The 60,948-nt window shown below is 42.5% G+C and overlaps 2 protein-coding genes and 1 long non-coding RNA gene across 9 annotated transcripts; 2 read left to right on the top strand and 1 right to left on the bottom strand.

Annotated features, from left to right (window-relative positions):
• Window positions 1–14,725: 14,725 nt before the first annotated feature.
• On the top strand, window positions 14,726–20,466 carry LOC115176612 (zymogen granule membrane protein 16-like). 3 transcript variants are annotated; one of them, XM_029736721.1, is made up of 6 exons: window positions 17,343–17,792; window positions 18,028–18,156; window positions 18,436–18,457; window positions 18,604–18,656; window positions 19,023–19,185; window positions 20,094–20,466. In XM_029736721.1, the coding sequence occupies exons 4-6, from the start codon at window positions 18,605–18,607 to the stop codon at window positions 20,458–20,460; spliced, it is 582 nt and encodes a 193-aa protein (XP_029592581.1). In that variant the 5' UTR covers window positions 17,343–17,792; window positions 18,028–18,156; window positions 18,436–18,457; window position 18,604; the 3' UTR covers window positions 20,461–20,466. The 3 variants fall into 3 exon arrangements, with proteins under 3 accessions (XP_029592583.1, XP_029592581.1, XP_029592582.1); XM_029736722.1 differs by having other exon boundaries at window positions 18,028–18,152; XM_029736723.1 differs by lacking the exons at window positions 17,343–17,792; window positions 18,028–18,156; window positions 18,436–18,457 and adding an exon at window positions 14,726–14,741.
• A 6,034-nt stretch (window positions 20,467–26,500) lies between these two features.
• Window positions 26,501–38,403, bottom strand: LOC115176858 (uncharacterized). The gene is made up of 2 exons (XR_003872295.1): window positions 38,368–38,403; window positions 26,501–26,559 (listed from the first exon to the last, which is right to left on the bottom strand). It is a non-coding gene; the product is annotated as an uncharacterized LOC115176858 (long non-coding RNA).
• A 19,296-nt stretch (window positions 38,404–57,699) lies between these two features.
• LOC115176916 (zymogen granule membrane protein 16) lies at window positions 57,700–60,275 on the top strand. Of its 5 annotated transcripts, none has more exons than XM_029737312.1 (6): window positions 57,777–57,855; window positions 58,025–58,061; window positions 58,165–58,186; window positions 58,331–58,383; window positions 58,660–58,825; window positions 59,263–60,275. In XM_029737312.1, the coding sequence occupies exons 4-6, from the start codon at window positions 58,332–58,334 to the stop codon at window positions 59,627–59,629; spliced, it is 585 nt and encodes a 194-aa protein (XP_029593172.1). In that variant the 5' UTR covers window positions 57,777–57,855; window positions 58,025–58,061; window positions 58,165–58,186; window position 58,331; the 3' UTR covers window positions 59,630–60,275. The 5 variants fall into 5 exon arrangements, with proteins under 5 accessions (XP_029593170.1, XP_029593171.1, XP_029593172.1 ...); XM_029737313.1 differs by having other exon boundaries at window positions 57,780–57,851; XM_029737310.1 differs by lacking the exon at window positions 58,025–58,061 and having other exon boundaries at window positions 57,700–57,851.
• The last annotated feature ends 673 nt before the right edge of the window (window positions 60,276–60,948 follow it).

Consider the following 60,948-nt stretch of genomic DNA (forward strand, 5'->3'; position numbering starts at 1 on the left):
TGTATAAAAATAAAAAATAAAAAAACAAATTACATTTTGTCAAGATAGTGTGGGAGAGGTGGGAAAGTGTGGGAGAGGTGGGAAAGTATTGTTATCAATCAATAATGACAAACCTCCTGGCATTGACAACTTAGATGTAAAGCTACTGAGGATGGTAGCGGACTCTATGGCCTCTCCTATCCGTCAAATCTTTCATCTGAACCTAGAGGAAAGTCTTTGTCCACAGGCCTGGAGGGAAGCCAAAGTCATTCCCCTACCTAAGAGTGGTAAAGCAGCCTTTACTGGCTCTAAAAGCAGACCTATGAGCTTGCTGCCAGCTCTTAGCAAACTGTTGGAAAAAATGGTGTTTGACCAAATACAATGCTACTTCTCTGTAAACAAATGATCAACAGACTTCCTGCATGCTTATAGAGAAGGGCATTCAACATGTACTGTACTGCACTGACACAAATGACTGATGATTGTTGAAAGAAATTGATAATAAGACGATTGTCGATAATCAAATCGATAATTTCAATAAGCATTTTTCCACGGCTGGCCATGCTTTCCACCTGGCTACCCCTACCCTGGCCAACATCTCAGCATCACTGCAGCACCCCCCCCCCCTACAGCACCTCCCTGCAGCACCCCCTCCCTGCAGCATCCCCCCATCCCCCCTACAAATCAGCTGGGCTAGACAATCTGGACCCTCTCTTTCTAAAATTATCCGCCGAAATTGTTGCAACCCCTATTAATAGCCTATTCAACCTCTCTTTCATATCATCTGAGAACCCCAAAGATTGGAAAGCTGCCGCGGTCATCCCCCTCTTCAAAGGGGGAGACACTCTAGACCCAAACTGTTATAGATCTATATCCATCCTGCCCTTCTAAAATCTTCGAAAGCCAAGTTAATAAACAAATCACCGACCATTTTGAATCCCACCGTACCTTCTCCACTATGCAATCTGGTTTCCAAGCTGGTCATGGGTGCACCTCAGCCATGCTCAAGGTCCTAAATGATATCATAACCGCCGTCGATAAAAGACAGTACAGTGCAGCCGTCTTCATCAACCTGGCCAAGGCTTCATCGCATTCTTATCGGCAGACTCAATAGCCTTGGCTTCTCAAATGACCAGCCTCGGGTGGTTCACCAACTACTTCTCAGATAGAGTTAAGTGTGTAAAATCGGAAGGCCTGTTGTCCGGACCTCTGGCAGTCTCTATGTGGGTGCCACAGGGTTCAATTCTCGTGCCGACTCTCTTCTCTGTTTATATCAATGATGTCAATCTTGCTGCTGGTGATTCCCTGATCCTCCTCTACGCAGATGACATACATCTGGCCCTTCTTTGGACACTGTGCTAACAAACCTCCAAATGAGCTTCAACGCCATACAACACTCCTTCCGTGGCCTCCAACTGCTTTTAAATGCTATTAAAACTAAGTGCATGCTCCTCAACCGATTGCTGCCCGCAACCGATTGCTGCCCGCACCCTCCCGCCCGACTAGCATCACTACTCTGGACAGTTCTGACCTAGAATATGTGGACAACTACAAATACCTAGGTGTCTGGTTAGACTGTAAACTCTCCTTCCAGACTCACATTAAGCATCTCCAAATCATAATTAAATCTAGAATCAGCTTCGGCCTCTGACCGCAAGGCACTACAGAGGGTAGTGCGTACGGACCAGTACATCACTTCGGAGGCCGAGCAATTGCCGTACCAGCCAGTGATGCAACCAGTCACGATGCTCTCAATGTTGCAGCTGTAGAACCTTTTGAGGGTCTCAGGACCCATGCCAAATCTTTTTAGTTTCCTGAGGGGGAATAGGCTTTGTCTTGCCCTCTTCTCCACTCTCTTGGTGTGTTTGGACCATTCTAGTTTGTTGTAGATGTGGACACCAAGGAACTTGAAGCTCTCAACCTGCTCCACTACAACCACATCGATGAGAATGGGGGCGTGCTCGGTCCTTCTTTTCCTGTAGTCCACAATCATCTCCTTAGTCTTGGTCATGTTGAGGGATAGGTTGTTATTCTGGCACCACCCGGCCAGGTCTCTGACCTCCTCCCTATAGGCTGTCTCGTCATTGTCAGTGATCAGGCCTACCCCTGTTGTGTTGTCTGCAAACTTAACTTCTTTGGGATAGGGGGCAGTATTTTCACGGCCGGATAAAAAACGTACCCGATTTAATCTGGTTACTACTCCTGCCCAGAAACTAGAATATGCATATAATTAGTAGATTTGGATAGAAACCACTCTAAAGTTTCTAAAACGGTTTGAATGGTGTCTGTGAGTATAACAGAATTCATATGGCAGGCCAAAACCTAAGAAGATTCCATACAGGAAGTGCCCTGTCTGACAATTTGTTGTCCTTCTGTTGCATCTCTATCAACATTACAGCATCTGTGCTGTAACGTGACACTTTATAAGGCTTCCATTGACTCTCTAAAGCCGCCAGAAAGTGGAATGGGGTGTCTGCTGTCAAAGTTCAGCAGCTCTGTTTGTGAGTGGTCAGCCTGGGGACAGTGAGACTGGAGATGCGCGGTCACGAGACTTCTCCATTTTTTCTTTCAGCCTTTGAATGAATACAACATTGCCTGGTTGGAATATTATCACTATTTTACGAGAACAATAGCATAAAAATTGATTTTAAACAGCGTTTGACATGCTTCTAAGTACGGTAATGTAATATTTTGAATTTTCTTGTCATTAAATGCGCTCGCGCGTCACCCTTCGGATAGTGACCTAAACGCATGAACAAAACGGAGGTATTTGGATATAACTATGGATTATTTGGAACCAAACCAACATATGTTGTTGAAGTAGAAGTCCTGGGAGTGCATTCTGACAAAGAACAGCAAAGGTAATCCAATTTTTCTAAAAGTAATTCTGAGTTTAGTGAGCCCCAAACTTGGTGGGTGTCAAATTAGCTAGCCTGTGATGGCCGAGCTATGTACTCAGAATATTGCAAAATGTGCTTCGCCGAAAAGCTATTTTAAAATCGGACATAGCGATTGCATAAAGGAGTTCTGTATCTATAATTCTTAAAATAATTGTTATGTATTTTGTCAACGTTTATCATGAGTAATTTAGTAAATTCACCGGAGGTTTTCGGTGGGTATGCTAGTTCTGAACATCACATGCTAATGTAAAAAGCTGGTTTTTGATATAAATATGAACTTGATTGAACAAAACATGCATGTATTGTATAACATAATGTCCTAGGAGTGTCATCTGATGAAGATCATCAAAGATTAGTGCTGCATTTAGCTGTGGTTTGGGTTTATGTGACATATATGCTTGCTTGGAAAATGGCTGTGTGATTATTTGTGTCTATGTATTCTCCTAACATAATCTAATGTTTTGCTTTCGCTGTAAAGCCTTTTTGAAATCGGACAATGTGGTTAGATTAACGAGAGTCTTATCTTTAAAATTATGTAAAATAGTTGATTGTTTGAGAAAATCGAATTGTGGTATTTTAGTTGGTTTTGTATTTCATGCCGTGCGATGCCATTGGCTGTTGGCTAGGGGTTCCGCAGGCGGAACGGGGTTCCGCTAGCAGAACGCCTGTCCTCAACAGGTTAATGATGGTGTTGGAGTCGTGCCTGGCCATGCAGTTGTGGGTGAACAGGGAGTACAGGAGGGGACTGAGCACGCACCCCTGCGGAGCTCCAGTGTTGAGGATCAGCGTGGCAGATGTGTTGCCCTCACCACCTGGGGGCGGCCTGTCAGGAAGCCCAGGATCCAGTTGCAAAGGGAGGTGTTTTGTCCCAAGATCGTTAGCTTAGTGATGAGCTTTGAGGGTACCATGAAGGCACTAACATCTCTAAAACTAAGAGCATTGTATTTGATACAAATTATTCTCTAAGTTCTAGACCTCAGCTCAATCTGGTATTGAATAGTGGGGCTGTTGAACAAGTTGAGGAGATTAAATTACTTGACGTTCCTTAGATTGTAAACTGTCATGGTCAAAATATATAGATTCAATGGTTGCAAAGATGGGGAGATGTCTGTCCAAAATAAAGAGATGCTCTGCTTTTTTGACACCACACTCCACAAAGCAAGTCCTGCAGGCTCTAGTTTTATCTTATCTTGATTATTGTCCAGTCATATGGGAAAGACCTAGTCAGGTGGGAAAGACCTAGTCAGGTGTTCAACTGGGCACATATTCCACATTTAACCCAACCCCTCTGAATCAGAGAGGTGCGGTGAGCTGCCTTCATCAACATCCACATCCACATCCACATCTTTGGCACCCAGAGTTAATTTCCTTGCTCAGGGGTAGAACAACATATTTTTTCCTTGTCAGCTCAGGGATTCAAACTAGCAACGTTTCAGTTACTGGCCCAATGCTCTAACCACTAGACTACCAGTCAAGTATTGCAAGGAAAGTCCTAGTTAAGCTGCAGCTGGTTCAGAATCAATTTATAACATGTTTGACATGTGTTTTTCTGGATTTCTTTGTTGTTATTCTGTCTCTCACTGTTCAAATAAACCTACCATTAAAATTATAGACTGATCCTTTCTTTATCAGTGGGCAAACGTACAAAATCAGCAGGGGATCAAATACGTTTTTCCCCCACTGTAGGAGGAGGATTTGGAACATATTAAAATCGTTTGAAGGCCAAACCGTTGTGAGAAAATTTTGTGAGAAAAGATTTTCAGGATGTCTCATGGTCTGACAAATACTTCTGTAGCTCGGCCACTTTCCACAGCAGATGTGGAAGGCTACCATAGGCAGATGTGATGGATTGAGACGCAGCCCATGCAAAACAGATATCTCTATCTTAAACTGACAGATTTTGATAGGGATTTTTTTTATAATGTTACAGTAGACCCAAGGGGGGTTTAAACTCTGTAACTGTTGTCATGACTTGCCATGTTGGGTGAGGATCATAGAGGGTGAGGATCAAAGATGCAAATATGTTGCTACTGCTCTCAATAACATTGCTGCCCTGAATTTATCAGGCGTTATTACCGCCAAAACGGTAACTCAAAAGGTTGAATAATGAAACAATATTTCTGTAATCCAAAACAGTTGGAAAGGTCCGTGGGTACTTAAAGACCAATCCTGTCAAATGCATTGCTAATTGGTGATGGACAGTAGAACAGCATAACTGTATCTTTGAATGTGTATGTTTCCCAGTGATCAGATTCACATCTAGATGTTGTGGAACTTATATGAATAAATATGAAATGTGACGTTAGTCTTCTAAATGAGAGAATTGTTTTTCATATAAAGTCTTAACTAGTCAGTTACCAAACCCACGTGAGGCCAGACATTACGTCAGTGTCATGGAACTCCCCCTCTTCCCAGAGTACATAAAACCCACTTCTTACAAAATGTTCATTAGACCAGAGAGCATGGAGAAAAACTAAAACTAAAGACCAGAGAAGGTGAGGACGTGCGTCCCCACGCTGAAATGGTTACCAATGCCAACTCCATACACACACCCTATCCCGCCTGACCCTACACATCGTACTTACACACAGGCACTGGCGCTGACACGTAACACTGGCAGTACAGTACAGTGTTTCTTAGCCATTTCTGTACCAGTGACTTACAAGACATGGTCCTCCTCCTTTTTCTTAACCATCTGATGTTTAAAACAAATACAATATGTTAAACACCACTGGAGACACAACTCACCACTCTAACTGGTCCTCTGTTCGTGCCATTTGTGACCCAATTCAGGAAACTAGACGTATGTCGCAAGTCACGACTTCACAGGAGAGTTGTTTGAACTTACATTTTTTTCTCAAACAGGTGAACTTTCATGTGCCTTAATGACAAACTTGTATGCCATCTGTAAATATGAATATAATTGTTAAAATACAAGTCTAGTTGGTTTAGCCACAGAAAAAGTCATCAACCTCGCTAGCCGTGAATGACTGAGATAATGAGTGGACTGGACATGCCGAGAGATGAGTTTGGATTGGTCTGCGGTGTAGCATCTTGTGTCTATAAAATGAGCTGCTCGTTATGCGTACATAATCCTTTCTACAGTTTTTCTAAATATATAATTTTAGCCATGGAGAACTGCAAATATGTTGCTACTGCTCTCAATAACATTGCTGCCCTGAATTTATCAGGCGCTATCAACAAAAGTCAGTGGTCTTTCTGGAGGATGATCGTGCCGTGCTGACTCTCTCTGACTCTGAAAATGAATCAGACGATGAGGAAATCCCTGATTTAGGTAAAAACATTTTCATTGAAGAAGACATTGCAGTCTTCTGATGACAGTGATGGGGAAGAAACGGCAATCAACAGTGTTGTTATCACGGAAGAAGTTGACCGAGTTTGCTAGTAAAAGCTTGCTGTTAGCTAGCCAGATGAAGTTTGATGGCTGGCTTGCTAGCTAACATTGAACCTATCTGGTTAACTTTAGCTAGCAATGACAATCGGTTTATATTGATAGTAACGTTACTCTATGGATTGGGATTTTAGATCATTTTTTATCTAGCTAGCTAATGTTAACGTTACATGTCTAACAAAAGACCCCAAGTTAAAGCTTGCTGTTAGCTAGCTAACGTTAGCGGAAGTTAGATGGCTGGCTTGCTAGCTAACATTGACTTACATATATGAAGTGTGTGTAATGTTAGTGATGTTTTCTCAGAATGCCATTTTGCTTTGCTAGTTATAGCCTAATGTTAGCTAGCTAACTAGCTAACATTGAACCTATTTGGTTAACTTTAGCTAGCAATGACAATCGGTTTGTATTGCTAGTTAAAGCTTGCTGTTGGCTAGCCAGCTGAAGTTCGATGGCTGGCTAGCTAGCTAACATTACGTGTATGAACTGTGTGTAGTGATGTTATCTCAGAATGCCATTTCGCATCTATTGTATAATAATGTTGAAATATTTGTATCTGGAATTTGTCTTTCAGCATCAGTAGAATAAGACGGACTCTCCTCCACTAGTCATACAAGGAGAATGGTCTAATGCCTCCCATCAAAAAGAGAGCTGGCTCAAGCAAGCACAGTTTACACCTGAAGCATGAGGACTTGCAGTGAGTGGTGAACTTCATCAACAACTACACAGAGGAGAATGCAATAGCATTTCCAGGATGCCACCCAGGACACAAACACTTTGGTGGAAAGCTGCTGCCATCCCATGTGACAAAAGCAGCAGTGTGGCGTCTCTACAAGGAATCGATGACAATACTTGGTATGTAAAGCATAAACACATTTTGATGATTTAATTGACCTCCAACATGATTGCCACTACTTTTATTGATCTCACATTAGTTCTGTATCTGCCAATCTCCCAGAAGCTGTTAAATCAGCCAAGCTGAAGAAGCAAGAGCAGCATCTCCTGCTTGTTCAGAGTGAGTGGTCTGTCTACCAGAAGACTGCAAGACCACCTGTCAAGACCTGCAGTTGTCTCTGGCAGCCCCTACTGAACCAGCAAGCAAAGTCATCAGGATGCATTAAAGCCTTGATTTTGCATGTAAGTAAGCAACAAGTAATCAACATTTCCACCTTCATACTGATTAAGGACATAGATGGTTAGATAGATATACACACACACAAAATATATATATATATATGGGAGGCAGGCAAATACCTTTCACTGAGCTTTGTAAAGACAGATTGACAGGGGTGAGACAATTCATTGTAATGTATTACAATGTTCTTTTGTTGTTTGTAGGTGCACTATCCTTCTGACCTTATGCAGCAGGTCCCATCTACTGTTTAACTCCTCGCAAGTGTGGCTTGTTTGGTGTCTGCTGTGAAGGAATACCACAAGTCAACTATTTGATTGATGAAGGCTTGTCATCCAGCAAAGGCAGCAGCGCAGTCATCAACTACATGCACCATTTCTTCACCAACTACAGAGTTGGGGAAACACACGTGGACCTGAATTGTGATAACTTTAGTGGCCAAAACAAGAACAAGTTTGTGCTCTGGTATTGTGCCTGGCGGACCATGCACAAGCTCCACCACAGTCTAAAGTACTACTTAAGTAGTTTTAAGGGGGCATCTACATTACTTTACCATTTATATTTTTGGCAACTTTTACTTTTTCTTCACTACATTCTGAAAGAAAATAATTCCAAACATTTTCCCTGACACCCAAAAGTACTCGTTCCATTTTGACAGGAGAATTGTCCAATTCACACACTTATCAAGAGAATATCCCTGGTCATCCATACTGCATTTGATCTGGCAGACTCACTTAACACAAATGCTTAATTTGTACATTAGTGTTGCAGTGTGCCCCTGGCTATCCGTCAAAAAAAAAGAATTGGGCCGTCTGGTTTAATATAAGGAATTTGAAATGATTTATACTTTTACTTTTGATACTTAAGTATTGTTAAACCAAATACTTTTAGACTTTTTCTCAAGTAGCATTTTACTGGGTGACTTTTACTTTTACTTCTGTGATTTTCTATTAAGGTATCTTTACATTTACTCAAGTATGACACTAATACTTTTTCCACCACTGGATGTGGCTGGGGGTTACAGCATTTCTTTCACATGACCCATCAATTTAGACAAGTGTGTCTGGGTATGCGTCATCTAATATTTATAAAATGTTTTTTTCTGGACACTTTCTGTTTACCTGGAATTTTTCCTTATTGTAGGCTACTACCACTTTTAGTCTTAATCTTTACTACACTACTCACTGTTTAGCACATGACCTCACATGTGAATCCTTAAATAGATGGGTGCGGCTGGTTTAAGAGTGTGTGAACAATGCTGAATGGGTGTAGACAAAGGAGAGTTCTCCAGTAGTTACCAAAACATTCAAAGGCCCTTTTCTCAAAAGTGAGTTAAGAAGTTTATCAACTTTCAAAGCAGAATTACTTTCCCATTGTTCCTCAAAAAATGCAGTGTATGATATACCATTTTGTAGCTCTGAGTCTCTACTTTTTACCAATGTAAAAAACCCAATTTCAAATGTTGCTACATAAGACCGAATCCAGGTGGTGAGTCACATTTGGTTTGCCCTGTTGTGCTGTCTATCTGTCTCAACATCTTCTATGCTGTCACTCTGTGCTTCTTCTTGTGCTCCGTCTACCTGTCTGTCTGCTTAAGCCTTATACTTTATAAAAGCAAATCGAACAACTTAGGCTATATTTTAAATCACGTGTTCCCCTGATTGAACATCTATCCTAAGTGTTACTATTACAGAGCTCCAGACTAACATTTTCCTCTGGTGTCACAACATTTTACAGTTGGGGGCACCAGCCCCGAGTAATCATCCTATTAAGTCATTCTTATTGCTTTATTAAGAAGTATAAATAATAAACTACAGAGGTATTCAAGTTGTTTCATCTAACATGTCCAAGCAGGAATGCGTGATGCAACCTAATCCAGCGATTGTCATGAACTTTGGGTTGACAATAGACTATAGTTCTTATATTTTACTGTCAAAGTAGGACTCCAGAATGTCCAGATTTTGTTGTTTTGTTTAATAGAGATGAATTACATACATCTTCATGTGAACTACAGTGGGGGAAAAAAGTATTTCATCCCATTTACATTTTTACATTTACGTAATTTAGCAGACGCTCTTATCCAGAGCGACTTACAAATTGGTGGATTCACCTTATGATATCCAGTGGAACAACCTCTTACAATAGTACATCTATATCTTTTTTTGGGGGGGGGGGGTTAGAAGGATTACTTTATCCTATCCCAGGTATTCCTTAAAGAGGTGGGGTTTCAGGTGTCTACGGAAGGTGGTGATTGACTCCGCTGTCCTGGCGTCGTGAGGGAGCTTGTTCCACCATTGGGGTGCCAGAGCAGCGAACAGTTTTGACTGGGCTGAGCGGGAACTGTGCTTCTGCAGAGGTAGTGGGGCCAGCAGGCCAGAGGTGGATGAATGCAGTGTCCTTGTTTGGGTGTAGGGCCTGATCAGAGCCTGAACGTACGGAGGTGCCGTTCCCCTCACAGCTCCGTAGGCAAGCACCATGGTCTTGTGGCAGATGCGAGCTTCAACTGGAAGCCAGTGGAGTGTGCGGAGGAGCGGGGTGACGTGAGAGAACTTGGGAAGGATGAACACCAGACGGGCTGCGGCGTTCTGGATGAGTTGTAGGGGTTTAATGGCACAGGCAGGGAGCCCCGCCAACAGGGAGTTGCAGTAATCCAGACGGGAGATGACAAGTGCCTGGATTAGGACCTGCGCCGCTTCCTGTGTAAGGCAGGGTCGTACTCTGTGAATGTTGTATAGCATGAACCTACAGGATCGGGTCACCGACTTGATGTTAGCGGAGAACGACAGGGTGTTGTCCAGGGTCACGCCGAGGCTCTTAGCACTCTGGGAGGAGGACACAATGCAGTTGTCCACCGTGATGGCGAGATCATGGAAAGGGCAGTCCTTCCCCGGGAGGAAGAGCAGCTCCGTCTTGCTGAGGTTCAGCTTGAGGTGGTGATCCGTCATCCACACTGATATGTCTGCTAGACATGCAGAGATGCGATTCGCCACCTGGTTATCAGAAGGGGGAAAGGAGAAGATTAATTGTGTGTCATCTGCTTAGCAATGATAGGAGAGACCATGTGAGGATATGACAGAGCCAAGTGACTTGGTGTATAGTGAGAATAGGAGAGGGCCTAGAACTGAGCCCTGTGGGAGAGAGCACGTGGTGCGGAGACGGATTCTCGCCACGCCACCTGGTAAGAGCGACCTGTCAGGTAGGACGCAATCCAAGAGTGAGCCGCGCCGAAGATACCCAACTCGGAGAGGGTGGAGAGGAGGATCTGATGGTTCACAGTATCAAAGGCAGCAGATAGGTCTAGAAGGATGAGAGCAGAGGAGAGAGAGTTAGCTTTAGCGGTGCGGAGAGCCTCCGTGACACAGAGAAGAGCAGTCTCAGTTGAATGACCAGCCTTGAAACCTGACTGATTTGGATCGAGAAGGTCATTCTGAGAGAGATAGCAGGAGAGCTGGCCAAGGACGGCACGTTCAAGAGTTTTGGAGAGAAAAGAAAGAAGGGATACTGGTCTGTAGTTGTTGACATCGGAGGGATTGAGTGTAGGTTTTTTGAGAAGGGGTGCAACTCTCGCTCTCTTGAAAACGGAAGGGACGTAGCCAGCGGTCAAGGATGAGTTGATGAGCGAGGTGAGGTAAGGGAGAAGGTCTCCCGAAATGGTCTGGAGAAGAGAGGAGGGGATAGGGTCAAGCGGGCAGGTTGTTGGGCGGGCGGCCGGCCGTCACAAGATGCAAGATTTCATCTGGAGAGAGAAGGGAGAAAGAGGTCAAAGCATAGGGTAGGGCAATGTGAGCAGGACCAGCGGTGTCGTTTGACTTAACAAACGAGGATCGGATGTCGTCGACCTTCTTTTGAAAAACGTTTACGAAGTCGTCCGCAGAGAGGGAGGAGGGGGGGGGGAGGATTCAGGATGGAGGAGAAGGTGGCAAAGAGCTTCCTAGGGTTAGAGGCAGATGCTTGGAAGTCAGAGTGGTAGAAAGTGGCTTTAGCAGCAGAAACAGAGCATGAAAATGTAGAGAGGAGGGAGTGAAAAGATGCCAGGTCCGCAGGGAGGCTAGTTTTCCTCCATTTCCGCTCGGCTGCCCGGAGCCCTGTTTTGTTTAATAGAGATGAATTACATACATCTTCATGTGAACTACAGTGGGGAAAAAAGTATTTGATCCCCTGCTGATTTTGTACGTTTGCCCACTTACAAAGAAATGATCAGTCTATAATTTTAATAGTAGGTTTACTTGAACAGTGAGAGACAGAATAACAACAAAAAAATCCTGAAAAACACTTGTCAAAAATGTATAAAATTATTTGCATTTTAATGAGGGAAATAAGTATTTGACCCCTCTGCAAAACATGACTTAGTACTTGGTGGCAAAACCCTTGTTGGCAATCACAGAGGTCAGACGTTTCTTGTAGTTGGCCACCAGGTTTGCACACATCTCAGGAGGGATTTTGTCCCACTCCTCTTTGCAGATCTTCTCCAAGTCATTAAGGTTTCGAGGCTGACGTTTGGCAACTCAAACCTTCAGCTCCCTCCACAGATTTTCTATGGGATTAAGGTCTGGAGACTTGCTAGGCCACTCCAGGACCTTAATGTGCTTCTTCTTGAGCCACTCCTTTCTTGCCTTGGCCGTGTGTTTTGGGTCATTGTCATGCTGGAATACCCATCCACGACCCATTTTCAATGCACTGGCTGAGGGAAGGAGGTTTTCACCCAAGATTTGACGGTACATGGCCCCGTCCATCGTCCCTTTGATGCGGTGAAGTTGTCCTATCCCCTTAGCAGAAAAACACCCCCAAAGCATAATGTTTCCACCTCCATGTTTGACGGTGGAGATGGTGTTCTTGGGGTCATAGGCAGCATTCCTCCTCCTCCAAACACGGCGCGTTGAGTTGATGTCAAAGAGCTCCATTTTGGCCTCATCTGACCACAACACTTTCACCAGTTGTCCTCTGAATCATTCAGATGTTCATTGGCAGACTTTAGACGGGCCTGTATATGTATTCTTGAGCAGGGGGACCTTGCGGGCGCTGCAGGATTTCAGTCCTTCACGGTGTAGTGTGTTACCAATTGTTATCTTGGTGACTGTAGTCCCAGCTGCCTTGAGATCATTGACAAGATCATCCCGTGTAGTTCTGGGCTGATTCCTCACCGTTCTCATGATCATTGCAACTCCACGAGGTGAGATCTTGCATGGAGCCCCAGGCCAAGGGATATTGACAGTTCTTTTGTGTTTCTTCCATTTGCGAATAATCACTCCAAATGTTGTCACCTTCTCACCAAGCTGCTTGGTGATGGTCTTGTAGCCCATTCCAGCCTTGTGTAGGTCTACAATCTTGTCCCTGACATCCTTGGAGAGCTCTTTGGTCTTGGCCATGGTGGAGAGTTTGGAATCTGATTGATTGATTGCTTCTGTGGACAAGTGTCTTTTTTACAGGTAACAAGCTGTGGTTAGGAGCACTCCCTTTAAGAGTGTGCTCCTAATCTCAGCTCGTTACCTGTATAAAAGACACCTGGGAGCCAGAAATCTTTCTGATATAGAGGGGGTTCAAATACTTATTTCCCTCATTAAAATGCAAATCATTTTATAACATTTTTGACATGCATTTTTCTGGATTGTTTTGTTGTTTTTCTGTCTCTCACTGTTCAAATAAACCTACTATTAAAATTATACACTGATCATTTCTTTGTAAGTGGGCAAACGTACAAAATCAGAAGGGGATCAAATACTTTTTTCCCCCACTGTAACTACTGTACACTGAACAAAATAAATATAAAAGCAACATATAAAATTTGGTTCCATGTTTCATGAGCTGAAATAAAACATCCAAGACATTTTCCATACGTTCAAAAATAGTATTTCTCAAATATTTGTGCTCAAATGTGTTTACATCCCTGTTAGTGAGCATTTCTCCTTTGCCAAGATAATCCATCCATGCGACTGTAACGCCCTGGCCATAGAGAGGGGTTTTTTGTTCTTTATTTTGGTTAGGCCAGGGTGTTACATTGGGTGGGCGTTCTATGTGCATTTTTCTATGTTGGTTTGTTTAATTGATTTTGGCCGTGTGGCTTCCAATCAGGCACAGCTGTAGAGTGTTGTTGCTGATTGGGAGTCACAAATAAGTGCCTCTTTTTCCGTTGGGGTTTTGTGGGTAATTGTTTCTGTTAGTGTTTTGCACCTGACAGGACTGTTTGGCTGTCGGTTTTCTTATTTTTGTATAGTGTTCTTTCGTCTATTAAATATTAAATGATGAACACTAACTCCGCTGCACCTTGGTTTACTCTCTCTCACGACAGCCGTTACAGCGACACGCATCGCATATCAAGAAGCTAATTAAACAGCATGATCATTATACAGATACACCTTGTGCTGGGGACAATAAAAGGCCCCTCTAAAATGTGCAATTTTGTCACACATCACTGATGTCTCAAGTTTTGAGGGAGTGTGCAATTGGCACGCTAAATGGCGGAATGTCCACCAGAGCTGTTGCCAGATAATTTAATGTTAATTTGGCAGTACGGCCAACAACCACAGACAACGTGTATGGCGTCGTGTGGGCGAGCGCTTTGCTGATTGTGATCAGTGCCCCATGGTGGCAGTGGGGTTATGGTATGGCAGGCATAAGCTATGGACAGTGAACACATTTGCGTTTTATCATTGGCAATTTGAATGCACAGAGATACCGTGACAAGATTCTGAGGACCATTGCCATTCATCCAGCACCTTCACCTCATGTTCCAGCATGATAATACACAGCCCCACGTCACAAGGATCTGTACACAATTCCTGGAAGCAGAAAATGGCCCAGTTCTTCCATTGCCTGCATACTCACCAAACATGTCACCCACTGAGCGTGTTTGGAATGCTCCGGATCAATGTGTATGACAGCGTGTTCTAGTTCCTGCCAATATCCAGCAACTCCGCACAGCCATTCAAAAGGAGTGGGACAACATTCCACAGACAACAGCCTGATCAACCCTGTCACACCAGACACTGACTAATTTTCTGATCCACGCCCCTACTTTTTTTTAAAGGTATCTGTGACCAACAGATGCATATCTGTATTCCCAGTCATGTGAAATCCATAGATTAGGGCCTAATTTATTTATTTCAGTTGACTGTTTTCCTTAAATGAACAGTAACTCAGTAAAATCTTCGTAATTGTTGCACGATTCATTTTATAGTTATTTAGCAAAGGTGTTTTTTGTCATGATCCTTCCATCTCGAGCTGATAGAATGTTCAGCAGGTGTAAATGTTGTTTGTTAGGTCACATTTCACAATTCCAAAAAGTGTATTTTATTTTCCTCTCTAGGGGTGGTTGACCTGACAGGTAAAATGCCTAACTTGTTTTTGTCAACTACTAATAAAAACATTATTAACAAACTTATTTCAAGTTTTACCATTTGAAGTGAAATGGAGTGAAAGCGAAACTGAGTGAAATGAAAGGTCATTAGTAATGATGACAATCTTTGTCAGAATGTTGTCAATCTTGTTTGTCACCACAAAAGGTTGGTGTTGGGGAGGATGGGCTCGTGGTAATGGCATGAGCCAACTTAATGGAATGGTATCAAATACAACAAACACATGATCTCCATGTATTTGATGCCATTCCATTTGCTCAGTTCCAGCCATTATTGTGAGCCGTTCTCCCATCAGCAGCCTCCACTCCATCAGTGTTCTTGGTCAGCTGATTTGCAATGCGTGAGACAAAAACTGATGGATTCAATCATTGCATAATGTATTTAGTTAATTAATCTGCACTTTATTCAAAATGTAAAGATCTTTCAGAAATGTGTTGGTAAAATTAAAATTATGAATATATACATTTTTATTATTAATATAGTGAATATATTGCCCATGTTATTTTAGCCATGAAAGAACTGCACTCGTATTCCTCTGCGGTGGTTCAGGGAGGTGGCACCCCATTTGCTCCCTACGGTGAGGGACGCACTACAGGAGTCAGAGTGTGGGAGACCAACAACAACTACTACTACTACTACTACAACAGCAACGCCTACATCAGCGGGTGAGCAGACCCTGACCCATGAACAGACACCACTGACTCAGTCTAACTACACTACCCAACACACACCACTGACTCAGTCCAACTACACTACCCAACACACACCACTGACTCAGTCCAACTACACTACCCAACAGACACCACTGTTTCAGTTCAACTACACTACCCAACAGACACCACGGCTCAGTCCAACAACACTACCCAACAGACACCACTGACTCAGTCCAACTACACTACCCAACAGACACATTCTTTCTATATTTATTGTGAAAATCCTTCTCTGTTTCTTAGGTTCCAGCTGAGATATTGCTACAACTGGTCTCCTGTGTTTGGTCACGATGCTGGTGAAGAGCAAGAGATGGAGCCGTTGTCCAGGTGTCTGGGAAGTACAACCCTGGAAACTACATTTACACCTTGGTGTTCACCACCAACAGGGGGCGCTCTCTGTCGGCCGGCCAGCTCTTCCACGTCTCCTTCAACTTCTACCCAGCCAACATGGGCAATGAGCTGAGGCTGCTCAGCGGTCGCTTCAACGGTGCTGGCATCACCTCCATTGGAGCCCACTGGGGATTGGTGTACATGGAAGAGGCTGGAAATAGTACCTCTAATTTGTGGGGGAAAAGTATGTCTCAATCTTTAGGTTGGTTCCCTGGAAACAGATTAAACCTAGTCCTGGACTAGTTCCTTTTAGTGGAGATTCTTCATTGAGCATGCTTTTTAGTCAAAGAGTAAAATTAATTTAAGTCTGGGAAACTGACCCTTTACGATTTGGATGTTTGACATAGACGCTGACAGGACTGATTTGGTATTTAAGATAAATTAACTGAACAGTTTGAAGGTTAATGAATTGGAATGTTTAGAATATCATTGAGTATTTTCTAAATATGCACACTGTCCTTTTTGAGGTTACCCCAATGAAGGAGGAGGGTCATATACGGGTCACATGCATTATTTGAGGTTGTATTTACCACAACAAATGAAAAGATGAATATTTATGAGTTTATCAGAATACATTTAATATACATTAATTCAGCTTGCTATCTTAGCGTTATACAGCAAACACATGTTTTGTCAGTGTCACACCCTGATCTGGCTCACCTGTCCTTGTGATTGTCTCCACCCCCTCCAGGTGTTGCTAATTATCCCTAATGTATTTATCCCTGTGTTTCCTGTCTCTCTGTGCCAGCTCATCTTGTTTGCCAAGTCAACCAGCGGTTTTCCTTGCCCCTATTTTTCCCCAATCTCTGTTCATTTCTAGTCCTCCTAGATTCGACCCTTGCCTGTCCTGACCCCGAACCCGCCTGCCTGACCGCTCTGCCTGTTCTGACTACCAGCCTGCCTATCCCCTTGTATACTGTTTTGGACTCGGATCTGGTTTCTGACCCCTGCCTGGCCTGACTTGGAGACTGCCTATCGCCTGGTACTGTTTGGACTCTGACCTGGTTTATGAACTCTCGCCTGTCCCCGACCTGCCTTTGCCTACTCCCTTTGTTATAATAAATATCGGAGCTCAACCAGCTGCCTCCTGTGTCTGCATTTGGGTCTCACCTTGTGCCCTTATAGTAAAGAAAGCTACCAACTGGGCACAGACGACAATTCAAAGTCTATTCCACATTGGTTCAACATAATTTCATTGAAATGATGTGGAAACAACGTTTATTCAACCAGTGTGTGCCCAATGGGTAGTTAGTGATATAAATTCACATTCTTCCCCAACTAAAAGAAAATAACTCAACTTACATACACAAAATGTGTTAATATAGCAATTTTGATGTATATTGACCTTTTAACTTATCTTTTTATTTTTTTCAATTTTTTTTACATTTAAAGTCCTACATTATATATTTGTATTAATATGTTAATATGTTCATTGAACTATCAGATATTATGGATAGGTAGTGACAAGTGCCTCAGGGTATTTCACTTTGTCATGTGTATACAAACTTTTATTTTCTCTCTTTGTAGCTCCTACTGATATTTATCTGGTTAATCTGCAGAAAAATAAATCATATTGTTTTCCTGTAGTAACATGTACAGGTTGCCAGTGATTTAATGAAGATGTGAGTATTGTAACAGACTGCAAAAGATGTTGGACAATAATGGAGATGAAAAATTGAGAATCTCATCTGTCCCTCTAGAACTAAATTGAAATACATGTACTGAAACAAATATTCTACAATAAAATACTGTAGGTATTTGAGCAAACCAATGAACTAACCACCCTATTAATGACCAGATCCACTTGTCTTTTTCAGCGTGTTAATGTTTGAAGGGAAGGAGTTCCTCTTGGTGTAATAAAACAACTGAAGATTGGGAGACTGATTTTGAGTGATTTTCGTAAACGTTCATACAATTCTGGTACATTCTTGAAATTGTTTGGTTGTTAAATTGTATCTTCCTTTTAATCCCTATGTCAGATCATTCATTTGTTACTATTCAAAAGAAAGAACATCCTCTGAATACAATTATTTCCTCATAATATTTCCTTGACACTCCTTCCTAAAATAGCCTCGACCAATTAGTGAACAATATCTGACTTCTCTATTGTGAGTAACTGACTAAAGGTGGTCTTTGTCATGCTCCTTCCATCTAGAGCTGATGGAATGTTTAGCAGGTATAAATGCAGATCTAAGAAGAAGCAGTAGACTAGAAGGACCTGGCAGAGACAGAGAGACAAGAAGCTTTCACAGGTTTTCACACACATCTCAAGATAGCACTGTGGGTAACTACACAACTAACTAAATAGAAAATGTGTATTTAATGCATGATACTCATCATCTCTTGGTACTTGAGCACAAACATTGTGGCCCTTTGCCTCTAAATTTAAATTAAATTATCTGATATTATTTTTAATGTGACAGTAGCTTAGCACTGCAAGAGTGATTGTTGTAAACAAGAGTAGTATCAACTTTTTAGATCTGTTCTTTAACATTTCACATTCAAGAATGGTTTGTTGTTTGTTACGTCACAATTCAAAAGGTTATTTTCTTTTCCCTCCTAGGAAACACTGGTTGACCTGACAGGTAAAAGTACTTAGTTGTTTTGACAAACTACTATGAAAAACATTATTAACTACATTATTTCAAGTTTTACTATTTAAAGTGAAATGGAGTGAGAGTAAAATTCACTGAAATTAAAGGTCTTAAGTATTGATTCCTCCCTTTTGCAGAATGTTCTCAATCCTGGTTGTCACAGTGTTCTTGGCTAGCTGCTTGGCAATGCGTGAGTAATAAAAATACAATTCTGAATTATAATGATAAGATAATAGCTTTTGTGATTTCACCAACTTGTCTTTTTCACTTAGACTTAGGAGTTTTTTATTTTAATTTTTTCTTTTAGCTTTATTTAACTAGGCAAGTCAGTTAAGCTCAAAATCTTATTTTCAATGATGGTCTAGGAACAGTTCTTCTTTGAGACAAAAGCTGATGGATTAAATCATTGCAGAATGTACTTTAGTTAATTCATCTGCACTTTATTCATAATGTAAAGATCTTTCAGATATGTGTTGATAAAATTAAAATGATGTATATAGAAATATGTATTATTAATATAGTAAATATAGTAAACGTATTGTCCATGTTATTTTAGCCATCAAAGACCCGTACTCGTATTCCTCTGCGGTGGGTCAGGGAGGTGGGACCCCATTTGCTTCCTACGGTGAGGGACGCATCACAGCAGTCAGAGTGTGGGAGACCAACAACAACTACTACTACTACTACTACTACTACAACAGCAACGCCTACATCAGCGGGTGAGCAGACCCTGACCCATGAACAGACACCACTGACTCAGTCCAACTACACTACCCAACACACACCACTGACTCAGTACAACTACACTGCCCAACACACACCACTGACTCAGTCCAACTACACTACCCAACAGACACCACTGTCTCAGTCCAACTACACTACCCAATAGACACCACTGACTCAGTCCAACTACACTACCCAATAGACACCACTGACTCAGTACAACTACACTACCCAACACACACCACTTTCTCAGCACAACAACACTACCCAACACACACCACTGACTCAGTCCAACTACACTACCCAACACACACCACTTTCTCAGTCCAACTACACTGCCCAACAACACTATCCAACAGACACCACTGTCTCAGTCCAACTACACTACCCAACAGACACCACTGATTCAGTCCAACTACACCACCCAACAACACTATCCAACAGACACCATGACTCAGTCCAACTACACTACCCAACAGACACCACTGTCTCAGTCCAACTACACTACCCAACAGACACCAATGACTCAGTCCAACTACACTGCCCAACAGACACTACGGCTCAGTCCAACTACACTACCCAACAGACACCACTGTCTCAGTCCAACAACACTATCCAACAGACACCAATGACTCAGTCCAACTACATTACCCAACAGACACCACTGACTCAGTCCAACTACATTACCCAACAGACACTCTTTCTTTCTTTCTGTCTTTATTTATTTATTTATTTGTTGTGTTAATTACATATTCAGTACATGACCAAACAATGTTGTTATTGTATCTAACCCAGAGTACAATGTAAAATGTCATTCCTTGATATTCTCTGACGCTACCTGCTCTCTCGGTCTGAATGTGCCTTATCAAAACACAACCAACGTGAAAAGCTTCCTCTGTTTTAGGTTCCAGCTGAGATACGGCTCCACCTGGTCTCCTGTGTTCGGTGGTGAAGGGGGTGAAAAGCAGGAGATGGAGCTGTTTAATGATGAGGCCATTGTCGAGGTGTCTGGGAAGTACAACCCAGCAGACTACATCTGCTACCTGGTGTTAACCACCAACATGGGGCGCACTCTGTCAGCCGGCCAGCCTAGCCAAGTCTCCTTCAACTTCTACCCAGTCAACGTGGGCAATGAGCTGAGGCTGCTCAGCGGTCGCTTCAACGGTGCCGGGATCACCTCCATCGGAGCCCACTGGGGGTTGGTGTACATGGAAGGGGCTGGAAACAGTACTCTGGAAACAGCACTGGAAACAGTAACTCCTATTATTTGAAGAAAATAAAAAAGTATGTCTTGCTCTTTGGGATGGTATCCCGGATACAGATTAAGCCTAGTCCTGGACTAGTTACTTTCAATGTTGATTCTCCATTCAACATGCTTTTTAGTCCAGGAGTAAACTTAATCTGGGTCCAGGAAACTGACCCTATATGTTTTGACGGGTGTTTGACATAGTGATATGAAAAACAATTCTGTCAGCGTCTATCTGATGGGTGCTTCATGAGAATTTAAACTGAATGAATTTGAATGTTTTGAGTACTTTGGAAGTATTTTTGAGGTGATTCCTCACTTGAAGCAGTACAAAAATACTTGTAAACATTCAAATTCATTCAGTTCAAATTCTCATGAAGCGCCCATCAGATAGGAATATTAAAGCAGTCCTGTCAGCGTGGGTCACAGACCACATGCGTTGTTACACATCATTTGAGGTTATCACAATTTATCACAATAAATGAATGAATCATATGGGATTTAAAGGATTAATTATATATTTTATTAATTGAACAATCAAATATTATGGGGAGATAATAGCGTCTCAGGGTGCTTCACCTTCACTATTTTATACACGCTGTATTAGTTATTTGTTGTTCCTTTTCTGCTACATCTGCTTATGGACATTTTAATAAAAAGCATATCTTTAATCATTATATTTCATTGTATTCCTTTTGATAAGAAAATACATACAGTAGTGGCCAGAAGCTACAATAAACTAATCTGTCATCTTAACAAACCCTACCTCAATGGTGTCAATAAGGAACTAAATTTATAACAGCAAGACCGTTAAAACGCTTTTCCAATAGTTATGAAGGAAAAAAAATCGATAGTTACACATCGGGATATTATTTTCCACGATATATCGTGTCGTATCTGTCACGTCCTGGCCAGTATTAGGGATTATTTGTAATTGTAGTTTGGTCAGGACGTGGCAGAGGGTATTTGTTTTATGTGGTTCGGGGTGGTTGGTTGTGTATTAGGGTGTTTGATTTGTTAGTTCTGGGTTTTGGGTATGTTCTAGGTTTGTATTTCTACATTCTGTCTAGTTTAGTTTTCTATGTTTAGGTTTGGGTGTTGGACTCTCAATTGGAGGCAGGTGTTTCTGGTTGCCTCTGATTGAGAATCCTATATATAGGTATGTGTTTGGGTTTGTGAGTTGTGGGAGATTAATTGCTGTGTATAGCTTTGTGCCTTACAAGCCTGTTAATCGTCGTCGTCGTCGTCGTCGTCGTCGTCGTCGTCGTCGTGGTCGTGGTGTTTTTCCTGTGTACGTGTTTTGTTTTCGGTTTACCTTCTTATCCATAATAAAAAGAAGATGAGTACACATAACCCCGCTGCGTATTAGTCCACTATCTCCGACAATGATTTCTCTCTATCTTCAGACGAAGAAGAGTGTGACAGAATCTCCCAACAAACAAGGACCAAGCAGCGGGGTAAGGAGCATAAGGAATTTGATATGGACTATCGGGAGAAATGGTCGTGGGAAGAAATTCTGGACGGGGCTGGACCTTGGCACCAGGCTGGGGAATACCGTCGCCCACGGGAGGAAATAGAGGCAGCTAAGGCGGAGAGGCGTCGGTACGAGGCTATGTAAGCGCTGAGGGAGAAGCACGAGAGGCACCCCCAAGACATTTTTTGGGGGGGCACACGGGTAAATTGGCTGGGCCAAGGGTGAGCCCTAAGCCAGCTCCCCGTGCTTATATGGAAAATCGTATGGAGTGGAGGGCGCCGAGTTTTGCAGAAGTGTGCACAATCTCACCCATATGCACGTACAGTCCAGTGCGAGTGATCCCAGCCCCTCGCAGATGCCGTGCTAGAGCTGGCATCCAGCCTGGTAGGAGGATGCCTGCGCAGCACGTCTGGTCACCGGTGCGCCTCCTAGGACCAGGCTACCCTTCGCCCGCTCTACGCACGGCAACCATCAGGCCCCTGCACAGCCCAGTTCGCCCTGTACCAGCACTCCGCACGTACAGGGCTACTAGTTCCATCCAGCCAGGACGGGTTGTGCAGGAGGTGCGATCAAAACCACCTATGCGCCTCCATGGCCCGGTATTTCCAGTTCCTGCTTCTCGTGCTGACCCGGAAGTGCAAACCCCTAGTCTGGCACGTCCAGTACCAGCACCACGCATCAGGCTTCCAGGGAGTCAGCCCAGTCCTACTCAGCCTGTTCCCGCTCCTCGCACTAGCCCTGAAGTGCGTGTCCCCAAACTGGCACTTCCAGTACCAGCACCACGCATCAGATTTCCAGTGCGTAATCCCAGTCCTACTCGGCCGATTCCTGCTCCCTGCACTAGCCCTGAAGTGCGTGTCCACAGGCTGGTACTTCCACTACCAGCCCCACGCATCAGGCTTCCAGTGCGTCAGCCCAGCCTCGAGCTTCCGACAACAGTGCTTCGTCAACAGTGTCCGGCAACAGTGCCCCGTCCAGAGTGTCCGGCGACAGTGCCCCTTCCAGAGTGTCCGGCGACAGTGCCCCTTCCAGAGTGTCCGGCGACAGTGCCCCTTCCAGAGTGTCCGGCGACAGTGCCCCTTCCAGAGTGTCCGGCGACAGTGCCCCTTCCAGAGTGTCCGGCGACAGTGCCCCGTCCAGAGTGTCCGGTGACAGTGCCCCGTCCAGAGTATTCGGCAACAGTGCCCCGTCCAGAGTATCCGACAACAGTACCCCTTCCTGAGTATCCGGTAAGAGTGTATAGCCCGGAACCGAGTGAGATGGCCTACAGTTTGGAAGCAAGGAAGACGGCCCACTGTGCAGAGCCGATTCAGACGGCCCACAGTTCGGAGAAGTGTGAATGGGTCTACAGTCCGGAACCGAGGAAGACGGCCTACAGTCCGGAACCAAGTGAGTCTGCCTACGGTCCGGAACCAAGTGAGTCTACCTACGGTCCGGAACCAAGTGAGTCTGCATATAACTCAGAACTGTGTGAGTCTGCCTACAGCTCGGAACCGAACGAGTCTGCCTGCGGTCCAGAACCGAGCGAGTCTGCTTACAGTCTGGACCTTCTAGAGTCGGCCCACAGTCCGGAGGCCCCAGAGACGCGCTACAGCCCTGAACATTCTGCAGGGGTGGACTGGTCAGGGGGTGGCTGTAGACCAGAACCTGAGCCACCTCCAGTATAGGTGGGTTGGGGAGGGGGGGTGTAGCACAGGTGCCGTCATTGACGGCAGCCACCCTCCCTTACCTCCCTTTATTAGGGGTTATTATTTTAAATTTTTTTATTATTTTATTTTTTATTTTTTTTAAGGTACATACTGTGTCTGCACCTTTGGGGGGGTAATGTCACGTCCTGGCCAGTATTAGGGATTATTTATAATTGTAGTTTGGTCAGGACTTGACAGAGGGTATTTGTTTTATGTTGTTCGGGGTGGTTGGTTGTGTATTAGGGTGTTTGATTTGTTAGTTCTGGGTTTTGGGTATGTTCTAGGTTTGTATTTCTACGTTCTGTCTAGTTTAGTTTTCTGTGTTTAGGTTTGGGTGTTGGAGTCTCAATTGGAGGCAGGTGTTTCTGGTTGCCTCTGATTGAGAGTCCTATATATAGGTATGTGTTTGGGTTTGTGAGTTGTGGGAGATTAATTGCTGTGTATAGCTTTGTGCCTTACAAGCCTGTTAGTCGTCGTCGTCGTTGTTGTTGTGTTTTTCCTGTGTACGTGTTTTGTTTTTGGTTTACCTTCTTATCCATAATAAAAAGAAGATGAGTACACATAACCTTGCTGCGTATTGGTCCACTTTCTCCGACGATTATTTCTCTCTATCTTCAGACAAAGAAGGGTGTGACAGTATCGCATCAACAATATCAAACTATTATTTTTGTGCTAGTTGGCTGTCCCTGCACTAAAACTCTATTTTCCTTCATAGACTGTTCTCCATTTTCATTTTAAATAGGAAGCACATTTTTGGGGGCAATTTTATTTCCATTACTTTCTCATGCTTTCTAGTCTCTCTGCCACAGACATATAGTGAGCAATGTTTGGAACATCGAATCACAATATATAACCGCAATACGTGTAGAATCGTAATACATATCATATCAACACCTTATAATTGTGAAAATATGGTACTGCATAGTGTTTTAGTTAAAGCTACAGTCTGAGATTTGGGAAGCTGTTCAATGTTCAGCTGTATACCAAAACAAGTGGTGGGGAGGGACACCACTTTGTTGCTAATCACAGACTGTCGCTTTAACTGTGGGGTTGGTCTAGATTAGACAGTTTGATAGATGGGGTTTATACAGTATTTGAATGGTTCAACAGTCAAAGCTGCTTAACTAGTTTTGGTGAGATAGAATAAAATTAGGAAATGCTTTTTATTGTCTTTGTTTTACAGAATAAGTCTGTGGTTCCTTGAAACATTGTCTAAGTACAGTAAGTCCGAGCTAATTTGAGGAACAGACATCGATTTAAATGGGGCAAATATTATATGGATTTTTGCTATTTGCATTTAGTGTAATGTGGATGATACTGTAATGGGATGGCTGCAAATCTTAAAGAAATTATGTGTGATTTTTTTTAAATATAGTTGTTATACCATGAACAATGCTACATTATAGCTTATTATAGAGCCTAAAATGTTAGCTTGACTACTGCTTCCCTACTGTATAATCAGACCAGAATCACTAAATAATCTGAGTAAATGTATCCCCCTGTATTGGACCCTCAAGGCATCACAAAGCAAAACCTGAGCAACATTTCAAATGAAGTACAGTAGGTGTTTTTGACAAGTTTTCATTGTATTTACACGGAACAACAAAAGAAATGCAACATTTAAAGTGTTGGTCCCATGTTTCCCAGACATTTTCCACACACACAAAAAGCTATTTCTCAAATTGGTTTTGTTTACATCGGTTAGTGAGCATTTCAACTTTGCCAAGACAGGTGTGGCATATCGGGAAGCTGAATAAACAGCGTGATCATGACACAGGTGCACCTTTCGCTGGGGACATTCAAAGGCCACTCTAAAATGTGCAGTTGTGTCACACAACACAATGCCACAGACATCTCACGTTGAGGGAGCGTGCAATTGACATGCTGACGGCAGGAATGTCCACCAGCACTGTTACCAGAGAAGATAATGTTAATTTCTCTACCATTTTTATTTTATTTTTATTTTATTTCACCTTTATTTAACCAGGTAGGCAAGTTGAGAACAAGTTCTCATTTACAATTGCGACCTGGCCAAGACAAAGCAAAGCAGTTCGACACATACAACAACATAGAGTTACACATGGAGTAAAACAAACATACAGTCAATAATAAAGTAGAAAAATAAGTCTATATACAATGTGAGCAAATGAGGTGAGATAAGGGAGGTAAAGGCAAAAAAGGCCATGTTGGCAAAGTAAATACAATATAGCAAGTAAAACACTGGAATGGTAGATTTGAAGTAGAAGAAAGTGCAAAGTAGAAATAGAAATAATGGGGTGCAAAGGAGCAAAAATAAATAAATAAATAAATACAGTAGGGGAAGAGGTAGTTGTTTGGGCTAAATTATAGATGAGCTATGTACAGGTGCAGTGATCTGTGAGCTGCTCTGACAGCTGGTGCTTAAAGCTAGTGAGGGAGATAAGTGTTTCCAGTTTCAGAGATTTTTGTAGTTCGTTCCAGTCATTGGCAGCAGAGAACTGGAAGGAGAGACGGCCAAAGGAGGAATTGGCTTTGGGGGTGATCAGAGAGATATTCCTACTGGAGCGCGTGCTACAGGTGGGTGCTGCTATGGTGGCCAGTGAGCGGAGATAAGGGGGGACTTTACCTAGCAGGGTCTTGTAGATGACCTGGAGCCAGTGGGTTTGGCGACGATTATGAAGCGAAGGCCAGCCAACGAGAGCGTACAGGTCGCAGTGGTGGGTAGTATATGGGGCTTTGGTGACAAAACGGATGGCACTGGGATAGACTGCATCCAGTTTGTTAAATAGGGTATTGGAGGCTATTTTGTAAATGACATCGCCGAAGTCAAGGATCGGTAGGATGGTCAGTTGTAAGAGGGTATGTTTGGCAGAATGAGTGAAGGATGCTTTGTTGCGAAATAGGAAGCCAATTCTAGATTTAACTTTGGATTGGAGATGTTTGATGTGAGTCTGGAAGGAGAGTTTACACTCAAACCAGACACCTAGGCTGTTGAGGAGGCAAAGAGGGGATCCAGCCCGGGACTAGATGGGGGTGCCTAATAAACTGGCCGTTGAGTTTATAATTATTTAATAATATGCATAATGGTATGCATTGATGCTTTTATCTTGTTATGACAACATATCTCTCATATATTGGCCACATTAAATCAAATCAACTCAAATTTATTTATAAAGCCATTCTTACATCAGCTGATATCTCAAAGTGCTGTACAGAAACCCAGCTTAAAACCCCAAACAGCAAGCAATGCAGGTGTAGAAGCACGGTGGCTAGGAAAAACTCCCTAGAAAGGCCAGAACCTAGGAAGAAACCTGGAGAGGAACCAGGCTATGAAGGGGGGCCAGTCCTCTTCTGTACCGGGTGGAGATTATAACAGAACATGGCCAAGATGTTCAAATGTTCATAGATGACCAGCAGGGTCAAATAATAATAATCACAGTGGTTGTCGAGGGTGCAACAGTTCAGCACCTCAGGAGTAAATGTCAGTTGGCTTTTCATAGCCGATCATTCAGAGTATCTCTACCGCTCCTGCTGTCTCTAGAGAGTTGAAAACAGCAGGTCTGGGACAGGTAGCACGTCTGGTGAACAGGTCAGAGTTCCATAGCCGCAGGCAGAACAGTTGAAAGTGGAGCAGCAGCCCAGCCAGGTGGACTGGGGACAGCAAGGAGTCATCAGGCCAGGTAGTCCTGAGGCATGGTCCTAGGGCTCAGGTCCTCCGAGAGAAAGAAAGAATTAGAGAGAGCATACTTAAATTCACACAGGACACCGGATCAGACAGGAGAAATACTCCAGATATAACAGACTGACCCTAGCCCCCCGACAAAAACTACTGCAGCATAAATACTGGAGGCTGAGACAGAAGGGGTCGGGAGACACTGTGGCCCCGTCCGACGATACCCCCGGACAGGGCTAAACAGGCAGGATATAACCCCACCCACTTTGCCAAAGCACAGCCCCCACACCACTAGAGGGATATCTTCAACCACCAACTTACCATCCTGAGACAAGGCCGAGTATAGCCCACAAAGATCTCAGCCACGGCACAACCCAAGGGGGGGTGCCAACCCAGACAGGAAGATCACGTCAGTGACTCAAGCCACTCAAGTGACGCACCCCTCCTAGGGACGGCATGGAAAGACACCAGTAAGCCAGTGACTCAGCCCCTGTAATAGGGTTAGAAGCAGAGAATCCCAGTGGAGAGAGGGGAACCAGCCAGGCAGAGACAGCAAGGGCGGTTCGTTGCTCCAGTGCCTTTCCGTTCACCTTCACACACCTGGGCCAGACTACACTCAATCATAGGACCTACTGAAGAGATAAGTCTTCAGTAAAGACTTAAAGGTTGAGACCGAGTCTGCGTCTCTCACATGGGTAGGCAGACAAGTCCATAAAAATTGAGCTCTATAGGAGAAAGCCCTGCCTCCAGCTGTTCGCTTAGAAATTCTAGGGACAGTTAGGAGGCCTGCGTCTTGTGACCGTAGCGTAAGTGTAGGTATGTACGGCAGGACCAAATCGGAAAGATAGGTAGGAGCAAGCCCATGTAATGCTTTGTAGGTTAGCAGTAAAACCTTGAAATTAAATGATGGGCTCAATTACTCCAGCTAACAGAACTTATTCATCAAACCTATCAACACACAACTATTCTCCATAAAACAATGTACCATAGTCTCATTAGAAGAGGGCTCTCCAACCCTGTTCGTGGAGAGCTACCATCATGTAGCTTTTCATTCCAACCCTAATCTAGCACACCTGATTCTAATAATTCACTGGTTTATAAGATAAATCAGGTTAGTTACAACTGGGGTTGGAGTGAAAACCTCCAGGAGGGTATCTCTTGTGATGTTGTCCTGTAGAATATTCAGAATGATATTTTTTTGTTTTAAGTCCATTATACACCCACATGGTATGAAGGCCAAAAGATCACTGGGACACTCCATAGTAACTTTCATCAAACACACATCCACTTTGTTGTTCGCATTGTTTATTTATGATTATAAACTGGGTGGTTTGAGCCCTGAATGCTGATTGGCTGACAGCTGTGGTATATCAGACCGTATACCACGCATTGCTCTAATTATCTTGGTCACCAGTTTATAATAGCAATAAGGCACCTAGGGGGTTTATGACATATGGCCAATATACCACGGCTAAGGGCCGTATCCAGGCACTCCGCGTTGAGTCGTGCCCAACAACAGCCCTTAGCCGTAGTATATTGGCCATATACCACACCCCCTCGTGGCTTAGTGGTTAACAATACAACAGGTGGATCTAATTCTGAATGCTGATTGTTTAAAAAGGGGAGAAATGTATGCTGGTGGTTAGTGTTTTACAGTCAGTTCAGTCAAGTTCAAGTGTATGGAACAGACGATTATAGGATGAAAGACTACGTCTATAGACGAATATAGCTACCTTGACCTGAACTCAAGAAACTACATTTCAACACAAGAAAAGACACACAAAAAAACGACATGGTTTCATAGTTCTGCAAATTCTCTGTTGGAAACAACTAAAGATGGGGAGACTGATTCTAAAACATAATATTTGAATTCAAAAATGTTCTTATGTTGTCCAGCAGACCAATGAGAACTTTCGTGTAATCTCACATGATTGTATCTTGTTGACCTGTACAGGGCTGGGTAAAAAAGTGTTCCAGTTTTCTGCCCCTTCCACTTGAAACGCACGTCTCTTTCAATGACTTTAAAGCTAGGGTAAAAACTATGGTGAACAATGAAGGGGGGGGGGCAGTCAATGTGTTGACACCTGCCTGTAGATGCACTACACCCCTACCAAAGCATCTTGTCTGCTCAATTTTATATTGATGTTTTTATATTGTTGTGTTTTGTGTTTTTATGTTGTAAATATGTATTTGTATAAAACTTTATGTGCTGCTATTTTGGCCAAGTCTCTCTTAAAACAATTATTATTATTTTAATCTCAATACGACTAATTTGGTTAAATAAAATATATAGACAAATGAACATTTCGAAAACATCTGGATTTTGGCATGTTAATGTAATTGTTATTTTATTTAGTGTATGTCTTTTTAAAATTCTTATCAGTGGTGTGTATTCATGGATGTCAAGGGAAGCCAGGCTTCCATAAAAAAATTACAAAGACAAAAAGACAGAAAGATATAAAATATTTTTAACTTTAACTTTAACGTTTCTCTGTGTTCCCTAATTTTAATAGTTTCGCTGATAGTGTATCATCATCAAGCCTAAAAACAATTTTCTTTGAAGGGAAGACGTGGTGCTTTTGAAATACTTTAATTTGTCTCTTTCATTATTATCTTTTCATTTCTCTCTTTTCATTTGTCTCTGTTGTGTATTGTTCTTGTATGGGTAAGGTATTCCTTTGCAATCTGTTAACACGTTGTGAATCAGTCTACTGCTCTCTTAGTCTGCACAGTGGGCAGATAAGCTTGATGCCTAGTCTGGATACACTTCAGAACACTTGTTGTTTTCTTCCTGTACCACTTTGAAACACCATGTAGAAAATGTTACGCATATTATTGACCTATAAAGTGGATTGTTGTTCAAAGTTTTGCGTGACAGAGTTTTTAGCATATCCTCATTCCAGTGTGTGTGTGTGTGTGTGTGTGTGTGTGTGTGTGTGTGCGTGCGTGCGTGTGTGTTTGTGGAGTGTTCTAAATCAATATGTTTAAGGCAGGTTTCTAAGTGTGTCTCACCACACTGTAATATTTAATAGAGATAAATAATGTATGTCTATTACCCCTCCTAGATTTGGAATAATATGCAGCATCTATTGGGGTCTTTGTTGCTCTTTGTGTCAATGACAAAGTACCGTTTTTTTTGATCCGATCATAATATTCCACCTAAAAGCAATGCCAAGCATTTTTCTGCTCCATAAAGTAGTCAAACAGGCTAGACACTCCAGTGAGATCATGAACTTAGGTGACAATTTCTGGCTCTGGGTTGGACTTTCCTGTTGTTATGATGATTAGGTTCAGTGACAGACAGATATATCCCCATTCCATTCTATTCATTAGGCAGGTTGTGGGAAACTGTTCTAATCGTCAGAATCTGTTTCTCTTGCCAGACAGGAGAGAGATATATCTCCACACACAGGTGTGTCTTAGAGTAGTGAAACATTCACATCAAGTGTTAGAGATATTAGAATATTGCTGCCATCTGTCAGTTAACCATCATTCAACCAGTATTGCAACCAAGTCACTTGTGGACCTATGGTCATTTATAACAGTGTCTGACTGTTTCTGTCTGCCTCTTCTACACTGCGTGACATTATTTCCTCATCAGGAAAGGATTGGGGAAGTAATAGCAGTTCCTGGTACAAGTGTTTTTATAGCGAAAAACCAGGTGAAATTGAAAGTTACAATCATCTGTCTTCTTCTTTGATTGATGACTAGATAATGTGTTGTCAGATGCTGAAGGTCATGTTTTTCTTAAGACTAGTTGGCCAATAAGTCTAACTGAGGTTGGCTAAGATAATCCTGCCAAAAGATGTCAAACCAGTACATGGTTCATGTAAGACAATTAAAAATATTGTTTTGGGAATCTTGTAGATAACTCACTCTCATCTCAAATGGAAGAGCAGCTACAGACTCATCATCAAAGTTGACTCACAAGACTAAAGGTGACTATTTTATTTTTCATATTCTAACATTACACTATCGTAAGCAGCATGAGTCCATGTACCCATCCTGCCTGGTGTCAACGGTACAGGCTGTTGGCGGTGGAGTACCGCTGTCCAATCTGCAGCAGCTGTGTGATGCCATTGCGTCAGCATGGACCAACATCCCTGTGGAATGTTTCCGACTTGTAGAATCCATGCCCCAAATAATTCAGGCTGTTGTGGAGGCAAAGAGGGGATCCAACCCGGGACTAGATGGGGGTGCCTAATAAACTGGCCTTGAGTTTATAATTAGTTAATAATATGCATAATGGTATGCAAAGATCATTTTTTCTTGTTATGGCAACATATCTCCTATATTGGAATGCAGAATATATATCTGAACACATTAACTTGTTTCACTTTCTTTTCGCAGTTAGCCACATTATTGGCTCAATTAGCTAACAGAGCTGATTCATCAAACCTATCAACACACTGTCACAACGTCCACAGAAGGTGGCGCCACTCCCCTTCGGGCGGCGCTCGGCGGTCATCGTCGCCGGCTTACCAGCAGTCACCGATCCGTGTTTCATGTTTCTGTTAGTTATGTCTGTTTTGTGCGCACCTGTGTCTTGTTTGTAATTAGTGGGAGGGTATTTAGTTTGTCAGTTTCTTGTTTGGGGTTGTGCGGGATTGTTTCGTTTTAAGTTTTTGGATTTAGGGCTGGAGTATTTTCTCATGGGTTTGATTACACAACGCTGATATTAGGCTTTAGGGTTGCCGGGCTGCGTCCCGTGTATTTTGAGTTTTGAAGCTGTTCTACCTCCTGCTTATCTTTTGCACCCTGCCTATTGTTGTATTCACTCTGGACTTAATTAAATATTTTTCTATGGACCTTTTTGTCTCCTGCGCCTGACTCACCCGTTTCCTGCTCCTTGGAAGACGTGACACACACAGCTATTCTCCATAAAACAATGCACCATAGTCTTATTAGAACAAGGCTCTCCAACCCTGTTCCTGGAGAGCTATCATCCTGTGGCTTTTCAATTCCAACCCTAATCTAGCAGATCTGATTCTAATAATTCACTGGTTTATAAGATAAATCAGGTTAGTTACAACTGGGGTTGGAGTGAAAACCTACAGGAGGTTAGCTCTCCACGTAGAGGGATGGAGTGAAAACCTACGGGAGGGTATCTCCAGGGACGGAGTTGGATTGAAAACCTACAGGAGGGTAGCTCTCCAGGAACAGGGTTAGAGTGAAAACCTACAGGAGCGTCGCTCTCCAGGAACAGGGATGGAGAGTTCTGGTGTAAACCTACCGGAGGGTTGCTCTCCAGGAACAGGGATGGAGAGTCCTGTTGTAAACCTACAGGAGGGTAGCTCTCCAGGAACAGGGATAGAGTGAAAACCGACAGGAGGGTAGCTCTCCGGGAACAGGGATGGAGTGAAAACATACAGGAGGGTAGCTCTCCATGAACAGGAATGGAGTGAAAACCTACAGGAGGGTCGCTCTCCAGGAACAGGGTTGGAGTGAAAACCTAAAGGAGCGTATCTCTCCAGGAACAGGGTTGGAGTGAAAACCTACAGGAGGGTAGCTCTCCAGGAAAAGGGATGGAGAGTTCTGGTGTAAACCTACAGGAGGGTTGCTCTCCAGGAACAGGGATGGAGAGTCCTGTTGTAAACCTACAGGAGGGTAGCTCTCCAGGAACAGGGTTGGAGAGTCTTGGTGTAAACCTACAGTACAGGAGGGTTGCTCACCTGGAAAAGGGTTGTAGAGTACTGGTATAAACCTACAGGAGGGTAGCTCTCCAGGAACAGAGTTGGAGTGAAAACCTATAGGAGGGTAGCTCTCCAGGAACAGGGTTGGAGTGAAAACCTTCTGGAGGGTAGCTCTCCAGGAACAGAGTTGGAGTGAAAACCTATAGGAGGGTAGCTCTCCAGGAACAGGGTTGGAGTGAAAACCTTCTGGAGGGTAGCTCTCCAGGAACAGGGTTGGGGTGAAAACCTACAGGAGGGTAGCTCTCCAGGAACAGGGTTGAAGAGCCCTGCATTAGATTATGTCAAAAATAGTGACATTTGAACATTGAGGTTGCATATCACAAAGCACTTACGAGAAAATATATCACTTACAATTATGATAGTAAGAAATAATTACATGTTTGTATTGTCCTCACAGCCCAAAGCCAGTACAACTCCTAATTGGCTGCTATTGGCTAGGAGAGAAGAAACCCTTACTGGTCTGAGGGACAGGAGTACTGCAGTACTCATACATTATGTGATGGCTGGTGTCAGAAAGGTGTAATGAATCCCTAATAATATGTAAGACCCCCTTCAAATAAAGTATTACCAATGGAAAAGTCTAAGTATACTTCTCTGTTGTCATGAGATCATCAGGAACTACTGCATTTATCCGTCTTCACGTCAACGTCTGTTTTTTAGAGGAAACTTCACTGGTACAGTAGATGTGTTGGGCTAAAACCAGCTTCTTTCCCTTTGATTAAATAGCTGATAGCTGCTTTACTGAGGAGCAGTTGTACTTACTATGACTGTGTGATATTTGGTTGTCCCACCTAGCTACCTTAAGATGAATGCACTAACTGTTGGTTGCTCTGGATAAGACTAGGTGAGTGTTGTAACAGACTGCAGCAAACTTCAGACAATAATAGAGACAGAAAATGTAGTATCTCATCTGGCCCGCTAGAATTAACCTGAAATACATGTACTGAATCAAATATTCTACAATAAAATAGGTATTTGAGCCAATGAACTAACCCAAAAAATACATAGACAATATATTTCAAATTCTTCTGATTTTGACATTTTTGTCTGTGCCTAAAGGGGCGGCAAGGTAGCCTAGTGGTTAGAGTGTTGGGCTAGTAACCGAAAGGTTGCAAGTTCAAATCCCTGAGCTGACAAGGTACCAATATGTTGTTTTGCCCCTGAAAGAGTAGTTCCTAGGCTGTCATTGAAAATAACTTGTTCTTTAAAAAAAATAATGCCTGTACAGAGCTGGGTAGAATGTTTTTCCAGTTGTCTGCCTCGTCCACTTGGAACTAGCGACTAGCGACAATAGGACTTGAAATTACAGGAGCGCGTCTCTTTCAATGACTTTCAAGCTAGGGTGAAAACTATGGTGAAGTATGTGGGGGGGTCACTGTGTTGTCCCGGCCCTACCTGTAGATAGATGCACCACACCCCTCCAAAAATCTTATCTGCTCAATGTGTATATTGATGTTTTTATGTTGTTGTGGTTGGTGTTTTTATGTTGTCAACGTGTCCTTATATGAAACGTTACGTGCTGCTATTTTGGCCAGGTCTCTCGTGATTTCTTTTTTATCTTGATAAGAATAAATTTGGCAAATAAAGGTCAATAAAAAAATACATAGACAATATATTTCAAATTCTTCTGATTTGGACATTTTTGTATAATTTTATCAAATAATGGTTTAAAAAATGTGGGGATACCTAAAGGGGTCCTAAAATTCTAAATCAAATAGCTAAATGATCCATAGTATGACCACCTTAAAACAATTCCATATCTCAGTTTACACCCCCCACCCATTGTTTTAGACTCGAAAGAAATAAACTTTTTGGCCCTATTGCCTCTAAATTTTCTGTCCTTCTGCCTCCCCATATGGAATGCCTACCACTTAGTGTGGATTCTGGAAGGGCACGAGTGGAAAACTGCCTTCAACACGACCAGCAATCACTGCGATTATCTGGTCATGCCATTTGGCCTCAGCAACAACAATGCTCATGCTGTGTTCCAGGCTCTGGTTAATGATGTTCTCTGCGACATGTAGAACTGGTTTGTTTTCAAATACCTTGATGACATCCTCATCTTCTCCTGCTCCACCCAAGAACACGTGAGTCGAAAAACCCTGCAATACCCTTCCCTGCTCTGCCACGGGCCTATCACCTTTTGAGTGTTCCCTGGGGTTTATTTTACAATGTCGTCATCTGGGTCATACCTGATAGCAGAATGTTCTCAAACCTGTTCGTCAGTGTTCTTGGCCAGCTGTTTGGCAATGCATGAGTAATAACAATACAATTCTGAATTATAATAATGAATTAATACGTTTCATGTTTTCACTAGTAAATTGTCTTTTTCAGTTAGGGCTCAATTCAATCTGTATCGCGGAAGTTCCCCTTTATAGCACGATTGAACTGTAAAGGCAATGTCCTGCATTAGTGGAGACTGCATTCAAGGGAAAAACTGCATATGTCAGCTCAATAGGAAATTATCTTCAACCCCGCAGCACTCATGGGCTGCTGAATTATTTTTATTTCTCTTGCTTTGTTTGATCTTTTCTATATTATGTCTATCTCTGATAAGCTACCCAGGAAAGGGCTGAAAATAGCCCATATTAATATATTGTACTGTAACTAGCCTTAGAAAGAGATCCCGACGACACACTGAGCGTAAATATATATATATATTGATTGCAATTATTCCCGAATGATTGAGCGTTCATGTGGAAAGGATTAGCATTTCAATTGTTATAATTATCAACTTTGTAGTGTCTCTTATCTTTCGCGCCCTTATCAGTCCCTCTGTCTAACAAGCCGCCATGCCAGTTTAGCCCACTAGGGCACATTCCCCTATCATTTCTTTGTAACCATATCTACTGTTTGTTATGCATTTCTGTGTGTACTTACTTAGTAAATAAATGATTTTAAGACAATTGATGAATGGATGACTCATAGTTTTTTATTTGATTTTAATTACACCTTTATTTAACCAGGTAGGCAAGTTGAGAACAAGTTCTCATTTACAATTGCGACCTGGCCAAGATAAAGAAAAGCAGTTCGACACATACAACAACACAGAGTTACACATGGAGTAAAACAAACATACAGTCAATAATACAGTAGAAAAATAAGTCTATATACAATGTGAGCAAATGAGGTGAGATAAGGGAGGTAAAGGCAAAAAAGGCCATGGTGGCAAAGTAAATACAATATAGCAAGTAAAACACTGGAATGGTAGATTTGTAGTGGAAGAAAGTACAAAGTAGAAATATAAATAATGGGGTGCAAAGAAGCAAAAATAAATAAATACAGTAGGGGAAGAGCTGGTTGTTTGGAATAATTATAAATGAGCTATGTACAGGTGAAGTGATCTGTGAGCTGCTCTGACAGCTGGTGCTTAAAGCTAGTGAGGGAGATAAGTGTTTCCAGTTTCAGAGATTTTTGTAGTTCGTTCCAGTCATTGGCAGCAGAGAACTGGAAGGAGAGACGGCCAAAAGAGGAATTGGCTTTGGGGGTGACCAGAGAGATATACCTGCTAGAGCGCGTGCTAAGGGGGGACTTTACCTAGCACGGTCTTGTAGATGACCTGGAGCCTATGGGTTTGGCGACGAGTATGAAGCGAGGGCCAGCCAACGAGAGCATACAGGTCGGAGTGGTGGGTAGTATATGGGGCTTTGGTGACAAAACGGATGGCACTGTGATAGACTGTGTCATGACTGTCCTGATCAGGTCAGGTTACAGGAGACCACAAACCTACATATTATCTCTCAACCCCAACAGAGGAGGAGAGATCTAGGGGTATGAGGATGTGGGTTTTTTATGACCCCTCACGCCCATGATAAATCCTAGGACACAGAGAAATTCCTTTGTCCTCACTATGGAGAACTGGCCTCAGAACATTAAACATGCAATAAAGGGACTTTGGAACAATGGTTTCCGTCAGCCACAATGGTGGTCATGACGAGAGATGGAATATGAAAATGTATGTCATTTTTGTATTGTTATTAAAGGTTAAGAGATGACGTTATTACAAAAACATTGTACCTTTAAGAGTTTTCCATGTATATGCCTGATGTTTATACATTGTACGTTGTGTGGAAAGTATCCAAATCAAAGACAATGTTTTGGTAAGGATGAAATGTGAAGTTAGTGTCTAAAATTGGATTTGAGTAAAATCTAGGCCTTGCTCTTAACTTGGTACGCCCAGAAAACTGTCCTAAAGGCGGTTACGCCCACTTCTGACCCGAGGGTATAAGACAGGAGACTGGAGAATTAACATTAGACTAAAGTGACCTTACGCTGCAGCCAAGGTCTGAATGGTCAACGAACCCCTAAACGCAACACAAAGTTTGAAGACAGAAAGAAATATTTTTCTACCCAAGCTACGGATGAGTAGCTGTGTCTAAGTGGGTGAATTCAAGCTGAACCACCTAGCCTCCACTCTTCATCGAATTGTGGTATCTACGCTATCTCATTCCTACGCTGTGAGCTCTGAGCTACAGAGCTGTATGTCCTCAGATGACACCACAGATAAAAGGGAAGAAATCAGACCACCAAGCCAAGAAGGACAATGACATCGTGAGAACAATCAGAGAGTTGCGTCGGAGCAGTGCGTCCTTGGGAAGCCTAAACGAGCAACGCGGGACGCCCCATCTGAGACCTCCAACACGTAATTACATCATTATATTCTGACCCATAAGTGCGGCAGTTTGGGGCAAGGCTAGGTTTAAATAAGCATAGCTGACAAATGAACCCAAATGTGTATTTCTCTCGTGTACTTTCTATGTTTCTCTCTCTTTTAAAATCCCCATTTTGGGTAACACGCGCCATAGTGTGTTGGCCCTTTATACTAAGTCCTAATCAATAGCCTAGACTGTGTTTTGTGTATGTGTATTATTTTATCATAATTTTAGCTTGCTAGTAAATAAATAATCAACTAAGATTGGTGTGGTAAACTCATTGGTGTAGCCCGGGTTCGTGCAGATTCCCGGATTATGCAACGTTCAGAAATGAGACAAGAGGACATCAGCGACTGTTGTAAAATCGATATTCTGATATTCTTTTGAGTTAATTTGGGAAATAGAAACTCAATAAAACTAATTTTCCCATGGTGCCCCAGGTTAATGAGTTAATAATTGCTTGATTCCTTGCTTGATTCATTTAATCACGCAATCATAAACCGTTAATCATTCGATGAGCAACAGTCGTCACATTAACTAATACAACGTCATGACAACTGCATCCAGTTTATTGAGTAGGGTATTGGAGGAAGTTTTGTAAATGACATCGCCGAAGTCGAGGATCGGTAGGATGGCCAGTTTTACGAGGGTATGTTTGGCAGCATGAGTGAAGGATGCTTTGTTGTGAAATAGGAAGCCAATTCTAGATTTAACTTTGGATTGGAGATGTTTGATGTGAGTCTGGAAGGAGAGCTTACAGTCTAACCAGACACCTAGGTATTTGTAGTTGTCCACATATACTCGGTCAGAACTGTCCAGAGTAGTGATGCTTGTCGGGCGGAGGGTGCTTGAAGCAGTCGTTTGAAGAGCATGCACATAGTTTTACTACCATTTAAGAGCAGTTGGAGGCCACGGAAGGAGTGTTGTATGGTGTTGAAGCTCGTTTGGGGGTTTGTTAGCACAGTATGCAAAGAAGGGCCAGAAGTATACAGAATGGTGTCGTCTGCGTAGAGGTGGATTAGAGACTCACCAGCAGCAAGAGCGACATCATTGATGTATACAGAGAAAAAAGTTGGCCCAAGAATTGAACCCTGTGGCACCCCCATAGAGACTGCCAGAGGACCGGACAACAGGCCATCCGATTTGACACATTGAACTCTATCAGAGAAGTAGTTGGTGAACCAGGCGAGGCAATCATTTGAGAAACCAAGGCTATTGAGTCTGCCGATGAGGATGTGGTGATTGACAGAGTAAAAAGCCTTGGCCAGGTCAATGAATACGGCAGCACAGTATTGTTTCTTATCGATGGTGGTTACGATATTGTTTAGGACCTTGAGCGTGGCTGAGGTGCACCCATGACCAGCTCTGAAACCATATTGCATAGCGGAGAAGGTGCGTGGGATTCGAAATGGTCGGTAATCTGTTTGTTGACTTGGCTTTCGAAAACCTTAGAAAGGCAGGGTAGGATAGATATAGGTCTGTAGCAGTTTGGGTCAAGAGTGTCCCCTCCTTTGAAGAGGGGGATGACAGCAGCTGCTTTCCAATCTTTTGGAATCTCAGACGACACAAAAGAGAGGTTGAACAGGCTGGTAATAGGGGTTGCAAAACATTTTGGCAGATAATTTTAGAAAGAAAGGGTCCAGATTGTCTAGCCCGGCTGATTTGTAGGGGTCCAGATTTTGCAGCTCTTTCAGAACATCAGCTGACTGGATTTGGAAGAAGGAGAAATGGGGAAGGCTTGGGCGAGTAGCTGTGGGGGGTGCAGTGCTGTTGACCGCGGTAGGGGTAGCCAGGTGGAAAGCATGGCAAGCTGTAGTAAAATGCTTCTTGAAATGTTCAATTATAGTGGATTTATCGGACGTGATAGAGTTTCCTATCCTCAGTGCAGTGGGCAGCTGGGAGGAGGTGTTCTTATTCTCCATGGACTTTACAGTGTCCCAGAACTTTTTTGAGTTTGTGTTGCAGGAAGCAAATTTCTGCTTGAAAAAGCTAGCCTTGGCTTTTCTAACTGCCTGTGTATATTGGTTTCTAACTTCCCTGAAAAGTTGCATATCACGGGGGCTGTTCGATGCTAATGCAGAACGCCACAGGATGTTTTTGTGTTGGTTAAGGGCAGTCAGGTCTGGAGAGAACCAAAGGTTATATCTGTTCCTGGTTCTACATTTCTTGAATGGGGCATGCTTATTTAAGATGGTGAGGAAGGCATTTAAAAAAAATAACCAGGCATCCTCTACTGACGGGATGAGGTCAATATCCTTCCAGGATACCCGGGCCAGGTTGATTAGAAAGGTTTTCTCTCTGAAATGTTTCAGGGAGCGTTTGACAGTGATGAGTGGAGGTCGTTTGACCACTGACCCATTACGGATGCAGGCAATGAGGCAGTGATCGCTGAGATCTTGGTTGAAAACAGCAGAGGTGTATTTAGAGGGCAAGTTGGTTAGGATGATATCTATGAGGGTGCCTGTGTTTACGGCTTTGCGGTGGTACATGGTAGGTTCATTGATAATTTGTGTGAGATTGAGGGCATCAAGCTTAGATTGTAGGATGGCTGGGGTGTTAAGCATGTCCCAGTTTAGGTCACCTAGCAGCACGAGCTCTGAAGATAGATGGGGGGCAATCAGTTCACATATGGTGTCCAGAGCACAGCTGGGGGCAGAGGGTGGTCTATAGCAGGCGGCAACGGTGAGAGACTTGTTTTTAGGGAGATGGATTTTTAAAAGTAGAAGTTGAAATTGTTTGGGTACAGACCTGGATAGTAGGACAGAATGAACCCAGTCTTCTGAGTGAAGACTGGGTTCGTGCAGATAACCAACAATTTACGACGTTTGGAATGAGACTAACGTGAGGTAAAGAATAATTCATTAATCAGAAGACTAAGTGATCTAATATACTAAAATATCTGAAAGTTATATTAGGAAAATTATAACTGTGTAATCTGAACATTTTCCTTGATGCCCCAAATTCCTAGTTAATTACAGTTACGTGATTAATTAGTTTAATCGCGTAATAATAATAACGAGAGTTATTTGATAAAAATAAGTCTTCAGTTTTAATGATGCCAAAGACACGACACATCAGATAAGATTAATATATTAGCCATTTCTGAGACTCACTTAGATAATTCATTTGATGATACAGCAATAGCAATACAAGGATATAACATCTATAGAAGAGAAAGGAATGCTTATGGGGGAGGAGCCATATCCCTGTAATGCTTAGAGAAGATCCTATGTCAAGTGTTGTTGAAGTGTTGTGGTTGTAGGTTCACCTGGCACATCTAAAGCCCATTCTTTTGGGCTTTAGATGTGGATTACTGACCCCTGCCTGCCCTTGACCTGTCTTTTGCCTGCCCCTGTTGGATGAATACACTTTTGTTGCTTCGACGTTTACTGCATCTGGGCCTTACCTGAAACGTGATAGTAATAAAAAGATGCTCTGCTTTTTTGACACCACACTCCACAAAGTAAGTCCTGCAGGCTCTAGTTTTATCTTATCTTGATTATTGTGCAGGCATATGGTCAAGTATTGCAAGGAAAGACCTAGTTAAACTGCAGCTGGTCCAGAACAGATCAGCACATCTTGCATTTCATGGTAATCAGAAAGTTTATATTAATAATATACATGCCAGTCCCTATTGGCTAAGAGTTGAGGAAAGACTGACTGTGTCACTTGTTTTTATAAGAAAAATGTATTTGTTGAAAATTCCAAATTGTTTGCAAAGTCAACTTACACACAGCACCGACACACACACTTACCCCACCAGACAATCCACCAAGGGTCTTTTCACAGTCCCCAGGTTCAGAACAAATTCAAGGAAACAGTATACAGTATTATACAGAGCCATATGAGTGCATGGAAGTCCCTTCTATCTTATATAGCGCAAGTGAACAGAAAACCTGGATTCAAAAAACAAATATAGCAACACCTCACGGCACAACCCCTCTCCCCCATGTGACCTACTTGTTGTGTGTATGTACTGACATGTATGTGTAACTGATAGATGCACACACACACTACATGTTGTTTTTAAATGTATGTTTTTTGTCTGTAATGTCTTTTCATTATATGTCACATATGTTATATACATATGTTAAATGTTATATAATCACATCAGACCAACAAATATTTTTAACATCATCCACATAAGAGTCCCAGTAAGGCAACTGTCTACATTGGCATCGGCTAATGGGGATCCGAATAAATCAAATCAAATCTTTCAATTTCAATCGCTCTATAACGCAGATCTTCTGCTATATGGATTAAATCTAGCCGTTAGACAATCTCTGATGGATTAATTCATTGCAGAATGTACTTTCAAAATGAAATAATAAAGTGGGTGGTTCATACTGATTGGCCGACAGCTGTGGTATATCAGACCATATACCACGGGTATGACAAAACATTTATTTTTACTGATTTAATTACTTTGGTAGCCAGTTTATAATAGCAATAAGGCACCTCGGAGGTTTGTGATATATGGCAACTACACCACGGGGCTGTGTCCAGGCACTCTGTGTTGCGATGTGCATGAAATCAGCCCTTAGCCATGGTATATGGGCCATATACCACACCCCCTCGGGCCTTATTGCTCAATTATACTGTACATCATATTTTTTATAGTATTAGTTCAAATGGAAAGTTGAATCCTTCCAAAGTTTTGAGTAGATAAGGGCATTTAAGACGGTCAAAAGCCTTTTTGGAATCCACAGCCTTTATTGATAAATCTATATCTTGTTTTTTAGCGTATTGTATTAAAATGAAACATGCATTTGTATTTGCTTGTAAGTGACTGTTTTCACTCCTCCAGGTACGACGATAGCGGCAGACAAACATCTGGACAGAAGGTATGCCGACCTCTTCTTCCTGCTCAGGGAAGAGCGGGGGCTTATACCCCAGGGAACACTCAAAAGGAGATAGGCCTGTGGCATAGCATGGAAGGATGTTGCGGGCGTATTCGACCTGCACCAGCTGCTGGCTCCAGGTGGTGGGGTTGGCAGAGACCAGGCAGCGCAGAGTAGCCCCAAGGTCTTCTTGGTTGGCTCGCTCCGACTGGCCATTGGACTGGGGGTGGATCCTAGAGGACAGACTGGCCGACGACCCAATGAGGGTGCAGAATTCTTTCCTCCCCCGCCGGCGCAGGGTTCATCTTTGTGGAGAAGAAGGACAAAACCCAGTTCCCATGCATCAACTACCGGGGTCTCAACGATATCACAGTGAAGAACCGCTCCCCGCTACCCACTTTCTGGTGTACATCATCGCTGCATGGAGTGTACAGATGGATCCCGGGAAGGTGAGAGCGGTGGTGGATTGGCCCCAGCCTAAGTCCAGAGTACAGCTGCACTGTTTCCTGGGATTTGCCAACTTTTATCGCCGCTTTATCTGGGGCTACAAGCACCCTGGATTCCCCCTTGTCTGCACTCACCTCTCCCAAGGTTCCATTCACCTGGTCCCCAAATGCTGACTGGGAATTTCGGGAACTCAAACACCGCTTCACCACAACTCCCATCTTGGTTCATCCTGACCCATCCCACCAGTTTGTGGTGGAGGCCGATGCTTCGGATGTCAGAGTGAGGGCTGTCCTGTCCCAGCGATCTGCCCTGGACTTCAAGTTACATCCCTGCGCCTTCGTCTCCCACCGCCTCAATGCCACGAAGAGGAACTACGATGTGGGGAATTGTGAGCTTCTCACGATGACGATGACTTGGAGGAGTAGAGGCACTTGCTGGAGGGGGCGGAATGTCCTTTCATTGTGTGGATCAACCACAAGACCCTGGAATATCTCCGCACCACCAAGCGCCTCAATTCCAGGCAAGCTAGGTGGGCCCTAATGTTCACCCGGTTCAACTTCTCCCTCTCATACTCTCCGGGATCCAAGAATGTTAAGCCGGATGCGCTGGTACACCGTTATAGCCCCACGGCTAATTCCCCGGAACCTGAGATCATCCTTTCCACCTCGTGCCTGGTGACTGCACTCAGCTGGGGAATAGGGAAGCAGGTTTCTGAGGCGTAGCATTCCCAGCAGAACCCTGGTGGTGTGCCAAGATTACCCGATGTTCGTTCCTGGCGCGGTCTGCTCCTCGGTCCTGTAGTGGGCCCACTCCTCCAGGGTTGACTGCTACCCGGTCTCCCGTTGGACCTGGCTTTTGTGCAACAATGCTTTTGGTGGCCTACCATGGTTCCTGACATCTCCGCATTCATCGCCACTTGCAAGGTCTGTGCACAGAACAAGACTCCTCGGCAATCTCCGGCTGGTCTCCTCCAACCTCTGCTTGTCCCTCACCTTCCCTGGTCTCACATCTCCCTGGACTTTGTCACGGGTTTCCCCCCGTCTGATGGCAACACCACCATCCTGATTTTCCAAAGCCGCCCACTTCATTCCTCTACCCAAGCTACCCTCTGCAAAAGAAACGGCCCAGCTCATGGTGCAGTACGTCTTCCAGATCCATGGACTGCCAGTAGAAATGGTCTCCGACCAGGGTCCTCAGTTCTCGTCCCGGTTCTGGAAGGTGTTCTGCACCCTCATTGGGTCGTCGGCCAGCCTGCTCTACGTTTCACCCCCAGTCCAACGGCCAGTCGGAGCGAGCCAACCAGGACCTAGACACTACTTTGCGCTGCCTGGTCTCCGCCAACCACACCACCTGGAGCCAGCAGCTTGTGTGGGTCGAATACGCCCGCAACAGCCTTCACTGTTTTGCCACGGGCCTATCACTCTTTGAGAGTTGCCTGGGGTATCAGCCCCGCTCTTTCCTGAAGCAAGAAGAAGAGGTCGGCATACCTTCGGCTCAGATATTTGTCTGCCGCTGTCGTCGTACCTGGAGGAGAGCCCGGTTGGCCCTCCTCAAGACAGCCTCCGGGTATCAAAGACAAGCGGATCACCACTGGACTCCAGCTCCCAGGTATCATCTCGGGCAGAAGGTATGGCTGTCCACCCAGGATGCGCCCCTCCTGTTGGAATCCCGCAATCTCTCCCCCCGGTTTATCGGCCCTTTTCCCATCTCCAAGGTCATTAGCCATTCTGCTGCTTGTCTTCTGTTGCCCCGTACCTTCCGTATACAACACACCTTCCATGTGTCCAGAGTTAAAAACCTCTTGGGGCTCGGTGTCCTGCTAGCGGGATAGAAGCTGACAACATCCAGTGAAATTGGAGGGCTCGCAATTCAAATAAATATTCGTAAACATTCATGAACATACATGTGTCTTATATAATTGAAAAGCTTAACTTCTTGTTAATCCAACTGCGTTATCAGATTTCAAAAAGGCTATTTGGCAAAAGCATACCATGTTATTATCTGAGGACAGCGCCCCACATCAACATATTTTTCAACCAGCACAGGCTTCACAAAATCACAAATTGCGTTTAATTAACCTGTTGGGGCTAGGGGGCAGTATTTACACGGCCGGATAAAAAACGTACCCGATTTATTCTGGTTACTAATCCTACCCAGTAACTAGAATATGCATATACCTATTATATATGGATAGAAAACACCCTAAAGTTTCTAAAACTGTTTGAATGGTGTCTGTGAGTATAACAGAACTCATTTGGCAGGCAAAAACCTGAGAGATTCCTTTACAGGTGGCCTGTTTGACCATTTATTTGCTTTCTTTGACATCTCTTCCAAAAACTCAGGATCTCTGCTGTTACGTGACACTTCCCACGTCTCCAGTGGGGTCTCAGAGCCCGGGAAAAACCTGAATGACGTAATTCAAAGCCCTGGCAGAAACACACGAGAGCTTTTGCTAAGTGGTCTATCAGAGGACAAAGGCTTAGGCGCGTGACCTGCCCCGCCCCCGGCTTTCGGTTTTTCCCTCTGTTTACAGACAGGCAGATTCCCGGTCGGAATATTATCGCTTTTCTACGAGATAAATTGCAAAAAAATGATTTTAAACAGCGGTTGACATGCTTCGAAGTACGGTAATGGAATACCATTTTTCTTATAGGAAATGTGATTTTGGTGAAGGCTAAACTGGGTGGGTGTCTAAATAGCTAGCCCGTGATGGCTGGGCTATGTACTTAGAATATTGCAAAATGTGCTTCATCCCAAAAGCTATTTTAAAATCGGACATATCGAGTGCATAGAGGAGTAATGTATCTATAATTCTTAAAATAATTGTTATGCTTTTTGTGAACGTTTATCGTGAGTAATTTAGTAAATTGTTAGTAAATTCCCCGGAAGTTTGCGGGGGGTATGCTTTTTCAAAAAGGCTTTACAACGAAAGCAAAACATTAGATTATGTCAGCAGAGTACCCAGCCAGAAATAATCAGACACCCATTTTTCAAGCTAGCATATAATGTCACAAAAACCCAAACCACAGCTAAATGCAGCACTAACCTTTTATGATCTTCATCAGATGACACACCTAGGACATTATGTTATACAATACATGCATGTCTGTTCAATCAAGTTCATATTTATATCAAAAACCAGCTTTTTACATTAGCATGTGACGTTCAGAAAAAGCATACCTCCCGCAAACTTCCACCAGTACTTTCCCCTCAGGTTCCACACTGTCCTCTCGATCCCAGGGTGACCCGAAGAGGGGAGATTATGGGCCCATCGAATCAATCGATCACGGACACCAAGCGGCACATACTGAACACCTGCTGGACACTGAGATGGTGCAGGTTCCAACCGTAACGCCCGCTCGATCTCCGCGTCCACCTCCCATACCACCGGTGCTACCAAGCACGACGCTGGGAGGATGGAAGTTGGATCGATGGCCCTCTCCTCGGTGTCATATAGGCGGGACAGTGCGTCGGCCTTCGTGTTAATAATATCCTCTTGGGGCTATGTGGGACGCAAGCGTGCCACCCCTGGTACACCCTATCAACAACAGGTGAAATATCAAGAGCGCCAAATTTGAAAACAATTAAATGTCATAATTCAAATTTCTCAAACATACAACTATCTTACACCCTTTGAAAGATAAACATCTCCTTAATCTAACCACGTTGTCCGATTTCAAAAAGGCTTTACGGCGAAAGCATAAAGTTAGATTATGTTAGGAGAGTACATTGACAATAGCTGTGTGTAATGTTTTGTCAATTCAAAGACAGGCGTCACCAAAAGCAGAAAACCAGCTAAAATTATGCACTAACCTTTGACAATCTCCATCAGATGACACTCCTAGGACATTATGTTAGACAATACATGCATTTTTTGTTCTATCAAGTTCATATTTATATCCAAAAACAGCGTTTTACTAGGGTGTTGATGTTCAGGAAATCGTTTCCCTCCAATAACCGCCAGTCAAATCAGCACAACAAATTAAATAATTACTATTCGAAAACATTGGTAAAATATTATATTGTCATTCAAAGAATTATAGATTGACATCTCTTGAAACTAACCAGCTTGCCAGATTTAAAAATAACCTTACTGGGAAATCACACTTTGCAATAATCTGAGCACTGCGCCCAGAAAAATACGCTTTGCGATACAGACTAACCGCCATGTTGGAGAGATCTAAAATCGAAAATACTATGTAAATAATCCATTACCTTTGATTCTCTTCATCAGATGTCACTTCCAGGTATCCCAGGTCCATAACGAATGTAGTTTTGTTCGAAAAAGCTCATAATTTATGTCCAAAAAGCTCCGTGTTGTTAGCACATGATCTATGCCCGCCGGGCTTCACTTCATGAACGAGGGGAAAACATTTTTTTACGTTCATTCAAACATGTCAAACGTTGTATAGCATAAATCATTAGTGCCTTTTTTAACCAGAACATGAATAATATTCAAGGCGGACGATTGCATTCTCTTTTAAAACGTATTGGAACGAGAGTACGCAACATGAACTCGCGTGCCAGAGTCTAATCGGCCACCACAGTTCCATGGCTCTTGTTCGGTCAGATCTCACAGTATAAGACTCAAAACATTTTGTAAAGACTGGTGACATCTAGTGGAAGCCATAGGAAGTGCTCAAAGATTAATAAGCCCCTGTGTGTTTCAATGGCATAGGCTTAAAGGTAATTCAACACATCAGGTATCCACTTCCTGTCAGAATTTGTCTCAGGGTTTTGACTGCCATATGAGTTCTGTTATACTTACAGACACCATTCAAACAGTTTTAGAAAATTCAGAGTGTTTTCTATCCAAACCTGAACAATAATATGCATATTCTAGCTTCTGAGTTCGTGTAGGAGGCAGTTAAAAATGGGCACATATTTTTTTCAAAATTCTCAATACTGCCCCCTAGCCCTAAGAAGTTTTTAAGAACACATTCTTATTTACAATGACGGCCTACCGGGGAACAGTGGGTTAACTGCCTTGTTCAGGGGCAGAACGACAGATTTTTACCTTTTCAGTTCGGGGATTCAATCCTGCAACCTTTCAGTTACTGTCCCAACACTCTAAAAACAAGGCCACCTACCGCCCCGGCATCTGGTCAAACACAATTTTTTCCAGAAGTTAACTAAGAGTTGGTAGCAAACTGATTGGTCAGCTATTTGAGCCAGTAAAGGGGGCTTTACTATTCTTGGGTAGTGGAATGACTATAGCTTGCCTACAGGCCTGAGGGCACACACTTTCTAGTAGGCTTAAATTGAAGGAGTGACAATATCGTCCACTATTATCCTCAGTAATTTTCCATCCAGATTGTCAGACCCTGGTGGCTTGTCATTGTTGATAGACAACAATATTTTTTTTACCTCTTCCACACTGACTGCACGGAATTCAAAAGTACAATTCTTGTCTTTCATAATTTTGTCAGATATACTTGGATGTGTAGTGTCAGCATTTGTTGCTGGCATGTCATCCCTAAGTTTGTGTATCTAAAAAAGTCATTAAAGTAGTTTGCAATATCAGTGGGTTTTGTGATAAATGAGCCATCTGATTCAATGAATGATGGAGCCGAGTTGGCTTTTTTTCCCCAAAATGTTATTTAAGGTGCTCCAAATCTTTTTACTATCATTCATTATATAATTTATCTTTATATCATTTATCTTTGTTTCATGGTATAGTTTCTTTTTCTTTTTATTAAGCTTTGTCACATGATTTCATAATTTACAGTACGTTTGCCATTCAGTTGGGCTGACAGACTTATTTGCCATACCGTTTTCCTCATCCCTCTCAACCATACAATTTTTCAATTCCTCATCAATCCAAGGGGATTTAACAGTTTTTACAGTCATTTTCTTAATGGGTGCGTGCTTAGTAGTAACTGGAATAAGCAATTTCATAAATATGTCAAGTGCAGCAACTGGTTGCCCCTCATTACACACCACAGACCAGCAAATATTCTTTACATCATCAACATATGAATAATTACAAAACGTATTGTATGACCTCTTATACACTATATTAGGCCCAGCCTTTGGAACTTTGGTTTTCCTAGAAATGCCTATTATATTGTGATCACTACATCATATGGATTTGGATACTGCTTTAAAGTTCATTTCTCCAGCATTAGTAAAGATGTGATCAATACATGTTGATGATTTCATTCATATGAATTACATACATCTTTATGTGAACTAACTACGTTACACTCAACAAAAAATATAAATGCAACATGTAAAATGTTGGTTTCATGTTTCATGAGCTGAAATAAAAGATCCCAGAAATGTTCCTTACTTCTCTAAAACGTTGTGCACAAATTTGTTTACATCCCTGCTAGTGAGCATTTCTTCTTTGCCAAGATAATCCATCCATGTGACAGCTATGTCATATCAAGAAGCTTATTAAACAGCATGATCATTATACAGATACACCTTGTGCTGGGGACAATAAAATGTCACTCTAAGATGTGAAGTTTTGTCCCACAACACAATGTCACTGAAGTCTCAAGTTTTGAGGGACCATGCAATTGGCATGCTAAATGCAGGAATGTCCACCAGAGCTGTTTCCAGATAAGGTAATGTTAATTTCTCTACCATAAGCCGCCTCCAATGTTGTTTTTAGATCGTTTGGCAGTGCGTCCAACCGGACTCACAACCATAGACCACATGTATAATGTTGTGTGGGCGAGTGGTTTGCTGATGTACATTTTGTGAACAGAGTGTATATGGGGTTATGGTATGGGCAGGCAGGCATAAGCTATGGGCAACGAACACAATTGCATTTTGTCGAAGACAATTTGAATGCACAGAGATACCGTGACGAGATTCTGAGGCCCATTATCGTGCCATTCATCCGCAAACTTCACCTCATGTTTCAGCATGATAATGCACGACCCCATGTCACAAGGATCTGTACCCAATTCCTGGTGGCCCAGTTCTTCCATGGCCTGCATACTCACCAGACATGTCACCCCCAGAGCATGTTTGGAATGCCCCTGATCAACACGCATGACAGAGTGCTCCAGTTCCCGTCAAAATCCTGCATCTCCGCACAGCCATTGAAAAGAAGTGCGACAACATTCCACAGTCAACAGCCTGATCAACTCTGTCAAGGTATCTGTGACCAACAGATGCATATCTGTATTCCCAGTCATGTGAAATCAATAGATTAGGGCCTAATTTATTTATTTCATTTGATTGATTTCCTTATATGAACTATAAGTCAGTCAAATCTTTGTAATTGTTTCATGATTCATTTTAAAGTAAGTTAATAAAGGTGTTCTTTGTCATGCTCCTTCCATCTATAGCAGGTATAAATGCAATTCTAATAGGAAGCAGTAGACTAGAAGGGCCTGGCAGAGACAGAGAGATAAGAAGCTTTCACAGGTTTTCACACACATCTCAAGATGGCACTGTGGGTAACTACACAACTAACTAAATAGAAAACTTGTATTTAATACATGATACTGGTGTGGGAAATGTTATAAAGTTAATACTCATCATCTCATAGTACTTGGGTACAAACATTTTGGCCCTATTGTCTTTACAAATAAATTCAATTATCTGACATTATTTTGAACGTGACAGCAGCTTAGCACTACAAGAGTGATTGTAGTAAGCAAGAGTAGGTTCAACCTTTTAGAGCCGTTTTAAAACATTTCACATTGAAGAATGGTTTGTTGATTGTTACGTTACATTTCACAATTCCAAAAAGTGTATTTTCTGACAGGTAAAATGCCTAACTTGTTTTTGTGAACTACTATGAAAAACATTATTAACAAACTTATTTCAAGATTTACCTTTTGAAGTGAAATGAAATGACGTGGAAATAACATTGATTCAACCAGTGTGTGTAACTCAACTTACATACACAAAAGCAATTGTGCTTTATATTGACCTTTTCGCTGATCTATTTTTTTAATCAATAAGGTCCTACATTACATATTTGTATTACTATCAAATGAAATATTATTTTATTGGTCACATACACATGGTTAGCAGATGTTAATGCAAGTGTAGCGAAATGCTTGTGCTTCTAGTTCCGACCGTGCAGTAATATCTAACAAGAAATCTAACAATATGTTAATGGAACTATCACATTTTAAAGATAGGTAGTAACAAGTGCCTCCGGGTATTTCACTTAGTAATGTGTATGTAAACTTTTATTTATTTTTTCACTTTGTAACTTCTACTGATATTTATCTGGTTAATCTGCAGAAAATGAAATCATATTGTTTTCCTGTAGTAACATGTACAGGTTGCCAGTGATTTAATGAAGATGTGAGTATTGTAACAGATTGCAGAAAACGTTGGACAATAATGGAGACAAAAATGTTTGAATGTCATCTGCACATCTAGAATTAAATTGAAATACATGTACTGAAACAAATATTCTACAATAAAATACTATAGGTATTTGAGCAAACCAATGAACTAACCATCCTGTTAATGACCAGATCCACTTGTCTTTTTCAGCGTGTTAATGTTTGAAGGGAAGGAGTTCCTCTTGGTGTAATAAAACAACTGAAGATTGGGAGACTGATTTTGAGCGATTTTAGTACACATTCATACAATTTTGGTACATTCTTTTAATTGTTCGGTTGTTCGATTGTATATATTTTTTTATCCCTATTTCAGATCATTAATTTGTTACAATTCAAAAGAACGCAATTATTATACCAAATCAAATCAAATTGTATTTGTCACATACACATAACCATGTGTATGTGACAAATACAATTTGATTTGATTTGATATAATAATGTTAATGCGAGTATAGCGAAATGCTTGTGCTTCTAGTTCCGACAATGCAGTGATATCCAACGAGTAATCTAACCTAACAATTTCACAACAATTACCTTGCACACACAAGTGTAAAGGAAGGAATAAGAATATTACATACAAAATATATATAAATTAGTGATGGTATAGAACGGCGTAGGCAAGATGCAGTGGATGGTATAGAGTACAGTGTATACATATGAGATGAGTAATGTAGGATATGTAAACATATCAAAGTGGCATTGTTTAAAGTGGATAGTGATACATTACATCAAGATGGCAAGATGCAGTAGATGGTATAGAGTACAGTATATACATATGAGATGAGTAATGTAGGGTATGTAAACATATAAAAGTGGCATTGTTTAAAGTGGCTAGTGATACATTACATCAAGATGGCAAGATGCAGTAGATGGTATAGAGTACAGTATATACATATGAGATGAGTAATGTAGGGTATGTAAACATTATATGAAGTGGCATTGTTTGAAGTGGCTAGTGATACATTTATTACATACATTTTCCATTATTAAAGTGGCTGGAGTTGAGTCAGTATGTTGGCAGAAGCCACTCAATGTTAGTGATGGCTGTTTAATAGTCTGATGGCCTTGAGATAGAAGCTGTTTTTCAGTCTCTCGGTCCCTGCTTTGATGCACCTGTACTGACCTCGCCTTCTGGATGATAGCGGGGTGAACAGCCAGTGGCTCGGGTGGTTGTTGTCCTTGATGATCTTTTTGGTCTTCCTGTGACATCGGGTGGTGTAGGTGTCCTGGAGGGCAGGTAATTTGCCCCCGGTGATGCGTTGTGCAGGCCTCACTACCCTCTGGAGAGCCTTACGGTTATGGGCGGAGCAGTTGCCGTACCAGGCGGAGCCTGACAGGATGCTCTCGATTGTGCATCTGTAAAAGTTTGTGAGTGTTTTTGGTGACAAGCCAAATTTCTTCAGCCTCCTGAGGTTGAAGAGGCGGTGCTGCGCCTTCTTCACCGCGCTGTCTGTGTGGTTGGACCATTTCAGTTTGTCCGTGATGTGTACGCCGAGGAACTTAAAACTTTCTACCCTCTCCACTACTGTCCAATCGATGTGGATAGGGGGGTGCTCCCTCTGCTGTTTCCTGAAGTCCACGATCATCTCCTTTGTTTTGTTGACGTTGAGTGTGAGGTTATTTTCTTGACACCACACTCCGAGGGCCCTCACCTCCTCCCTGTAGGCTATCTCGTCGTTGTTGGTAATCAAGCCTACCACTGTAGTGTCGTCTGCAAACTTGATGATTGAGTTGGAGGCGTGCATGGCCACGCAGTCGTGGGTGAACAGGGAGTACAGGAGAGGGCTGAGAACGCACCCTTGTGGGGCCCAAGTGTTGAGGATCAGCGGGGTGGAGATGTTGTTACCTACCCTCACCACCTGGGGGCGGCCCGTCAGGAAGTCCAGGACCCAGTTGCACAGGGCGGGGTTGAGACCCAGGGTCTCAAGCTTGATGGCGAGTTTGGAGGGTACTATGGTGTTAAATGCTGAGCTGTATTCGATGAACAGCATTCTCACATAGGTATTCCTCTTGTCCAGATGGGTTAAGGCAGTGTGCAGTGTGATTGTGATTGCGTTGTCTGTGGACCTATTGGGGTGGTAAGACAATTGGAGTGGGTCTAGGGTGTCAGGTAGGGTGGAGGTGATAAGGTCCTTGACTAGTCTCTCAATGCACTTCATGATGACGGAAGTCAGTGCTACGGGGTGGTAGTCATTTAGCTCAGTTACCTTAGCTTTCTTGGGAACAGGAACAATGGTGGCCCTCTTGAAGCATGTGGGGACAGCAGACTGATTGTATATGTCCGTAAACACACCAGCCAGTTGGTCTGCGCATGCTCTGAGGATGCGACTGGGGATGCCGTCTGGGCCTGCTGCCTTGCAAGGGTTGACACATTCAAATGTTTTGCTCACGTCGGCTGCAGTAAAGGAGAGCCCGCAGGATTTGGTAGCGGGCGTGTCAGTGGCACTGTATTGTCCTCAAAGCGAGCAATGAAGTTGTTTAGGCTGTCTGGGAGCAAGACATCCTGGTCCGCGATGGGGCTAGTTTTCCTTTTATAGTCCGTGATTGACTGTAGACCCTGCCACATACCTCTCGTGTCTGAGCCATTGAATTGCGACTTTACTGACGCTTAGCTTGTTTGATTGCCTTGTGGAGGGAATAGCTACACTGTTTGTATTCGGTCATGTTTCCGGTCACCTTGCCCTGAGAGGCCGACGTAGGGACGCACCAATGATTGAGGGACGCAGAGACGCAGCAGCAGGAGGACATGGAAATTTGGACACAGAGGCATCCACCGAGAGCGAATTCCCCACAGACAGTGACTCCAGCTACCATGGCACACAGCCGGTTTTTCTAGCCCGGAAGCAACACAAGGCTCTACGAAAGAAAATAAACGATGTAGGAGAGGCAAGCGGTCGAAGAGGAGACCAGGATCACAGGCCGTGGACACGGAGCTACAGCAGGACTCGGTAATTAACCTCTCCAAAAAAGACCTTACTGACGCTCAAGTCTCAGTCTTATCTAAGGGTCTCTCTTTTGTACCTACATGTACAGATAAACCTTTTGATACGAAAGTAGATCTGTTCAAATTCTTCCGTAAGATTAAACTTAAGCATGTGTTTTCACAAAACACTGTTTCGGGCCAAGAAACACATCAACGAACTGGCACACATTTTAAGCCCAAAAGCAAATTCTGTCCCATAGTTAACAACTCTTCGATTAATACCTATTGTAGGTTAGTCGAACAAGAAGCCATGTCAGTGTATACGAGACAAACAAACCACATTCAAAAAAATCTCACTAGAACAGAAGAACAGGCACTTAATGAATTAATGAAAGATTCATCGTTGGTTATTAAACCTGCAGACAAGGGGGGTGCTGTGGTAGTTCTAGACTATGAAAAATATAAAGAAGAAATTCAGAGACAACTCAGTAATGAACGTTTCTATAGAAAACTAAGTGTTGATCCCACACAGGTGTTCCAAAGGGATATATGCTCTAGTTTGCAGCAAGGCCTATTAAACCACCTTATCTCAAAACCTGAATATGAATATCTTTACTGCGATTGTGCCATACGTCCATGCCTTTACATTTTACCGAAATTACACAAACCTAAAACACAACAAGGCAATTATCCAGGCAGACCAGTGGTTGCAGGAATAGGCTCAATGCTAGAGCCATTGTCGAACTTTGTAGACGCTTTTATTAAAACTCATGTGCAAGCATTGCCATCATATGTAAAAGACTCTATAGACTTCATAAACAAGATCTCACCAATAACGGGTTTGAAAGAAGACTGTATTCTGGTCACATTAGATGTCGAGAGTCTATATACCAGCATTCCCCATGCGGGGGGGTTGGCAGCACTAGCTCACTATTTGGGAGACAGAGATACTAATGAATATCCACCAACAAACTTTATTTTAGAGCTGGCAGAATATGTTTTGAAGTATAACTATTTTAGGTTTGATGATGAATACTACCTCCAAACGAATGGAACGGCGATGGGTTCCACATTCGCTCCGAGCTATGCTAACCTTTATGTGGGTCTATTTGAAGAACGTTTTGTCAATAACATAAACAAAAATCCATTTTTGAACAAAATCCTGAAGTGGTATCGATATATTGACGACATTTTTTGCATATGGGAAGGAACTGAACAAGAGCTGTCAGATTTTATGGCACTACTCAATGACATGGATCCCAATCTCAAATTTACTATTGAAAGTGACACTCAACGCGTTCATTACCTCGATATATGGATTGAGAAATCAAATGGAACCCTGTTTACAACTCTGTATCGAAAAGAAACAGACAGAAATACTCTATTACAGGGGGACAGCTTCCATCCTGAGCCATTAAAAAGAGGACTTCCTAGAAGCCAGTTTTTCAGACTGCGCCGTATATGCTACTCCAATGATGATTATCTAGAAAAAGCAGCGGAGATGCGCAATAGGTTTCTAAGAAGAGGCTATTCGCCACAATGTGTGGATGAAGCTCTTCATTTGGCATTGGGAAAAACACGAGATGAATTTTTACAAAAAAGACCCGCTAAAGCAAAAGAACACTCCGTTATGTTCACAACCACATATACTTTGAATTCGCGAAAAGTGGGAGGTGTGGTCAAGAAACACTGGCATATTTTATCATCGGACCCAGCTTTGCCGGCTGAATTTAAGAATCCACCACTCATTGTATATAGGAGAGGTCGCAATTTACGCGATAAATTGGTTCATGCCAACTGCCAGCCACGAAAGAAAATCAGCCAGGCTCTTTTATGCCCTCTACCTAATGGTAGCTATAAATGCAGAGGATGCGCACAGTGCAACAATATGATGAAGTGTGAATATTTCTGCCACCCACACACAGGAAAACGGTTCCAAATAAATGATATCATTACGTGTACAACCACCCATGTTATTTACATTATTAAATGTACATGTGGGCTCTGCTATGTCGGTAAAACCTCCCGCTCTCTCAAACAGAGAATTAGTGAACACAAAAGTTCAATCAGGAGAAACGACAGGGATTATCCAGTCGCAGTACATTTTAATGACCTAAAGCATGACATTTCTACCTTTAGATTTTGTGGCATAGAGAAAGTCAAGATATCAGACAGGGGAGGTGATACTAATAATACTCTGAGCAAAAGAGAATGTTTTTCGATTTTCACCCTCCAGACATTATTTCCTAAAGGACTTAATGATGAAATGACTATTTATGTTATGTTGTGAATTTAAAATATGTTCCTATTTAAGATTACTTTGTTTTTTTCGTATGATGTACCCAATGATTAATGAAAACTTGCTATGTCCTCGTTGTGATTTTATGGACGTGTTTGGTGCGTCTTGTCTATACACTTGTAATATTTGTGAAATGCATATTGTTATGTTTGGTAGCACTTTTTTATTTTTCCTTAGCCTCCAACTCCTTTCCATATGTGGAACGGATGTGGGTGGGGCTAGGTCTACATAGAGGTGCTGTTTTCGATAATTCACAAAAAGCTCTGACGAAGGCCGTTGGGCCGATACGTAAGCTTATTAAATACCAGTGATACTATCAAGAGCAGTGTGCGGTTTCCTTCATCCTGTTTTAATTGCTTTAATTGTTGCCATGCACCTGCAGCAAGACTGCTCAGATGTGCGAGTGCCTTTTGAATCTCACCTTGCCCTGATTAAAAGCAGTGGTTCGAGTGTTCAGTTTTGCGCGAATGCTGCCATCAATCCACGGTTTCTGGTTTGGGAATGTTTTAATAGACGCTGTGGGTACGACATCGCCGATGCACTTGCTAATAAACCCGCTCACCGACTCAGCGTATTCGTCAATGTTGTTGTTCGTTGCAATGCGGAACATATCCCAGTCCACGTGATCGAAGCAATCTTGAAGAGTGGAATCCGATTGGTCGGACCAGCGTTGAACAGACCTGAGCGCGGGAGCTTCCTGTTTTAGTTTCTGTCTATAGGCTGGGAGCAACAAAATGGAGTCGTGGTCAGCTTTTCTGAACGGAGGGCGGGGGAGGGCCTTATATGTGTCGTGGAAGATAGAATAGCAATGATCTAGGGTTTTGCCAGCCCTGGTAGCGCAATCGATATGCTGATAGAATTTAGTGAGCCTTGTTTTCAGATTAGCCTTGTTAAAATCCCCAGCTACAATAAATGCAGCCTGAGGATATGTGGTTTCCAGTTTACATAGAGTCAAATGAAGTTTGTTCAGGGCCATCAATGTATCTGCTTGGGGGTGATATATGCGGCTGTGATTATAATCTAAGAGAATTCTCAAGGTAGATAATGCGGTCGGCATTTGATTGTGAGGAATTCTAAGTCGGGTGAACAGAAGGACTTGAGTTCCTGTATGTTGTTATGATCACACCATGTCTCGTTAATCATAAGGCATACACCCCCGCCCTTCTTCTTACCAGAAAGATGCTTGTTTCCTTATAGCATTTCCTTGATACTCCCTCCCAAAGTAGCCTTGACTAATTAGAAAACAATGTCTGACTTCTCTATAGTGACTGACTAAAGCTGTTCTTTGTCATGCGCCTTCCAGCTGATGGAATGTTCAGCAGGTATAAATGCAGTTCTAAGAGGAAGCAGTAGACTAGAAGGACCTGGCAGAGACAGACAGATAAGAAGCTTTCACAGGTTTTCACACACATCTCAAGATAGCACTGTGGGTAACTACACAACTAACTAAATAGAAAACTTGTTTTTAATGCATGATACTGATGTGGGAAATGTCATGAAGTTAATACTCATTATCTCTTGGTAGTTGGGCAAAAACATTTTGGCCCTTTTGCCTCTAAATTTAAATTCAATGATCTGACATTATTTTGAATTTGACAGTAGCTTAGCACTACAAGAGTGATTGTAGTAAACAAGAGTAGGTTCAACTTTTTACAGCCATTTTATAACATTTAACATTCAAGAATGGTTTGTTGTTTGTTACGTCACAATTCAAAAGGCTATTTTCTTTTACCTCCTAGGAAACACTGGTTGACCTGACAGGTAAAAGGAGTTAGTGGTTTTACATACTACTATGAAAAATATTATTAACTACATTTTTCAAGTTTGACCATTTAAATTGAAACGGAGTGAGAGTAAAATTGACAGAAATTAAAGGTCTTAAGTATTGATGCCTGCCTTTTGCAGAATGTTCTCAATCCTGGTTGTCACAGTGTTCTTGGCTAGCTGCTTGGCAATGCGTGAGTAATAAAAAGACAATTCTGAATTATAATGCTAAAATAATAGCTTTTGTGCTTTCACTAACTTGTCTTTTTCAGTTAGACTTAGGAGTTCTTCTTTGAGACAAAAGCTGATGGACTAAATCATTGCAGAATGTACTTTAGTTAATTCATCTGCACTTTATTCATAATGTAAAGATCTTTCAGAAATGTGTTGGTAAAATTAAAATGATGTATATAGAAATATGTATTATTAATATAGTAAATATAGTAAATATATTGTCCATGTTATTTTAGCCATCAAAGATCCGTACTCGTATTCCTCTGCGGTGGGTCAGGGAGGTGGCACCCCATTTGCTTCCTACGGTGAGGGACGCATCACAGCAGTCAGAGTGTGGGAGATCAACAACAACTACTACTACTACTACTACTACTACTACAACAGCAACGCCTACATCAGCGGGTGAGCAGACCCTGACCCATGAACAGACATCACTGACTCAGTCCAACTACACTACCCAACAGACACCACTGACTCAGTCCAACTACAGTACCCAACAGACACCACTGACTCAGTCCAACTACACTACACAACACACACCACTGACTCAGTACAACTACACTACCCTTCACACCACTGACTCAGTACAACTACACTGCCCAACACACACCACTGACTCAGTCCAACTTCACTACCCAACAGAAACTCTTTCTTTTTGTATTTATTTATTTGTTGTGTTTATTGCATATTCAGTACATTACCAAACAATGTTGTTATTGTATCTAAACCAGAGTACAATGTAAAATGTCATTCCTTGATATTCTCTGACGCTACCTGCTCTCTTTGTCTGAATGTGCCTTATCAAAACACAACCAACGTGAAAGCTTCCTCTGTTTTAGGTTCCAGCTGAGATACGGCTCCACCTGGTCTCCTGTGTTCGGTAGCGAAGGGGGCTTAAAGCAGGAGATAGAGCTGTTTAATGACGAGGCCATCGTTGAGGTGTCTGGGAAGTACAACCCAGCAGACTACATCTGCTACCTCGTGTTAACCACCAACATGGGGCGCACTCTGTCAGCCGGCCTGCCCAACCAAGTCTCCTTCAACTTCTACCCAGTCAACGTGGGCAATGAGCTGAGGCTGCTCAGCGGTCGCTTCAACGGTGCCGGGATCACCTCCATCGGAGCCCACTGGGGATTGGTGTACATGGAAGGGGCTGGAAACAGTACTCAGGAAACAGCACTGGAAACAGTAACTCCTGTTTTTTGAGAAAAAAAGTATGTCTTGCTCTTTGGGATGGTATCCCAGATACAGATTAAGCCTAGTCCTTGACTAGTTACTTTCAATGGAGATTCTCCATTCAACATGCTTTTTAGTCCAGGAGCAACTTAATCTGGGTCCAGGAAACTGACCCTATATGTTGGACGGATGATTGACATAGACGCTGACAGAACTGTTTTTCAAATCGCTATCTGATGGGTGTTTCATGAGAATTTAAACTGAATGAATTTGAATGTTTTGAGTACTTTGGAAGTATTTTTGAAGTGATTCCTCACATGAAGCAGTACAAAAAATACTTCTAAACATTCAAATTCAATCAGTTAAAATTCTCATGAAGCGCCCATCAGATAGGAATATCAAAACAGTCCTGTCAGCGTGGGTCACAGACCACATGCTTTGTTACACATCATTAGAGGTTATCACAATTTATCACAATAAATGAATGAATCATATGGGATTTAAAGGATTAATTATAGATTTTATTAATTGAACAATCAAATATTATGGGGAGATAAAAGCATCTCAGGGTGCTTCACCTTCACTATTTTATACACGCTGTATTAGTTATTTGTTGTTCCTTTTCTGCTACATCTGCTTATGGACATTTTAATAAAAAGCATATCTTTAATCATTATATTTCATTGTATTCCTTTTGATAAGAAAATACATACAGTAGTGACCAGAAGCTACAATAAACTAATCTGTCATCTTAACAAACCCTACCTCAATGGTGTCAATAAGGAACTAAATTTATAACAGCAAGACCGTTAAAACGCCTATCCAACAGTAATGAAGGGAAAAAAATCGATAGTTACACATCGGGATATTATTTTCCACGATATATCGTGTCGTATCGCATCAACAATATTATTTTCCTTCATAGACTGTTCACCATTTTCATTTGAAATAGGAGCACATTTTTGGGGGCAATTTCCATTACTCTCTCATGCTTTCTAGTCTCTCTGCCACAGACATATAGTGAGCAATATGTTTGGAACATCGCATCACAATAAAATCACAGTATAGAATCGTAATACATGTAGAATCATGAGAATCGTAATACATCATCATATCAACACCTTATAATTGTGATAACATCGTATCGTGAGGTCCCTGGCAATTCCCAGCGCTACTATCCAACACAAACATAATGTCTGGAACGTATATCTGCCATACCCATTCATGACATCAAACATTTTGTCTATGAAGTCTGCTCTCCTTCTAGCCTGGCATTGCATGACAAGCTGCATAGTGTTTTAGCTAAAGCTACAGTCTGAGATTTGGGAAGCTGTTCAATGTTCAGCTGT

Source organism: Salmo trutta, chromosome 37 (genome assembly GCF_901001165.1).
Source record: "Salmo trutta chromosome 37, fSalTru1.1, whole genome shotgun sequence".
NCBI classification, from domain to species: domain Eukaryota; kingdom Metazoa; phylum Chordata; class Actinopteri; order Salmoniformes; family Salmonidae; genus Salmo; species Salmo trutta.

Bases quoted from the DNA above. Each gene is read 5' to 3' on its own strand.
- LOC115176916 (XM_029737309.1), top strand. From the start codon at position 58,314: ATGCCTGCCTTTTGCAGAATGTTCTCAATCCTGGTTGTCACAGTGTTC. The intron at 58,384-58,659 runs GTGAGTAATAAA...ATGTTATTTTAG, and splicing joins GGCTAGCTGCTTGGCAATGC to CCATCAAAGATCCGTACTCG. The intron at 58,826-59,262 runs GTGAGCAGACCC...CCTCTGTTTTAG, and splicing joins AGCAACGCCTACATCAGCGG to GTTCCAGCTGAGATACGGCT.
- LOC115176612 (XM_029736723.1), top strand. From the start codon at position 18,605: ATGTTCTCAATCCTGGTTGTCACAGTGTTCTTGGCTAGCTGCTTGGCA. The intron at 18,657-19,022 runs GTGAGTAATAAA...ATGTTATTTTAG, and splicing joins GGCTAGCTGCTTGGCAATGC to CCATCAAAGACCCGTACTCG. The intron at 19,186-20,093 runs GTGAGCAGACCC...CCTCTGTTTTAG, and splicing joins AGCAACGCCTACATCAGCGG to GTTCCAGCTGAGATACGGCT.